At 43.5% G+C, this 71,167-nt stretch overlaps 10 non-coding genes and 3 pseudogenes across 10 annotated transcripts; 5 read left to right on the top strand and 8 right to left on the bottom strand.

Annotated features, from left to right (window-relative positions):
- Positions 1-5,072: 5,072 nt before the first annotated feature.
- LOC142707542 (U2 spliceosomal RNA) lies at positions 5,073-5,239 on the top strand (annotated as a pseudogene).
- A 1,526-nt stretch (positions 5,240-6,765) lies between these two features.
- Positions 6,766-6,960, bottom strand: LOC142707536 (U2 spliceosomal RNA). The gene has a single exon (XR_012868499.1). It is a non-coding gene; the product is annotated as a U2 spliceosomal RNA (small nuclear RNA).
- Positions 6,961-18,245: 11,285 nt separating this feature from the next.
- LOC142707523 (U2 spliceosomal RNA) lies at positions 18,246-18,443 on the top strand. Its single transcript, XR_012868491.1, has one exon. It is a non-coding gene; the product is annotated as a U2 spliceosomal RNA (small nuclear RNA).
- Positions 18,444-24,704: 6,261 nt separating this feature from the next.
- LOC142707540 (U2 spliceosomal RNA) lies at positions 24,705-24,898 on the top strand. Its single transcript, XR_012868501.1, has one exon. It is a non-coding gene; the product is annotated as a U2 spliceosomal RNA (small nuclear RNA).
- Positions 24,899-31,118: 6,220 nt separating this feature from the next.
- Positions 31,119-31,315, top strand: LOC142707533 (U2 spliceosomal RNA). Its single transcript, XR_012868496.1, has one exon. It is a non-coding gene; the product is annotated as a U2 spliceosomal RNA (small nuclear RNA).
- A 1,238-nt stretch (positions 31,316-32,553) lies between these two features.
- Positions 32,554-32,744, top strand: LOC142707543 (U2 spliceosomal RNA). The gene has a single exon (XR_012868503.1). It is a non-coding gene; the product is annotated as a U2 spliceosomal RNA (small nuclear RNA).
- A 1,524-nt stretch (positions 32,745-34,268) lies between these two features.
- On the bottom strand, positions 34,269-34,493 carry LOC142707526 (U2 spliceosomal RNA; annotated as a pseudogene).
- Positions 34,494-41,037: 6,544 nt separating this feature from the next.
- Positions 41,038-41,228, bottom strand: LOC142707541 (U2 spliceosomal RNA). The gene has a single exon (XR_012868502.1). It is a non-coding gene; the product is annotated as a U2 spliceosomal RNA (small nuclear RNA).
- A 1,234-nt stretch (positions 41,229-42,462) lies between these two features.
- Positions 42,463-42,643, bottom strand: LOC142707527 (U2 spliceosomal RNA; annotated as a pseudogene).
- Positions 42,644-49,027: 6,384 nt separating this feature from the next.
- Positions 49,028-49,214, bottom strand: LOC142707531 (U2 spliceosomal RNA). Its single transcript, XR_012868495.1, has one exon. It is a non-coding gene; the product is annotated as a U2 spliceosomal RNA (small nuclear RNA).
- A 6,537-nt stretch (positions 49,215-55,751) lies between these two features.
- On the bottom strand, positions 55,752-55,935 carry LOC142707534 (U2 spliceosomal RNA). Its single transcript, XR_012868497.1, has one exon. It is a non-coding gene; the product is annotated as a U2 spliceosomal RNA (small nuclear RNA).
- Positions 55,936-62,077: 6,142 nt separating this feature from the next.
- Positions 62,078-62,265, bottom strand: LOC142707535 (U2 spliceosomal RNA). Its single transcript, XR_012868498.1, has one exon. It is a non-coding gene; the product is annotated as a U2 spliceosomal RNA (small nuclear RNA).
- A 6,577-nt stretch (positions 62,266-68,842) lies between these two features.
- On the bottom strand, positions 68,843-69,026 carry LOC142707525 (U2 spliceosomal RNA). Its single transcript, XR_012868492.1, has one exon. It is a non-coding gene; the product is annotated as a U2 spliceosomal RNA (small nuclear RNA).
- Positions 69,027-71,167: the final 2,141 nt, after the last annotated feature.

Raw genomic sequence — 71,167 nt, 5'->3', positions numbered from 1 at the left:
CGGTGTACGCCCGGCTTAAGAATTCTGCACGATTTATCGTGGCAGAGGGTGGAGGCGGTCCCCGTGGTATTAAATTTTTAGTCCACGCCATTTTGGAAGATCTGCTGGCGGTCCACAAGAACGAGCTCTTGGCTATCCAGGACTACCCGAAGCGAGGAATCTACGATGTCACCTTCATGGGAGAAGGAATACTCCGTGATGCTATGGACCGAGCTGAGAGGAAACAAGGTGAACTCGTAGCAGCGGGAGTCAAGGTAGTAGAGCACGAATTTGAAGTAACAAAACTCGTGGTGATTAAAATGTATTCCCCATATGTGAGAGATATGGAAGTGGCAGCATTTCTAGCTGCCTACTTCAAAAATGTCAAACTCCTGGGGAAAGTGATGAACGAGTGTGGAGTGTGGACCGCCAAATGGAAGTTTTTAGTTACGCTGATTAAGGACCCCTCCACCCAAGAAACGAGATTACCACCGGCTCGTTTTAAAATTGGAAATGTGAATGGCGACCTCTACTTCTCAGGGATGCCAAACTTCTGCAGGGCTTGCGGTACCTATGGACATACCAGTTTTAACTGCGATGTCACCTGCAGAAACTGTGGAAGCAAAGAGCACAATATAAGGGAGTGCACAGAGGAAAAAAAATGCAACTTTTGTCAAAAAACTGGTCACTTGTATTTTTCTTGTCCTCATAGGTACCGAAGCGGAGAAGAAGAGCAACCCGGGGCGCCCCCACGTGCTCCACCAGTGGACCAGCCCCGCCCTCAGGGAGAGGAACAAGCCAGTGCTGCAAAGGAGCAGCGGGGTACCTGGGCTTCAAGAGTACGGTCTGTTGGAGCCAAAGCAGGTACCTCACAGCCAACAGCCTCAGAGGAGAGAAGGGAGTCCAGTGCGAAAGAAAAACGCCAAGCCAAACGTAAGGCTGAGAAGGGGCAGGCCAGTGAGATAACTGAGGCATCCCAGAGTGCTGGTTGCTCAGTGGATGCCGGGCCTGCTCCCAATCCTGGGTCTCTAGATACGGAGTCTGAAGAGGAAGGTTGGCTGAAAGTGGGTCCCCGTAAAAAGGGTAAACAGGAGCGTGCCGGTAGGGGGGTGACAGGGGAGGAGCAAATGGATACGTCCGTAAAGCAAAGTGAGGCTCCTCCTAGGACCACCCCCTCGTCGTTACTGGTGAGGAGGGTGGGCGCTGTTCCCCCCGAGCCAACCGACACCCCGCCATGTGCGCAACCTCCCCCTCTAGAACGGCCTGCACGGCCTCAGGGGGGAGCGGCGGGGCCCTTGGGGGACCCACCCGATACAGACCTATATGGTCAGCCGTTAGAGACCCAGGTAAGGCTGTGTGAATCTGGGCTCCCTGTATACGAGATGAGGGCTGTTGGCTCGACGCTCACTGAAGGTAGTTCCTCTCCTGAATCATCCCCTTTCTCGCTAGAGTCAGACGAGGGCGGGGAGATGAGTTCAAGCGAGATTTCTGGTATTGCTGGTGGAGGCCAAGTCTGATTTTAAGTAACACGATTATTTATTTTTTAAAATCAAGACTAACACAATTAAAACTCCACGATGTCTGAAATAAAGGGGATCTCCCTCAACGTGAGGGGCGCCAAGTCCAAAGTCAGAAGGGTTGCTCTCTTCAGTTTTTTATCTGGCCTGGCAGCCTCTGTTTTTTTCCTGCAGGAGTGCGGCATTCCCCATGCAATGAAGTACCATAAATATAAAGAGGATTGGAAGTATGGTCCATCAGTCTGGTCTGGATCTAATGAGTCCAGATCAGCAGGGGTCGCCATTCTTTTTAAGGGAAACGTTTTTATTGATTTTATTCAAGAGATTCTTCCAGGACGTATTTTATTGGTTAAAGCTTTTATTGACGGCGTAAAATGGCAGTTTTTAAATTTTTACGGCTCACCTGACAAAAATGAGAGAACAGAGATGTTAGAAATGTTACCTCTTTTTATTAATACAACTGAGCCTTTTATCCTCGCAGGTGATTTTAACTGTATCCTGAGGGGGGAACGCCGGCTTACCAGTGCTACAAGTAGGAATTACGATAAGACCTCTGGACTGCTCAAAGATATTGTAAATGATTTTAAATTAACTGATGTGTACAAAGAATGTAATAGGAGCAGCCCAGAGGAAGCCGGCGTTACCTGGAGCAACGCCACCTGTAGCTCCAGGATAGATTTTATTTTTTGTAATGAGAATGTACTGCCTTTTAATTGTGAAGTTTTAACTAATGTTTTTTCAGATCACAAGCTTTTATCATTTTATGTAAAGCGTGATTTTAATAAACCGGTGTGTAAGAAGTCCTGGAAGTTAAATGTTTCCCTTTTAGATGATCCACAGGTTTTTACTGATTTTATTGAATTTTACCAAAAATGCAGGCGGGGGAGAGACATGCGTACTCCCATCAGTGCATGGTGGGAGAAAATGAAAAAAAGAATAAAGGAATTTTTTATTAAAAAGAGCGTGGCGAAAGCCAGGGAAAAACATGCTTTTTTTAAAATTCTCAGCACCCGTCTGCAGACCCTGTACAAGATGAGAGATAATGAAATTGACGTTAAAACTGACATCACTAACTTAAAAAAAGAAATAGCCCAGTGCCTGGAGCAGAAGGGCAAAGAAATCATTTTCCGTTCCAAAATTCAGCATGTGGAGGAGAATGAGACCTGCTCCAGGTACTTTTTAAAAAAAATTAACAATAAAAAGGCTATTATTAAAAATATTGAAGGTGTGTCAGATGTACAGGGTATTTTAAGTAAAGTTCATGAGTTTTATGCTGACCTTTTTAGTGTTAAAACTGTGGATCATAATTTTATGCGTGACTCACTGAAGGAGATTACTACTGTTTTAGACCCTGTCTCCCAGAATTTTTTATTACAGGAGCTGACGGAGCAGGAGGTTTTAGAAACGGTAAAGAGTTTTAAAGCCGGAAAAGTTCCCGGACCGGACGGTATACCCAGTGAGTTTTATGTCAAATTTTATGACATTTTAAAAGAGGATCTTTTTAGCCTTTTTTATGAAGTTTTTAATTCCAAGATGCTGCCTAAGTCCTGGCGGAAGGGTGAGGTCTCCCTGCTACATAAGAAAGGTGACATCGCAGTTTTGAAGAACTGGAGACCAATAACCCTTCTGAATAGCGACTATAAAATAATGGCAAAAGTGTGCGCAAATAGATTAAAAGCCATAATACCCCACATTGTACACTCTAACCAGGTGTGTGGGGTGCCAGGCCGCAGCATCTGGGATAATCTTAACCTGATAAAAGATGTGATTGAGGACACGAGGTCTAGAAAAAGTAAATTAGCCATTTTATCTATAGACTTCGAGAAGGCGTTCGACCGTGTCTCTCATTTTTATCTTTTTAAGGTTTTAGAGCGTATGGGTATACCTGAAGGATTTTTATTATCACTTAAAGCCTTTTATAAAGATTGCACAAGCAAAATTTTAGTGAATGGTTTTAAGACACAGGACGTGATTTTAAACTCAGGGGTGAAGCAGGGGTGTCCCTTGTCTCCACTGCTTTTTATTTGCGCATTAGAGCCTCTACTGTGTACAATTCGCCGCGATAAGTTAATACGTGGAGTCCCCCTGCCCGGGGGTGGCGGCGTAGAGGCTAAAGCAGTGGGGTACATGGATGATGTAGCGGTTTTTTGCAGGGACACCCTGTCGCTTCAGAGAACCCTCAGACAAATTGAGTTTTATTGCTGTGCTTCCGGTTTTAAGGTGAACTTCGACAAAAGTAATATTTTAAATATAGGAAGCATGGCTTTTAGAGACATACCCGTCCCTGTGTCAGATAATATTACAATTTTAGGTGTCTCCTTCAGTGAGTGCGACAATGGTTTTATCAGTTGGGACATGGTGGCGCAGAAGGTAAATCAAAAAATATGTATGTGGAACATGAGAAAACTTACCATGGAGGGAAAAGTTTTAATTATTAAAATGGTCATTTTACCCCTGCTTTTATATCTGAGTATGGTTTTCCCTCCCCCCACGGTTTTATTGCAAAAAATTACTAAAGCATGTTTTACCTTCTTTTGGAGTTCCAGAATGGAGAAACTAAAAAGAGAGATTGTGATGAAATCCAAACCGAAGGGTGGCAAAGATTTTCCGAATTTTAACAGGTTTCTTTTAATCAAGTTCTTCAGTTTCTGTTTTAATTCCCTTTTTAAAGAACATTATTGGTCCTATTTTTTACGTTTTAATACAGGGTTTTTAATGCAAAGGTTTGGGTGGTTCAACATTGTTTTATCCTCACCTTACGCTTTTAAACTCTCAATAAACTATGTGATTTTAGAAAAGATAGTGACCTTATTCAACCTGAAGGGAAAAAATGTAAATGAGCTGAAAAACAGTAAAAAATTAATTAAAGACCTAAGAGAAAGTGAGACGGTCAGCAGGATTGAGAATTTTAATGAGGAACGAAGTGCTTTTATCTTCAAAATTATTAATGTGTTTTATCTTTTTAATACACAGATGGACCTGGCCTGGAGCTGCATTCATCAATGTCTTCCATGCCGGGCATTCCAATACAGAAGGAGGTTCGCGAGGTCTGCCGTCTGCCGTCTGCCCGAGGGAAGGCTGCCAGGCCGAGGAAACAGTTCGACACATTTTTTGGACGTGTGATTTTGCGAAGGAATTTTGGAAAAAAATATTCCCTCTTTTGGAAAAGATGGCAGACCTGAAAGACTTGAATTATGAAGAGATTTTATATGGACTATTTGGATGCCCAACCGCGAGCCAAAAGATAATAGCGTGGAAGACGATGAATTGCGCCAAAGAAGCTCTATGGAAGGCCAGGAACATCCTGATTTTTAAGCACGATGTTTTATCTACTGATGATGTTTTAGGTCTTTGTTTTAGCGAAATGTACATTTATTATTTATTAGACAAAAAAAGAAATGCCACCCTTCTTAATAAATGGTTTGTGGAAGAATGGAACTCCAATATATAAAGATTTGCCACCATGTCCCTTTTATGTAATGTAATGCAATGAAATATTGATTTTATTGTTATTCATTTGTACAAAAGTTGGTTTTATTGTAAACTGTATTTTTTATCATGAAATAAATTATTGACACCCCTGAAAAGGGGTAGCCAACTTAAAAAAAAAATCTGTTCTTATCAGTTTAATATCTGATACGTCCCCTATCTGGGGACCATATATTAAATGGATTTTTAGAACAGGGAGATGGAAATAGAGCGGTGCACCCTTTCCTTATGTGTTGACTAAAATCAGATTCCAAAAGTGTTTTTTGTGTTTGCCATTGTTTCTGTCTTTCTGAAGGGATCTCCCCTTTTAATCCCATTATTTCAACACCTGTTGGACAATGCATGAGTGATAATGAGCTAATTGATTAAATGCAATTAATGAATACATTGCCACCTCTTGTTTTGTGTCGTCTGTGTGTCTGTGTTTCCGGCATTTCACATTGGATCAGCTCATTCACCTTCCTTGTCTTCTCTCCGCCCTCCCTTTTAGGTAAGTTAAAGAGCTGCACCTGAGCCAGCCACTGATTGATGCAGCACCACAGTCAAATAGTGGAGTGGAGTAGGGGAACAGCAAACAGCCATTAAAGCCGCCCGCCCGCCCGCCCGCCCGCCACAATGGACCTACCTGTGTACACTAGATGGATGTGATGGAATGTACTGTCGTCCCTACATTTCAAGAAGGAGTAAGAATTGCAGTTGCAACAAAGCCTTGCTTGCCTACAAAGAGAGCAGCAATTTGGATTTGTTACTATGTTACCTAGAAGAATAACAAACTGTGCAAGGATGGAGGTTGTAGGAGCAAGGAGAAGTTGTCTGTAAAGTTGGTGGATGCTTATTTTCCATTTTGCAGTCCCTTGTCTCCCTCTTGTGGCCTCCTGGAGGCAACTAGCTGTGCAAAAAAAGACAGCCTGGCGGCCGGCTGTTGCAGTGTTGCCCTCTCAGGCAACACTGAGTGACTGACTGAGCCGCACCGTCTTATATAAAGTTCAGACGGAACTTTGCACGTGTCATAGTGGAGCCCTGAGGAGCCAGAGCCAGCTTTCTGACATCATAATGGGGCCTCAGAGATAAAAGCCTGGGCCCAGGCAGTGTTGGTCAGTGCTGCTCAGCAGGCAGCACTGGACTGGACTGGATTACAGCTGATACAAGGTGTGAAGGAACAAGGGGTGGCTGTGGGCATGCACTTGCTGCCGCTGCCAGTGTTTATCTGCATGGCAGCAGGGCATTTGGGCGTTGCCAGGAAGGCGTTTTTCTTCTAGGTAACATAGTAACAAATCCAAATTGCTGCTCTCTTTGTAGGCAAGCAAGGCTTTGTTGCAACTGCAATTCTTACTCCTTCTTGAAATGTAGTGACGACAGTACATTCCATCACATCCATCTAGTGTACACAGGTAGGTCCATTGTGGCGGGCGGGCGGCTTTAATGGCTGTTTGCTGTTCCCCTACTCCACTCCACTATTTGACTGTGGTGCTGCATCAATCAGTGGCTGGCTCAGGTGCAGCTCTTTAACTTACCTAAAAGGGAGGGCGGAGAGAAGACAAGGAAGGTGAATGAGCTGTTCCAATGTGAAATGCCGGAAACACAGACACACAGACGACACAAAACAAGAGGTGGCAATGTATTCATTAATTGCATTTAATCAATTAGCTCATTATCACTCATGCATTGTCCAACAGGTGTTGAAATAATGGGATTAAAAGGGGAGATCCCTTCAGAAAGACAGAAACAATGGCAAACACAAAAAACACTTTTGGAATCTGATTTTAGTCAACACATAAGGAAAGGGTGCACCGGTCCTGGAAATACTGCAATACCAGGTCAATGCGTGGAGTGGACAGAGCAAGCTCTATTTCCATCTCCCTGTTCTAAAAATCCATTTAATATATGGTCCCCAGATAGGGGACGTATCAGATATTAAACTGATAAGAACAGATTTTTTTTCAGTTGGCTACCCCCTCGCGGGGGTGTCAATGATTTATTACTTAAAATTCAAAAACATTTACAATAAATTACAGCTTTTTACAATGAATTACAGTAATAAAATCAATTTACATAAAAACACATAAAAGGGGACATGGTGGTAAATTCTTATATATTGGAGTTCCATTCTTTTACAAACCATTTATTTGAAAGGGTGGCATTTCTTTTTTTATCTAATAAATAATAAATGTACATCTCGCTAAAACAAAGACCTAAAACATCGTCAACAGATAAAACATCGTGCTTAAAAATCAGGATGTTCCTGGCCTTCCACAGAGCTTCTTTTACGCAGTTCATCGTCTTCCATGCAATAGTCTTTTGGTTCGCGGTTGGGCATCCAAAGAGTCCATATAAAATCATTTCGTAACTCAAGTCCTTTAGGTCTGCCATCTTCTTCATTAGAGGGAATATCTTTATCCAAATATGTTTTGTAAAATCACAAGTCCAAAAAATATGACGCACTGTCTCCTCAGCCTGGCAGCCTTCCCTCGGACAGACAGCAGACCTCGTGAATCCTTTCCTGAATTGGAATGCCCGGCATGGAAGACATTGATGAACGCAGCTCCAGGCCAGGTCCATCTGTGTATTAAAAAGATAAAACACATTAACCATTTTGAAGATAAAAGCACAGCGTTCATTATTAAAATTTTCAATATTAGTGACGACTTCATTTCCTCTTATGTCTTTTATAAGTTTCTTACTGTTTATCATGTCATTAAAATTTTTCCCTTTAAAATTAAACAAGGCCACTATTTTCTCTAAAATCACGTAATTTGCTGGTAGATTAAAAGCATAAGGTGAGGTTAAAACAATTTCAAACCACCCCATCCTTCGCATAAAAAACCCAGTATTAAAACGTAGAAAATAAGACCAATGATGTTGTTTAAAAAGAGAATTAAGACAGAAACAAAAGTACTTGATTAAAAGAAACCTATTAAAATCTGGAAAGTCTTTGCCACCCTTTGGTTTGATTTTCATTACCGTCTCACGTTTAAGTTTCTCCATTCTGGAACTCCAAAAGAAGGTAAAACAAGCTTTAGTAATTTTTCTTAATAAAACCGTGGGAGGAGGGAAAACCATGCTTAAGTATAAAAGCAAAGGTAAAATTATCATTTTAATTATTAAAATTTTTCCCTCCATGGTAAGCTTCCTCATGTTCCACATGCATATTTTTTGATTTACCTTCTGCGCCACCATGTCCCAACTGATAAAACCATTGTCGTACCCACTGAAGGAGACACCTAAAATTTTAATATTATCAGACACAGGAACCGGTATATCTCTAAGAGCCATGCTTCCTATGTTTAAAATATGACTCTTGCTGAAGTTTACTTTAAAACCGGAAGCACAGCAATAAAACTCGATTTGCCTAAGGGTTCTCTGAAGCGACAGGGCGTCCCTACATAAAACCGCCACATCATCCATGTACCCCACTGCTTTGGCCTCTACGCCGCCTCCCCCGGGCAGGGGGACTCCACGGATACACTTATCGCGGCGAATTGCGCATAACAGAGGCTCCAATGCACATATAAAAAGCAGTGGGGACAAGGGACACCCCTGCTTCACCCCAGAGTTTAAAAATACGTCCTGTGTCTTAAAACCATTCACTAAAATTTTGCTGGTGCATTCTCTGTAAAAGGCTTTAATAGATAATAAAAATCCTTCAGGTATACCCATACGTTCTAAAACCTTAAAAAGATAAAAATGAGAGACACGGTCGAACGCCTTCTCAAAGTCTATAGATAAAATGGCTAATTTACCTTTTCTAGACCTCGTGTCCTCAATCACGTCTTTTATTAGGTTTAAATTATCCCAGATGCTGCGGCCTGGCACCCCACACACCTGGTCAGAGTGTATAATGTGGGGTATTATGGCTTTTAATCTATTTGCACATATTTTAGCCATAATTTTATAGTCGCTATTTAGAAGGGTTATTGGTCTCCAATTCTTTAAAACTGCGATGTCACCCGTCTTATACAGCAGGGAGACCTCACCCTTCCGCCAGGACTTAGGCAGCATCTTGGAATTAAAAACATCAGAAAAAAGGTTAAAAAGATCCTCTTTTAAAATGTCACAAAATTTTACATAAAACTCACTGGGTATACCGTCCGGTCCGGGAACTTTCCCTGTTTTAAAACTCTTAACAGTTTCTAAAACCTCCTGCTCCGTCAGCTCCTGTAATAAAAAATTCTGGGAGACAGGGTCTAAAACAGTTGTAATCTCCTTCAGTGAGTCACGCATAAAATTATGATCCACAGTCTTAACATTAAAAAGGTCAGTGTAAAACTCATGAACTTTACTTAAAAGACCCTGTACATCTGACACCCCTTCTATATTTTTGATAATTGCCTTTTTGTTATTTATTTTCTTAAAAAAGTACCTGGAGCAGGTCTCGTTCTCCTCCACATGTTGTATTTTTGAACGGAATATAATCTCTTTACCTTTCTGCTCCAGGCACTGGGCTATCTCCTTTTTCAAATTGGTGATGTCATCTTTAACGTCTATGTCATGATCTTGCATTTTGTACAGGGTCTGCAGACGGGTATTGAGAATTTTAAAAAAAGCGTATTTCTCTTTGGCTTTCGCCACGCTTTTCTTAATAAAAAAATCTTTTATTTTCTTTTTCATTTTCTCCCACCATGCACTGATGGGAGTACGTGTGTCTCTTACCCGCCTGCTTTCTTGGTAAAATTCAATAAAATCTGCTAAAACCTGTGGATCGTCTAAAAGGGAAACATTCATCTTCCAGGACTTTTTACATACAATATTATTAAGATCATGCTTTACTTTAAAAGATAAAAGCCTGTGATCTGAAAACACATTGGTTAAAACTTCACAATTAAAAGGCAGTAAATTTTCAGAACAAAAGATAAAATCAATCCTGGAGCTACAGGTGGCGTTGCTCCAGGTAACGCCGGCTTCCTCTGGACTGCTCCTGTTACATTCTTTGTATATGTCTTTTAATTTAAAATCAGTCACGATATCCTTGAGCAGTCCAGAGGTCTTGTCATAGTTCCTACTCGTACTGTTGGTAAGCCGGCGTTCTCCTCTCAGGATACAATTAAAATCACCTGCGAGGATAAAAGGCTCAGATGTGTTGATAAAAAGCGGTAAAATCTCCAGCATCCTCGCTCTTTCGTTCTTTTCTGGTGATCCGTAAAAATTTAAAAACTGCCACTTTACACCATCAATAAAAGCTTTAACCATTAAAATACGTCCTGGTAAGATTTCTTGAATAAAATCAATTAAAACGTTTCCCTTAAAAAGAATGGCGACCCCTGCTGATCTGGACTCGTTGGATCCAGACCAGACGGATGGACCATACTTCCAATCCTTTTTGTAATTTTCATATCTCATTGTATGGGGAATGCCGCACTCCTGCAGGAAAAATACAGAGGCTGCCAGGCAAGATAAAAAATTGAAGAGAGCAACCCTTCTCACTTTTGACTTGGCGCCCCTCACGTTGAGGGAGATTCCCATGAGCTCAGACATCGTGGAGAGTTAAAGCAAAATTCTGATTTTAAAATAATAAATAATAGGCGTACTTAAAATCAGATTGCTCCTCCACCAGCAATACCCGAAACCTCACTTGAACTCATGGCCCCGCCCTCATCCGACTCAACTGAAAAGAGGGACGAGGCAGGAGAAGAACTACTGTCGCTGAGAGCTGAGCCAGCAACACTCACCTCGTACACGGGGAGCCCAGACTCGCACAGCCTCACCTGGGTCTCTCTCGGTTGACCGACTGGGTCCATGTCTGGTGGGTCCCCCAAGGGCCCCGCCTCTCCCCCCTGGGCCCGTGAAGGCCGGTCTAGAGGGGGAGGTTGTGCGCATGGCGGGGTGTCCGATAATACGGAGGGAGCAGTGCCCGTCCTCCTCACCAGTGCAGGCGAGGAGGGGGTCCCAGGAGGAGCCACATCTTTCCGCACGGACGTATCCATCTGCTCCTCCCCTGTCTCCCTCCTACTGGCACGTTCTTGCTTCCCCTTTTTACGGGGACCCACCTGTACCCAGTTTTCTCCTTCCGAGTCGGTCTCTAGAGACCCAGGATTAGGAGCAGGCCCGGCACCGCCTGAGCAACCAGCCGTCTGGGATGCCACAGGTTCATCGATGGCCTGCTCCTTTTCTGCCTTCCTCTTGGCCTGCCGTTTTTCCTTGGCGCTGGGCTCATTTTTATCCCCTGAGGTCGCTGGCTGAGAGGCACCTGTTTTGGCTTCGGCTAGCCGTACTCTTGAAGCCCAGGTACCTCTCTGCTCTTTCGCCGCAACAGCTTGTTCTCCTCCTTGAGGACGGGACTGCTCTGCTGGTGGAGCACGTGGGGGCACCTCGGGTTGCTCATCTTCTTCGCCTCGGTACCTATGTGGACAAGCATAATAAAGATGACCAGTTTTTTGACAAAAATTGCATTTTTTCTCTTCTGTACATTCTCTCATTGTGTGTTGTTTACTTCCACAGTTCCTGCAGGTGACATCGCAGTTAAAACTGGTATGTCCATAGGTACCGCAGGCCCTGCAGAAGTTTGGCATTCCTGAGAAATAGAGGTCGCCATTCACATTCCCAAGTTTAAAACGAGCAGGTGGTAGCTTCGTTTCTTGGGTGGAGGGGTCCTTTATTAGCGTAACAATAAATTTCCATTTGACGGTCCACACACCGCACTCGTTCATAACTCTCCCCAGCAGCTTAACGTTCTTAAAGTATGCAGCAAGAAATGCCGCCACTTCCTGATCTTTCACGTATGGGGAATACATTTTAATCACTACGAGTTTGGTTACTTCAAAAGCGTGTTCAATTACCTGGACTCCCAAGGCCATGAGTTCACCTTGTTGCCTCTCAGCTTTTCCCATGGCATCACGGAGGATTCCTTCTCCCATAAAAGTCACATCGTACACTCCACGCCTTGGGTAGTCCTGGATCGCCAAAATCTCGTTCTTGTGGACCGCCAACCGCTTTTCCAAAATATCGTGGACAAGGAACTTGAGACCACGAGGACCGCCTCCACCCTCTGCCAAGATAAATCTTGCAGTATTCCTCAACCGGGCGTATACCGGCACCGCATCAGGTCCGCCTGCCATTTGCGTGGCCAGGTCGGTACCGCACAGCTTGCGCTGCGCCCTTTGGCTTTAAGGAGACACACCAAAGGGCTGGGGGGGGGATCGCAACTCGTTGCTCAGGACTAAGCCTCTCTCCCAAATAGCAGCACGGGGGTGAAGTCCAGGCGAACCTGGACGATCCCCCGAGGCCGAGAGAGAGGGTACCTGAGCACCTTCTGACTAAAAACCTCCTGTATAAATACACTTGGTCTTAGCCAAAAGGCCGAGAAGCGATAACCCGAACGGGCCGCGCGTTGCCCGAGCCTGCCCGATACTGCTGTTCAGCCCTTGCAGCGATTCAGCCTACTTCTAGGCAATTCCATGGGGCCCTGCAGGCTCACACACTCACAGCTACACGGGAGGTGAATAAAGGCCGGAGAGGAAGCCAGACAGGATTTGCTTCTTTTGCTTGCACCACAATGCAGTGCTGAAAGAGGAGGAATCTACATAAAAACGCCTTCCTGGCAACGCCCAAATGCCCTGCTGCCATGCAGATAAACACTGGCAGCGGCAGCAAGTGCATGCCCACAGCCACCCCTTGTTCCTTCACACCTTGTATCAGCTGTAATCCAGTCCAGTCCAGTGCTGCCTGCTGAGCAGCACTTACCAACACTGCCTCTCAGGCAACACTGAGTGACTGACTGAGCCGCACCGTCTTATATAAAGTTCAGACGGAACTTTGCACGTGTCATAGTGGAGCCCTGAGGAGCCAGAGCCAGCTTTCTGACATCATAATGGGGCCTCAGAGATAAAAGCCTGGGCCCAGGCAGTGTTGGTCAGTGCTGCTCAGCAGGCAGCACTGGACTGGACTGGATTACAGCTGATACAAGGTGTGAAGGAACAAGGGGTGGCTGTGGGCATGCACTTGCTGCCGCTGCCAGTGTTTATCTGCATGGCAGCAGGGCATTTGGGCGTTGCCAGGAAGGCGTTTTTATGTAGATTCCTCCTCTTTCAGCACTGCATTGTGGTGCAAGCAAAAGAAGCAAATCCTGTCTGGCTTCCTCTCCGGCCTTTATTCACCTCCCGTGTAGCTGTGAGTGTGTGAGCCTGCAGGGCCCCATGGAATTGCCTAGAAGTAGGCTGAATCGCTGCAAGGGCTGAACAGCCGTATCGGGCAGGCTCGGGCAACGCGCGGCCCGTTCGGGTTATCGATTCTCGGCCTTTTGGCACGATCTCGTGTCATTAGGTGATCAGCATGTCATGCCCTTGGCCTTTTGGCATCGCCACCTCGGTGGCTTAAGCCATCTGCTGCTATTAGGGGGTAGGCTGGGTGATCATTAGTAGAGCGATCATGGGAGCTAGGCTCCGCTACGCTGGGATCGGGGAAACCCGGATCAAGAATGCTTTTGGTATCGATGTTCCCTTGGACAAAAGAGACCTGTTTTCGTTGAAACATTTGGTGCAAGACATCCTCTTCAAGACCCTCAATGTCAGCAGGAGCGACATCCTATGCCTTCAGGACCCTAGAGGTAATCGTTTTACTTTAGTTCTTAACAGTCTCAATGCTTGCTATAATCTGTATGCGACAATCAAGGCAAACCTGCAAAATCCTGATCTGGATGGACTTGTCTTCACTGTGCTGTATAACAATGATGTGCCATTGGTTGTGCTTATGTACAATCCTCATGTGTTGGTGGAGGACATTCTTTCTTTTCTAAGGAAGTACTGCTCCTATGCAAGTTATTCCCACCAGGTTTTAAACACTGAGTCTATATGGACTGGAAAACATAAGTTTTTTGTGCGCTTTGAAGAGGACCCTGCAGGACCATTGGGGGTTAAATACCCTCCCAGAAATTTTGCAATTGGCCGTGATAAAGGTTATTTATTTTTTCCCCAGCCTCCTGTGTTTTGCAGGAAGTGTAAAACGTATGGGCATACTTATGAAGACTGCACACAGGAAGGGGTTACATGCAACAAATGCAACCAGGATGGTCATCTGGCTAAGGACTGTAAGAATCCTATTGTGTGCAATATGTGTAGTACAGTGGGACATGCTTTTAAAAACTGCCCAATGCGTGCAAAAAATAAGAGGGTGAGGACTATGGCGGAGGTAGTAGCAGGTGAAGCCAGTGGCAGTACATCTAATGTGGTTCTAAGCTCTGTTGTCCAGGGAATTCAGGAGCCGACGCCTAAGGAGCCTGCTGAGCTGACGCCTCCCAGAGGGCCTGCTGGGCCATCACCTCCTCGGGAGCCTGCTGAATCTCTCACTGAGCTAACTCATGCTAGCAAAACGGTGGCTGAAGAAATGGAAGTGGCTTTGTTGGAAGGAGACCTGCCTCACCCCTCTGATGACTTGACTGGTTTGAGGGGGGATGGTGAGATAGATGCTTCTCTCTCCAGGACTCCGGTCTTGTCCTGGGAAGGAATTTACATAGAACAAGATGGCGGAGGTGGCCAAGGAGACTTTCCATCTTCTCTTGTGAGATCTGCTGAGGAGGAGGGAGAAGGGTCGTCTTCTAAAAGACTACGTACTATGCTGTCACCCTTGAGTGAGGATGGAGCCAGCCCAGACAGGGGAATTTACCCTATCTCTCATTTCTCTGAGGATTTTCCTTTTTTAGGGGAGGACGCAGAAAAAACTGTCTTTGTGTCCGGTTGCCAGCCTCCAGGAGGCGTAGGCTGATCAGACAGTGGGGTATCGGTGGTTATGTTCGTAAAAAGATCAAGATATGGGCTCCAAAACTACATTTAATGTCATATCCATAAATGTCAGACAAATAGCATCTAAGTCTAGACGTGCTTTAGTTTTGGATCATGTCAGGAATCTTGGAGCAGAAATTTCTTGCTTGCAGGAATGTGGCATATCTGAACCACCGGGGGAGGGGGATTGGCCCTATGGGCAATGTGTTTGGTCAGGGTCTTCGTTTAATAAAAATGATGGTGTAGGGATACTACTGGGGAATAAGGGTATAAACTTGGAGAGTTACACAGTGGTTGAAATAGGTCGATGTTTGATTGCAGTAGTGTGTTGTAGGGGATTTAGGGTCAGGGTGATAAATATGTATTGCCCTACAGACAGGGCGAGTAGGCTGGCTTTGTTAGAAAAGCTGAGCCTTTTCCTACCTGGGAGGATACCTACAATTTTTGTAGGAGATTTCAATTGCTCCTTTGATGGAGAGGGCCTGGATGTGACCGGGAAAAAGTTAAATCAATTAATGTCTGACTTTTCTTTTCTAGATACGGCAGAAATGCATTTGGGTAAGCCACCACCACCAACGTATAAATCAGACAGAGGAGGGGTTGAGTCTAGGATTGACCGTATATGTGTATCCAAGAATCTAGTTTGTAAGACTTTTGTTCAAAGTGAGGTACCATTTTCGGATCATGTATGTTTGCAAGTATGGATGGAAGGTAATTGTAAATTTAGTTTTGGGAGGGGTGTATGGAAGTTGAATAGTAGATTATTAGAGGATGTGGAAGTGATGGATGAGTTTAAGGGTAAGTATGCTGTGTGGAAAAGGGAGAAAAATAGTTTTAAAGATGTGCTTAAGTGGTGGGATTGGGTGAAAGTGCAGATTAAAATCTTTTTTGTAAGATGGGGACATAAACAAGCTACTAGACTACGTAATCAGTATAAAGATCTGAATGTTAGGATAGAATGGTTACGTAAGATGGGTGAAAATGGGATTGATATGAGTGATTTGTTGGAAGAAGCCAGAAAGGAGTTAAAGCAGGTTCTGGAAAGAAAAGGTAAAGAAATCATTTTTAGATCAAAAGTGGAATATCTAGATAAAAATGAAAAATGTACAAGATTTTTTTTCAAAAAAATGTGTGGTAAGAAAGAAGATATGAATGAAGTTGTTAATGAGAAAGGTGAGTGTATGGAGGGTGTAGATGTGGTAAAAGTGGTGGAATCATACTATTCAGAGTTGTATGGGAAAAAATGGATTGATAATGGTTTGATGAATGAGGTTTTGGGTGGTTTGGAAAGTGTCCTTGGTGAGGATGACTGCGTGGGGTTGAATGAAGAGATAACTCTTGAAGAAGTGAAGAATGTGATAATGAGTGCGGGGAAAAATAAAACTCCTGGTAAAGATGGAATTCCGGTGGAATTCTACGTAAAGATGTGGGAGGTAATTGGGGTAGACTTGCTAGAAGTGTGTAAGAATATATGGGATAAGGGGGTTTTGTGTGAGTCTATGAAAGAAGGTGTGATTGTTTTGATTTACAAGAAAGGAGACAAGAAGTGTCTGGGTAATTGGAGGCCAATCTCATTATTGAATGCAGATTATAAATGTTTTAGTAAAATCTTGGCTAATCGTATGCGGGAGGTGGTAGGTAAAATTGTAGGGGAGGAGCAAGTGTGTGCTGTGCCAGGTAGAAGTATGACTGATAATTTGGTTTTGTTGAGAGATTTGATTGGTGACTGTATGAGTAGGAAACAGAAGTGTATGATGCTTGCATTGGATTTTGAAAAGGCTTTCGATAGGGTGTCGCACGGGTTTATGTTTGCTGTACTTGCTAGGATGGGTTTCTCCACGAGGTTTTTACAAGGTGTGAAGTGTTTGTATAGGGATGTGTCAAGTGAAGTTTTGGTGAATGGTAATTTAAGTTCAAAAGTATGTGTGGAATCCGGGGTTAGACAGGGGTGCCCTATGTCCCCTGTTTTGTTTATTTGTGTAATTGAAGTTTTGATGTGTTTAGTAAGAAGAGATAAGGTAATGAGAGGTTTTCTGATTCCAGGGAGTGGGGGTAAATGTGTTAAAATTTTGGGTTATATGGATGATGTGGTGGTTGTGAGTGATTGTATGGCTGGGCTGAATAGAGTTAAATTATGGTTGGATTTCTTCTGTGGTGCATCTGCTTTTAAAGTGAATTGGGGTAAGTGTGTATTCAAGTGTTTTGGGGACAGGGGTGTAAGAATGGGAGGGGTGAGAAATGAAGTGGGTGCAGTGAAAGTGTTAGGGATTCAGTTTAATGATGATTTAAGAGGGAATGAGAGTTGGGATGAATGTGGCATGAGAATTGAGAGGAAGTTAAATTTTTGGAGGCTTAGGGACCTGACCCTATCGGGGAAGGTTTTAATAATAAAATCGGTGATTCTGCCAATTCTGGTCTTTGTGGCTTGTGTTTTTCCAACCGCCAGTAGGAAGATTAAGAAGTTAGAGAAAATGGTTTTTACTTTTTTTTGGGGAAGCCGAATAGAGAAACTGAAGCGTGAATTTGTGTATAAGTCTTGTGAGAATGGGGGTTTGGGTTTTCCACATGTTGAGGTTTTTCTTGGGCTTAATTATATCAAAATGGTGGTGGTTCTTTTGGGGAAAGGAAGTAAGAGCGCGTATATGGTTAGGTATATGGCTGGTTGGATGCTTTATGGGTTAGATTGGGTTAAGAGAGATGCCACTGTGCCTGTTGCTTATGTATGTCCTGTATGGTATATTCTGATTGAAAAATTTATTAGGAAGCATGATTTGATTGCAGTTCCAATGGGTGAGTTTAAGAATAAGAAGGCTGTGTTAAAAAGGTTGTGTGTGAATGAGGTTGTGTGTAATATTGTGGGTTTGAGAGGACAGGATGTTGTGAATGTTTGGAAGAAGTTAAGTGTGACAGGTATGTCAAATAGGCAAAAAGACATAGTGTGGATGGCGATGCATGATATTTTGCCTGTTAGAGATGTGCAGAGGAGGAGGATGTTAGTTAGATTTGAGGTTTGTCCGAGAGTTGGGTGTGGTTCGTGTGAGACTGTAAGACATCTCTTTTGGGACTGTGATTATGCTTATGAGGTTTGGAGAAGAATGGGTGGTTTGTGTAAGGAATTGGCTGGGGTAAGTTTTATGGATTGGAAGGTCGCAATGTTCGCTATAGGTGCATGTAATAGGGCAAGTGATAGGGTATTATGGTTGATTATGGTGTGTATAATGGAGAGCTTGTGGGATGTGCGCAATTTAGGTATTTTCAAGCATAAGTGGGTACCAATTAATGATTGTGTGAGGATGATATTGTCGAGATTATATGTGGTTTATCGCTGGGATAGTCACTGTGGTGGTGGCATAGACGCAGAGGGAGTTTGGAAATTTAAGAAATGGAGAAGGTTAGTGAAATACAGTTAACTGTTGTTTTTTATCTCTGTTTCAAATGTTGTCCCTTGTATTATTATGTTCCTTTTTGATCGGAATAAAGTATTACCATGATGATGTATGACTAAGGCAACTTATGCCTTAAAGATGCAAAATGGTTCTTGCGTTGTACTGTTGCTTTAAGTTGAACTGAATGGTATAAAAAAAAAAATAAAAAATCTGTTCTTATCAGTTTAATATCTGATACGTCCCCTATCTGGGGACCATATATTAAATGGATTTTTAGAACAGGGAGATGGAAATAGAGCTTGCTCTGTCCACTCCACGCATTGACCTGGTATTGCAGTATTTCCAGGACCGGTGCACCCTTTCCTTATGTGTTGACTAAAATCAGATTCCAAAAGTGTTTTTTGTGTTTGCCATTGTTTCTGTCTTTCTGAAGGGATCTCCCCTTTTAATCCCATTATTTCAACACCTGTTGGACAATGCATGAGTGATAATGAGCTAATTGATTAAATGCAATTAATGAATACATTGCCACCTCTTGTTTTGTGTCGTCTGTGTGTCTGTGTTTCCGGCATTTCACATTGGAACAGCTCATTCACCTTCCTTGTCTTCTCTCCGCCCTCCCTTTTAGGTAAGTTAAAGAGCTGCACCTGAGCCAGCCACTGATTGATGCAGCACCACAGTCAAATAGTGGAGTGGAGTAGGGGAACAGCAAACAGCCATTAAAGCCGCCCGCCCGCCCGCCACAATGGACCTACCTGTGTACACTAGATGGATGTGATGGAATGTACTGTCGTCCCTACATTTCAAGAAGGAGTAAGAATTGCAGTTGCAACAAAGCCTTGCTTGCCTACAAAGAGAGCAGCAATTTGGATTTGTTACTATGTTACCTAGAAGAATAACAAACTGTGCAAGGATGGAGGTTGTAGGAGCAAGGAGAAGTTGTCTGTAAAGTTGGTGGATGCTTATTTTCCATTTTGCAGTCCCTTGTCTCCCTCTTGTGGCCTCCTGGAGGCAACTAGCTGTGCAAAAAAAGACAGCCTGGCGGCCGGCTGTTGCAGTGTTGCCCTCTCAGGCAACACTGAGTGACTGACTGAGCCGCACCGTCTTATATAAAGTTCAGACGGAACTTTGCACGTGTCATAGTGGAGCCCTGAGGAGCCAGAGCCAGCTTTCTGACATCATAATGGGGCCTCAGAGATAAAAGCCTGGGCCCAGGCAGTGTTGGTCAGTGCTGCTCAGCAGGCAGCACTGGACTGGACTGGATTACAGCTGATACAAGGTGTGAAGGAACAAGGGGTGGCTGTGGGCATGCACTTGCTGCCGCTGCCAGTGTTTATCTGCATGGCAGCAGGGCATTTGGGCGTTGCCAGGAAGGCGTTTTTATGTAGATTCCTCCTCTTTCAGCACTGCATTGTGGTGCAAGCAAAAGAAGCAAATCCTGTCTGGCTTCCTCTCCGGCCTTTATTCACCTCCCGTGTAGCTGTAAGTGTGTGAGCCTGCAGGGCCCCATGGAATTGCCTAGAAGTAGGCTGAATCGCTGCAAGGGCTGAACAGCAGTATCGGGCAGGCTCGGGCAACGCGCGGCCCGTTCGGGTTATCGCTTCTCGGCCTTTTGGCTCAGATCAGGTTTATTGCCTGGTCTGGGCCGGGGGTTCGGTCTTTCGTGGAGTCCTCTCCGACGTTTTTGGGAGCGATCATCGTGCCGTTGGGCATTCCTCATCAAGATGGCAGCTGTGCGGAATACAATTCGTTTTGTGGTGAATGAGCAGAGGAGAGAAGAAGTGGATACTGGGCACATCATTGAGAATATCCTTCTGGACCTGGCTGGAGTCACATTGGTAGAGGTATTCTGTATCCAAGCTTTCAGCAATATTGCTACGTATGACGTATCCTTTTTTGAGGCCGCCTACTGTCTAAATGTTTTTCAGTTGCTCAAGGAGAAACATATGCATGAGGCTTTAAAATCTATTGAAGTGCTACCTCTTTTCTCAGCAGTGGAGAAATGTATTACCATCCACATGTATAACCCATTTCTGGATAGAAGGCTGGTCAGGGCCTTTTTAGCACACTACTGTACCCATGTTAGAGGAGGTGTGGAGCAGAAGAACCTATGGGGAGTTTTCAATGGTGATATCAAGTACTGGGTCAGGCTGAAACCTGACTCCAGCTGTATTGGAGGAGTGATGAATCCTCCCGCTAATTTTTCCATTGGTGGGAACAAGGGATATCTTTACTACCAAGATATGCCATCATTTTGCAGATCATGTTTTTCCTACGGGCATACTAAAGATGCATGTAAAGGCAAGGTTTGCAGAAATTGCAAGGAAACAGGACATGAGGTTAGTGCATGCATTTCCCCATCCAGGTGTGATATTTGTGGTTTGCCTGGTCATACCTGTAGAAAATGCCCAAAGGTGTTTCCCTTCTTAGGGCAAGAGAGAAGGACATGGGGCAGACAGGTGAGAACAACAAGTTCCCTTGCTGCCTCTTCTGATGTAATTTCAGAGCCTGCTGGCAGTGTTTCTGTGGCTGCTTCTCAGGACCCTGGGAAAGCTGGATTAGGAGAGGTTCTAACCTCACATACTGACAGCATGGAGTTGGGTGTGGTCCCTCCTGCAGAGCCAACTGTTGATGAGACACCTGTGGTTATACCTATGGAAGGTGAAGACACAGCGCCACCTAGTGGGTGTGCATACCCTGATAATGGTGCAAGTATGCAAATTTTGTCTTTCTCTAGCCCAGAGTCAAAAACGGAAGACTCAGCTAAAGTGGAGTGGTCAATATCGGAGGAGGACGAGAAGGAGGCCAGGATGCCTAGTGCCACTAGTGCGGAAATTTTCCACAAAGTTGTCTCAAAAAGGGGGAAATCTGGAAAGGCGGTGAAGAGACTGAAGATAGGTTTGTTGGAAGATTCTGCTCATGCAAATCCTTTCTCATTGCTGGACAGTGACTCTAGTTGTAGCCCTAAGTCATCTGAGGTGGCCTCAGAAGTACCCAGCTCTCCTGGGGAAGGTTTCCTCAGTGAAGTCAATGTGGCAAATCTGGAAAGAGCGATGTATTTCCCTGGGACGTGATATGTTCTGGTTATTTCATGGCTTTCCTTTGCACTAACCATACTATGCCCGCATGTCTTTGAGATTAAAGATTGTCTCACAAAATGTACGGGTGTTCTCCTCTGCTCACAAGCGTGCTGCAGTCCTGGACTTTTTGGCCTCTAAGGGCAGTGACATTGTTTGCGTACAAGAATGTGGTTTATCAAAAATGCCTAGGAAAGAAGAATGGAAGTTTGGGGAAGCAATTTGGTCCTTTTCTTCCACAAATAGGAATGATGGAATTGGTATTCTCTTCAAAAATAATGAGTTTGTCATCAAACAGACTCAAATCATTCAGGAAGGAAGATGTGTCTGTGTGTTACTATCCTATAAGGGATGGCAGTTTAGGCTTATCAATATCTATGGCCATGCTGTGAAATCTGATAGGTTGGCACTTTTTGATACTTTAAAATTTTTTCTACATGGTAAAGTTCCTGTTATTATTGTCGGTGATATTAACTGTATCCTGGAGAAGCAGGCCCGAGCCGGATCCACAGAGTCTAATGTGGACGCTACTGGAAGTGTGTGGAACAAAATTTTGCAGGACTTTGCTTTGCAGGACGCTGTCACCAGGAAACCAGGTCCATTTACCTATCATGCCGATGACGGAAGAACAGATTCTCGTCTGGACTTTTTCTTTTTTTCTACCTCGGCAATGAAATGTGTAGATTATGCGCAGGAGAGAGTGTGGTTTTCAGATCACGAGTGTTTGTTGGGGGTTTTTGTTATAAATAATTTCTTTTATGGTAGAGGGGTATGGAAGATGAATGTTAGTTTTCTGAGTGATGAAAGGGTAAAAACTAGGTTTGGGAAAAAATATGGGTTAGGAAGAAAAATTATTTCTCTAATGTGTGTGAATGGTGGGTATGGGTGAAAAAAAAGATTGGTGGGTTTTTTAGACAGATAGGGTATAGAAGAGCGAGAAGGAAAAGATTAGAATATTCACGCTTTAATATGCGGATGACGTTCCTTCAACAATGTAAATATTTGGGTATGGATGTAAGACACGATTTGGAAAAAACAAAAAAAGATATTAAGGAGTGGTTCCGAGAAAAAGGGAAAGAAATAATATTTAGGTCTAAGGTGGAGGTTAGAGATAATCACGAGAAATGCACTAGATTTTTCTTTAAAAAAATGTGTGGTGGAAAAAGTGGAATGAATGTGTTATTGGATAAGGATGATAAAGAGGTGTTTGGTAAGGATGTGATTGATGTGGTGTCTGATTTTTATAAACAACTGTATGATGTGAAGAAGTGTGATCTGGGTGATGATGATGAGTTTTTGGATATTTTGTGTAATTTTGTTCCTGAAAGTGAATGTTCCTTTTTGCTTGGTGAGATTATGGATGGTGAAGTAAAGGATGTGGTGGGAAGTATGGCTAAAAATAAGTCTCCAGGGATCGATGGGATACCAGCTGATTTCTATGGGAAATATTGGGATATAATTGGGAAGGATGTTATAGATGTTATGAGAGTGTTGTTTTCTGGGACGAATATGTGTGATGTGACGAAGAAGGGTATGGTAGTTCTGTTGCATAAAAAAGGAGATAAGAGGCGGTTAGAAAACTGGCGACCGATTACTTTGCTGAATACGGATTATAAAATTTTTGCCAAGCTGATTGCGAATCGTATGAGAGATGTGATTGGGTGTGTGATTGATGAGGATCAGGTATGTGCGGTACCAAAAAGGAAATTGCATGAGAATGTGGCGTTGGTGCGGGACATGCTTGAGGATTGTAAGGGTCGGAATAAGAAGGTGATTGTGTGTGCGTTAGATTTTGAGAAAGCATTTGATCGTGTGGCGCATGTGTTTTTGTTTAAAGTGTTAGAGAGAATGGGTTTTCCGGTTCAGTTTGTGAGTTTGTTGAAGAATTTATATGCGAATGCAAAGAGTTGTGTGCAGGTGAATGGGTTTTTTTCAGAATCATTTAATATTATGTCTGGTGTGCGACAGGGTTGTCCGTTGTCTCCCATCCTATTTATTTGTGCGATTGAACCATTGTTGCAAATGATTAGAAATGATAAGGTTGTGAAAGGTTTGGTGGTGCCCGGGTGTGATGGAAAGCGTGTGAAAGCTTTGGGATATATGGATGATATTTGTGTATTGTGTGATTCAGTGTATGATATGTCCAGAGTGAAGTTGATTGTAAATATGTTTTGTATTGCGTCTGCTTTTAAAATAAATTGGGGTAAGAGCAAATTTAAATTTTTTTTCAGTAATGAGCGAGTGAGTGATTCTGATATGGAACAGGTGAATGGTGTGAAAATTTTGGGTATTGTGTTTGATGATGAGTTGAAAGGGAAAGAAAGTTGGGATGAGTTAGGTGGTAGGATTGTGAGAAAGTTGGAAATGTGGAGAATGAGGGATCTTTCTTTTTCAGGGAAGGTTTTAATTGTCAAAAGTATTATTTTACCTATGATTTTATATGTTGCTCTGGTTTTTCCTCCTGCCGTTGCTATGTTAAAAAAAGTGAATAGAGTTTTGTTCCTTTTTTTATGGGGGAGCGGGATTGAGAAGGCAAAGAGAGAAACTCTAATGAAGAGCAGACGTAATGGAGGCCTTGATTTTCCAAATTTGGAGATTTTCATTGGAATTAATTGTGTACGTTTTTTTGTACAGCTTTTATTTAAGGAATCCAAGGCTTCCAGAATGTCTAAGTATCTAGCTGGAACGGTGATTCAGCGTCTAAGGTGGGAAAAACTAAATTTATGTAAACCAATTGCTTTTCAGTGCACGGGGTGGTATTTGTATGTAGAAAAATTTATCAAAAAGTTCCAGCTAGAGGATGTAAGAATGGAGAGATTTTTGAGTGAAAAGAATGTTGTGAGAAGTATGTGTATGAATAATGTGATGTGTTCTGTAAATGGTTTGAATTCGGTGGAGTCTAAGTCTGTGTGGAAGAAGATTGTTACGTATGATGTGTCAAATAAGCAGAAAGATTTGTTATGGATGTCGGTACATGGAGTGTTGCCTGTAAGGAGTGTTCAGAAAAGAAGAGGTTTGGTTGCATCTGAAAGGTGTCCGAGAGAAGGTTGTGGGGATGATGAGGATGTGAGTCATGTGTTCTGGTCGTGTAAGCATGCAAAGGATGTTTGGAAAAAGTTGAGTGGGTTGTGCGAAGAATTGACTGGGTTGAAGAGTTTGACGTATGAAATTGTCTTGTTTGGTTTGTGTAGTTTGGGTAGTGAAAAGGATAGAGTGTTGTGGATTTTTTTGACTTGTGTGAAAGAGGTATTGTGGAATACGAGGAATTTGAATGTGTATAAAAGAGAAGTATTTGAGATGGAGGATGTGGTTAGTATGGTATTGGCTAAATTGTATTTTTATTATAAATGGGATCTAGAAAAAGGTATGGATGCGGAAGGGATATGGCGAATGTTAAAATGGCGGTATTTAGTTTGAGGAGTTTTGTTTGACTTATCTTGTATTTGATGGAAAAATAAAATAATGAACCAGAGTGATGAGATTTTTTGAAAAATAGAGAGGTGGTTTGAACAACTACAGTTCTCGGTTTTATTCAAAAAAACCTGAATGGTTTAATAAAAAAAAAAAAAAAAAAAAAAAAAAAAAAATCTGTTCTTATCAGTTTAATATCTGATACGTCCCCTGTCTGGGGACCATATATTAAATGGATTTTTAGAACAGGGAGATGGAAATAGAGCTTGCTCTGTCCACTCCACACATTGACCTGGTATTGCAGTATTTCCTTATGTGTTGACTAAAATCAGATTCCAAAAGTGTTTTTTGTGTTTGCCATTGTTTCTGTCTTTCTGAAGGGATCTCCCCTTTTAATCCCATTATTTCAACACCTGTTGGACAATGCATGAGTGATAATGAGCTAATTGATTAAATGCAATTAATGAATACATTGCCACCTCTTGTTTTGTGTCGTCTGTGTGTCTGTGTTTCTGGCATTTCACATTGGAACAGCTCATTCACCTTCCTTGTCTTCTCTCCGCCCTCCCTTTTAGGTAAGTTAAAGAGCTGCACCTGAGCCAGCCACTGATTGATGCAGCACCACAGTCAAATAGTGGAGTGGAGTAGGGGAACAGCAAACAGCCATTAAAGCCGCCCGCCCGCCACAATGTACCTACCTGTGTACACTAGATGGATGTGATGGAATGTACTGTCGTCACTACATTTCAAGAAGGAGTAAGAATTGCAGTTGCAACAAAGCCTTGCTTGCCTACAAAGAGAGCAGCAATTTGGATTTGTTACTATGTTACCTAGAAGAATAACAAACTGTGCAAGGATGGAGGTTGTAGGAGCAAGGAGAAGTTGTCTGTAAAGTTGGTGGATGCTTATTTTCCATTTTGCAGTCCCTTGTCTCCCTCTTGTGGCCTCCTGGAGGCAACTAGCTGTGCAAAAAAAGACAGCCTGGCGGCCGGCTGTTGCAGTGTTGCCCTCTCAGGCAACACTGAGTGACTGACTGAGCCGCACCGTCTTATATAAAGTTCAGACGGAACTTTGCACGTGTCATAGTGGAGCCCTGAGGAGCCAGAGCCAGCTTTCTGACATCATAATGGGGCCTCAGAGATAAAAGCCTGGGCCCAGGCAGTGTTGGTCAGTGCTGCTCAGCAGGCAGCACTGGACTGGACTGGATTACAGCTGATACAAGGTGTGAAGGAACAAGGGGTGGCTGTGGGCATGCACTTGCTGCCGCTGCCAGTGTTTATCTGCATGGCAGCAGGGCATTTGGGCGTTGCCAGGAAGGCGTTTTTATGTAGATTCCTCCTCTTTCAGCACTGCATTGTGGTGCAAGCAAAAGAAGCAAATCCTGTCTGGCTTCCTCTCCGGCCTTTATTCACCTCCCGTGTAGCTGTGAGTGTGTGAGCCTGCAGGGCCCCATGGAATTGCCTAGAAGTAGGCTGAATCGCTGCAAGGGCTGAACAGCCGTATCGGGCAGGCTCGGGCAACGCGCGGCCCGTTCGGGTTATCGCTTCTCGGCCTTTTGGCTACGACCAAGTGTAGTAGTCAGGGTGCGAGTCCTGGAGTGATCCAGCAGTTTCCTTTGCAGGAGCTGCTGTCTAATTTTCTGTGGTTTTTACCGACAGTGTCTTATTGAAGAATGGCTGGGCTGAAGAATACCATCCGGATGGAAGTGGATCCCAAGGACCATCAGAAGAACAACCTCCGTTTTATGATTGAAAAGATCATTGAAGGTAAAGCTGGTGTGCAGAGAAATCTGATTTTTGCTGTTCAGGACTTCTGGAAAACAGGTGTGTACGACGTTACCTTCATAAATGAAGAAATTTGCATAAACGTCTATGAATGGCTGCGCAGTAACAAGGATGACCCCATGATGCAAGGTATAAAATGTACGCCGTTGTTCGGATTGAATGAAATTGTTATCACGGTGCATGTCTACAATCCCTACACCAAGATGGAGGTTCTTGTAAATTTTCTCCTTAACTACTGCCAGTATGTTAGAGATGGAGTACCCCAGGTGAATTGCATGGGTATTTTCAACTGCAAATACAAGTTCAGAGTGAAGTTGAAGCAGGACCCTAATTACTTAGGAGGTTTTATGCACCCACCTGCGAGTTTCTCTGTGGCAGGCCAGAGGGGGTTCATAATGTACCCTGGGCAGCCAAAGTACTGCAGAAATTGTTTTCTTTTTGGTCATACACAGGATGTTTGCACTAAAGGAAGTTGCTGCAGGAACTGTAAGCAGGAGGGGCACACAGCTAATGAGTGTCCTACTCCACGTGCCTGTGATATCTGTGGTAAAACTGACCATTTATTTAGAGATTGCCCCAATGCAGCTGCACAGAAGGAGCAGAATCAGAAGAGGGCGGAGGAGGCTCAGCAAAGAGAAGTGGAGCGGCGGGAACACAGTGCAACACAAAGGAGATCATTTGCAAGTGTGGTAAGAGGCCCAGCCAGTGAAGAGGTAAGGAGGGGTGATGAGACTACTACACAAACACCTGTGGTGAGTGCCCTGCCCCCGCTTTTACCTCCTTTGAGAAGTTTGGAGGAAGTGATTGAGGAGTTCACCAGCTCTGTTCATGCATCTGACCCATGTAACATAGAGGAATATCCATCTGGGACAGAGACTATAAAGAGTCAAAGGGAGGGTGGTGGGGATAAAAGCTCTGAGGAAGACAGTCAAACCTTCTTGGTTCGCAGGGAAAAATCCTGTAAAAAAAGACGCACTGAGAAGAGTGAGAAGGAAGGTGTGGAAACAAGCAACCCTTTTCAGGTGCTGGAGATTGACCCTATGGACGCTGACACAGTTTGCCCTGCAGTTTAGGGATAAGTGATGTGTTTCACTCACCTGTGGTCTTCACATTATGCAAGGAAGAGGAAACCTCTGGGAAGAGAAATTTGTGTTATTTTTAGTACTATGTGCAAAAATGTATTTTGTTGTACTTTTATGTATTTTCTTTTTAGGTTGCTCTCCATGAGCTAGAAGTTTTAAGTTGAATATGGGCTTCAGGATAGTGTCTCAAAATGTCAGAGTCTTCAAGAGTAAAAATAGACGAGCTGCTATTCTAGAGTTCCTGGCACAGGAAAGTGCTTCTATTTTTTGTTTGCAGGAATGTGGTTTGTGTGAGTCAATTGGAAGTGATGAATGGGTGCATGGTAGTATGGTATGGTCAGGCAGTGTGTTAAATAAAAATGATGGGGTGGGAGTTTTGTTTAAAGGGAGGGAAGTATCTTTAGTTAGTTATACTGTTATAGAACAAGGTAGATGCATTTTAGTTATCTTTGAGTACAAAAATGTACAGTTATGTTTAATTAATATATATGCTCCAACAAATAAAGTAGAAAGAAATGTTTTATTTGAAAAAATTAAGTTTTTCATTCCAGGGAGAATGCCTGTAATTTTAGTTGGTGATCTAAATTGTGATCTCACTAAGAGTAATGTTGACATATCAGGGAAAACATTTTTGGATTTAGTTAGTGATTTTAATTTATCAGATATGCAAAAGTTATGTAAAATAGACCCGAATTTAAATACCTATCATGCTGATAGGGGGAGAATTCATAGTAGGTTGGATTATTGCTTTGTTTCGCAAAATGTTATTTCTTTAAGTTATAAACAGCATGGGGTTTTGTTTTCAGACCATGAGTGTGTAATATGTGAGGTGGATGTGGATGCAAAGGGTGTGTATGGGCGGGGTTTATGGAAATTAAATGTGAGTCTGTTAGAAAGTGAGGATGTGAGGCGGGAATATGCAAATCGGTATGCATGTTGGGTAAGGAAGAAAAGTGATTTTACTGATATCTGTAGGTGGTGGGATTGGGTTAAAATGAAGACAAGATCGTTTTTCAAAAATGTTGGGTATAAATGTGCTGCGATTAAGAGGGAAAAGTATGTGAGGTTGAATGCTCAGTTGAGTTTATTATATAAGTTAAGGGATGAAGGTTCTGATGTGAGTGAGGATATATTAGTTATCAAAAGAGAGATTAATGAATTTATGTTTGAGAGAGGTAAGAGTGTTATTTTTAGAGCAAAATTGGAGAGAATGGAATATGATGAGAAATGTACACGTTTTTTTTTCAAAAAAGTGTTTGGTAAAAAACAAAGTATGAATGTGTTGATTGGGGAGGATGGTAGTGAGGTGAGTGGTGATGATGTGAGTGAGGAAGTGGCAAAGTTCTATGAAGAGTTGTATGCAGAAAAATGGAGGGATGATACTTTGGAGAGTGAGGTGTTGAATGGGATGGATAAAAATTTGAGTGATGTTGAGAAAGAATGTGTTATGAAGGATGTGACTATGGATGAAGTATGGAAGGTAATAAATAGTATGGCTGTGAATAAGACACCAGGGGAAGATGGACTCCCTATAGAGTTCTATAGGTTAATGTGGGATGTGATTGGAAAAGATGTGATAGAATTGTGTAAATATATGTGGGTGAATGAAGAAATTACTGAAAGTATGCGTGCGGGTGTGATTGTGTTGATTCCGAAAAAGGGAGAGTTAAAGGAATTGAAAAATTGGCGCCCGATAACGTTACTCAATTGTGATTATAAGATTTACGCAAAAGTGATAGCCAATAGGATGCGTGATGTGATTGAGAGTGTGGTTGGGGATGAGCAATGTTGTGCGGTACCTGGGAGAAGAATACATGAGAATGTGTGTATGTTAAGAGATTGTTTGTGGGATTGTATGGAAAGGAAGAAGGATGTGCATTTGGTAAGTTTGGATTTTGAAAAAGCGTATGATAGGTTGTCTCATAAGTTTTTGTATAAGGTGTTGCTGAAAATGGGTTTTCCAGCTGAGTTTGTATGTAGAATTAGGAGTTTGTATGGTGGGATATATAGTCGTGTGTTATTGAATGGGTGTGTGGGTAGGAGAGTGATTGTGTCTTCTGGTGTGCGTCAAGGATGTCCGTTGTCACCGGTTGCTTTCATTTGTGCGATTGAGCCATTATTGTGTTTGTTAAGGAAAGATAAGGTCGTGCGTGGTGTTCAGATTCCAGGGAGTGGGGGGAGAGAGTGGAAGGTAAGTGGCTATATGGATGATGTGTGCGTTCTATGTGATTCTGAATGTGCTATAAAACGTGTGAAACTGTTAGTGTCCTTTTTTTGTGGCGCGTCTGCTTTTCGTGTTAACTGGAGTAAGAGTGAATGTAAAAGTTTTGGGAGCAGTAAGGTGAGGGGGGATATAGGGGTGAACATTGTGGATGGACCAATTAAGGTGTTGGGGGTGAAATTTACAGAAAAATTAGATGGGAAAGAATGTTGGGATGATGTGAAGAAGAAAGTGGAAAGTAAATTATGTTTTTGGAGGATGAGAAGTTTATCTTTTACTGGGAAGATTTTGATTATTAAGAGTGTTGTTTTGCCAATATACTTGTATATTGCTTTTGTGTTTCCACCTAATTATATGTGTTTGAGGAGCTTAAATAGGATTTTGTTTGTTTTCTTGTGGGGATCAAAAATGGAGCGAGCGAGGAGGGAGGTGGTAATTAAATCTGTGAGGAATGGTGGATTGGGTTTTCCTAACTTAGAAGTATTCTTTGGGGTAAATATGTGTATTTTTCTTCTAAGAGTAGTTAGGGCAGACTTAAAATATTCTGTTATGTGTAAATATTTGTTTGGGACTTACCTGATTCGGATGAAGTGGTGTGCAAGAGATTTACGTAGTCCAGTTGTGTTTGTTGTGCCTGTATGGTATGTGTGGATGTATACGTTTCTTGTGAAATATAAGTTGCATGGTGTGGATGTTAGGATGTTGCGCAATAAGAGTTTGGTGTACAGGATGATTGAGTGTGCGGAGACTGAGTGTGGTATAAATATGGTGAGAGGAAGAGAGGTGGGGAAAGTATGGAAGAAAGTAAGAATGGATGGTTTGACAAATAAGCAGAGTGAATTGGTGTGGCAAAGTTTGCATGGAGTGTTACCAGTAAGAGAATTCCAGAGGAATCGTGGGCTAATCAGGAGTGATATGTGTCCAAGGTCTGATTGTAATGGAAGGGAGAGTGTTATTCATTTGTTCTGGAATTGTAAGTATGCAAGAAAAGTGATAAAGAGAATGGGACCGTTATGTAAGGAGTTGACTGGGGTGAGTTTGTTGTCTTTTGAAATGTTTATGTTTGGGTTGTGTGCGTGTAATGGAGAAAAAGAGAGAGTGTTGTGGTTGTTGCTTGCATGTATAAAAGAAGTATTATGGGATGTAAGGAATGTATATGTGTTTAAAAGGAAAGAACTGGCTGTTAGAGATAGTGTGAGAATGGCATTGGGAAAGCTATATGTTTGTTTTTTGTGGGATAAAAAGAGAAAAGGGGAAATGGATGCAGAGGGGGTGTGGAAAGTTAAAAAATGGATTGATATTGTTGATTGTTGATCATGATTTCTTTTTTCTGTAATGTTTTATGCAATGATGTTGCTGTTTTTGTTGTTGACCTTTGGAAAAATATATTTAGAATGTTTTCTGGATGATGATGGGACAGTTTTTTCGTGAAATTGTCATAGAACGGATATGGTTGTGGTTGATCGTATTCATTCCCATCTGAGGGAAAAAAAAAAAAAAAAAAAATCTGTTCTTATCAGTTTAATATCTGATACGTCCCCTATCTGGGGACCATATATTAAATGGATTTTTAGAACAGGGAGATGGAAATAGAGCTTGCTCTGTCCACTCCACGCATTGACCTGGTATTGCAGTATTTCCAGGACCGGTGCACCCTTCCCTTATGTGTTGACTAAAATCAGATTCCAAAAGTGTTTTTTGTGTTTGCCATTGTTTCTGTCTTTCTGAAGGGATCTCCCCTTTTAATCCCATTATTTCAACACCTGTTGGACAATGCATGAGTGATAATGAGCTAATTGATTAAATGCAATTAATGAATACATTGCCACCTCTTGTTTTGTGTCGTCTGTGTGTCTGTGTTTCCGGCATTTCACATTGGAACAGCTCATTCACCTTCCTTGTCTTCTCTCCGCCCTCCCTTTTAGGTAAGTTAAAGAGCTGCACCTGAGCCAGCCACTGATTGATGCAGCACCACAGTCAAATAGTGGAGTGGAGTAGGGGAACAGCAAACAGCCATTAAAGCCGCCCGCCCGCCCGCCCGCCACAATGGACCTACCTGTGTACACTAGATGGATGTGATGGAATGTACTGTCGTCCCTACATTTCAAGAAGGAGTAAGAATTGCAGTTGCAACAAAGCCTTGCTTGCCTACAAAGAGAGCAGCAATTTGGATTTGTTACTATGTTACCTAGAAGAATAACAAACTGTGCAAGGATGGAGGTTGTAGGAGCAAGGAGAAGTTGTCTGTAAAGTTGGTGGATGCTTATTTTCCATTTTTCAGTCCCTTGTCTCCCTCTTGTGGCCTCCTGGAGGCAACTAGCTGTGCAAAAAAAGACAGCCTGGCGGCCGGCTGTTGCAGTGTTGCCCTCTCAGGCAACACTGAGTGACTGACTGAGCCGCACCGTCTTATATAAAGTTCAGACGGAACTTTGCACGTGTCATAGTGGAGCCCTGAGGAGCCAGAGCCAGCTTTCTGACATCATAATGGGGCCTCAGAGATAAAAGCCTGGGCCCAGGCAGTGTTGGTCAGTGCTGCTCAGCAGGCAGCACTGGACTGGACTGGATTACAGCTGATACAAGGTGTGAAGGAACAAGGGGTGGCTGTGGGCATGCACTTGCTGCCGCTGCCAGTGTTTATCTGCATGGCAGCAGGGCATTTGGGCGTTGCCAGGAAGGCGTTTTTATGTAGATTCCTCCTCTTTCAGCACTGCATTGTGGTGCAAGCAAAAGAAGCAAATCCTGTCTGGCTTCCTCTCCGGCCTTTATTCACCTCCCGTGTAGCTGTGAGTGTGTGAGCCTGCAGGGCCCCATGGAATTGCCTAGAAGTAGGCTGAATCGCTGCAAGGGCTGAACAGCAGTATCGGGCAGGCTCGGGCAACGCGCGGCCCGTTCGGGTTATCGCTTCTCGGCCTTTTGGCTAAGATCAAGTGTAGTATCTGTTCTTATCAGTTTAATATCTGATACGTCCCCTATCTGGGGACCATATATTAAATGGATTTTTAGAACAGGGAGATGGAAATAGAGCTTGCTCTGTCCACTCCACGCATTGACCTGGTATTGCAGTATTTCCTTATGTGTTGACTAAAATCAGATTCCAAAAGTGTTTTTTGTGTTTGCCATTGTTTCTGTCTTTCTGAAGGGATCTCCCCTTTTAATCCCATTATTTCAACACCTGTTGGACAATGCATGAGTGATAATGAGCTAATTGATTAAATGCAATTAATGAATACATTGCCACCTCTTGTTTTGTGTCGTCTGTGTGTCTGTGTTTCTGGCATTTCACATTGGAACAGCTCATTCACCTTCCTTGTCTTCTCTCCGCCCTCCCTTTTAGGTAAGTTAAAGAGCTGCACCTGAGCCAGCCACTGATTGATGCAGCACCACAGTCAAATAGTGGAGTGGAGTAGGGGAACAGCAAACAGCCATTAAAGCCGCCCGCCCGCCACAATGTACCTACCTGTGTACACTAGATGGATGTGATGGAATGTACTGTCGTCACTACATTTCAAGAAGGAGTAAGAATTGCAGTTGCAACAAAGCCTTGCTTGCCTACAAAGAGAGCAGCAATTTGGATTTGTTACTATGTTACCTAGAAGAATAACAAACTGTGCAAGGATGGAGGTTGTAGGAGCAAGGAGAAGTTGTCTGTAAAGTTGGTGGATGCTTATTTTCCATTTTGCAGTCCCTTGTCTCCCTCTTGTGGCCTCCTGGAGGCAACTAGCTGTGCAAAAAAAGACAGCCTGGCGGCCGGCTGTTGCAGTGTTGCCCTCTCAGGCAACACTGAGTGACTGACTGAGCCGCACCGTCTTATATAAAGTTCAGACGGAACTTTGCACGTGTCATAGTGGAGCCCTGAGGAGCCAGAGACAGCTTTCTGACATCATAATGGGGCCTCAGAGATAAAAGCCTGGGCCCAGGCAGTGTTGGTCAGTGCTGCTCAGCAGGCAGCACTGGACTGGACTGGATTACAGCTGATACAAGGTGTGAAGGAACAAGGGGTGGCTGTGGGCATGCACTTGCTGCCGCTGCCAGTGTTTATCTGCATGGCAGCAGGGCATTTGGGCGTTGCCAGGAAGGCGTTATTCTTCTAGGTAACATAGTAACAAATCCAAATTGCTGCTCTCTTTGTAGGCAAGCAAGGCTTTGTTGCAACTGCAATTCTTACTCCTTCTTGAAATGTAGTGACGACAGTACATTCCATCACATCCATCTAGTGTACACAGGTAGGTCCATTGTGGCGGGCGGGCGGCTTTAATGGCTGTTTGCTGTTCCCCTACTCCACTCCACTATTTGACTGTGGTGCTGCATCAATCAGTGGCTGGCTCAGGTGCAGCTCTTTAACTTACCTAAAAGGGAGGGCGGAGAGAAGACAAGGAAGGTGAATGAGCTGTTCCAATGTGAAATGCCGGAAACACAGACACACAGACGACACAAAACAAGAGGTGGCAATGTATTCATTAATTGCATTTAATCAATTAGCTCATTATCACTCATGCATTGTCCAACAGGTGTTGAAATAATGGGATTAAAAGGGGAGATCTCTTCAGAAAGACAGAAACAATGGCAAACACAAAAAACACTTTTGGAATCTGATTTTAGTCAACACATAAGGAAAGGTTGCACCGGTCCTGGAAATACTGCAATACCAGGTCAATGCGTGGAGTGGACAGAGCAAGCTCTATTTCCATCTCCCTGTTCTAAAAATCCATTTAATATATGGTCCCCAGATAGGGGACGTATCAGATATTAAACTGATAAGAACAGATTTTTTTTTTTTTAAGTTGGCTACCCCCTCGCGGGGGTGTCAATGATTTATTACTTAAAATTCAAAAAATATTTACAATGAATTACAGCTTTTTACAATGAATTACAGTAATAAAATCAATTTACATAAAAACACATAAAAGGGGACATGGTGGCAAATTCTTATATATTGGAGTTCCATTCTTTTACAAACCATTTATTTGAAAGGGTGGCATTTCTTTTTTTATCTAATAAATAATAAATGTACATCTCGCTAAAACAAAGACCTAAAACATCGTCAACAGATAAAACATCGTGCTTAAAAATCAGGATGTTCCTGGCCTTCCACAGAGCTTCTTTTACGCAGTTCATCGTCTTCCATGCAATAGTCTTTTGGTTCGCGGTTGGGCATCCAAAGAGTCCATATAAAATCATTTCGTAAGTCAAGTCCTTTAGGTCTGCCATCTTCTTCATTAGAGGGAATATCTTTATCCAAATATGTTTAGTAAAATCGCAAGTCCAAAAAATATGACGCACGGTCTCCTCAGCCTGGCAGCCTTCCCTCGGACAGATGGCAGACCTCGCGAATCCTCTCCTGAATTGGAATGCCCGGCATGGAAGACATTGATGAACGCAGCTCCAGGCCAGGTCCATCTGTGTATTAAAAAGATAAAACACATTAACCATTTTGAAGATAAAAGCACAGCGTTCATTATTAAAATTTTCAATATTAGTGACGACTTCATTTCCTCTTATGTCTTTTATAAGTTTCTTACTGTTTATCATGTCATTAAAATTTTTCCCTTTAAAATTAAACAAGGCCACTATTTTCTCTAAAATCACGTAATTTGCTGGTAGATTAAAAGCATAAGGTGAGGTTAAAACAATTTCAAACCACCCCATCCTTCGCATAAAAAACCCAGTATTAAAACGTAGAAAATAAGACCAATGATGTTGTTTAAAAAGAGAATTAAGACAGAAACAAAAGTACTTGATTAAAAGAAACCTATTAAAATCTGGAAAGTCTTTGCCACCCTTTGGTTTGATTTTCATTACCGTCTCACGTTTAAGTTTCTCCATTCTGGAACTCCAAAAGAAGGTAAAACAAGCTTTAGTAATTTTTCTTAATAAAACCGTGGGAGGAGGGAAAACCATGCTTAAGTATAAAAGCAAAGGTAAAATTATCATTTTAATTATTAAAATTTTTCCCTCCATGGTAAGCTTCCTCATGTTCCACATGCATATTTTTTGATTTACCTTCTGCGCCACCATGTCCCAACTGATAAAACCATTGTCGTACTCACTGAAGGAGACACCTAAAATTTTAATATTATCAGACACAGGAACCGGTATATCTCTAAGAGCCATGCTTCCTATGTTTAAAATATGACTCTTGCTGAAGTTTACTTTAAAACCGGAAGCACAGCAATAAAACTCGATTTGCCTAAGGGTTCTCTGAAGCGACAGGGCGTCCCTACATAAAACCGCCACATCATCCATGTACCCCACTGCTTTGGCCTCTACGCCGCCTCCCCCGGGCAGGGGGACTCCACGGATACACTTATCGCGGCGAATTGCGCATAACAGAGGCTCCAATGCACATATAAAAAGCAGTGGGGACAAGGGACACCCCTGCTTCACCCCAGAGTTTAAAAATACGTCCTGTGTCTTAAAACCATTCACTAAAATTTTGCTGGTGCATTCTCTGTAAAAGGCTTTAATAGATAATAAAAATCCTTCAGGTATACCCATACGTTCTAAAACCTTAAAAAGATAAAAATGAGAGACACGGTCGAACGCCTTCTCAAAGTCTATAGATAAAATGGCTAATTTAACTTTTCTAGACCTCGTGTCCTCAATCACGTCTTTTATTAGGTTTAAATTATCCCAGATGCTGCGGCCTGGCACCCCACACACCTGGTCAGAGTGTATAATGTGGGGTATTATGGCTTTTAATCTATTTGCACATATTTTAGCCATAATTTTATAGTCGCTATTTAGAAGGGTTATTGGTCTCCAATTCTTTAAAACTGCGATGTCACCCGTCTTATACAGCAGGGAGACCTCACCCTTCCGCCAGGACTTAGGCAGCATCTTGGAATTAAAATCATCAGAAAAAAGGTTAAAAAGATCCTCTTTTAAAATGTCATAAAATTTTACATAAAACTCACTGGGTATACCGTCCGGTCCGGGAACTTTCCCTGTTTTAAAACTCTTAACAGTTTCTAAAACCTCCTGCTCCGTCAGCTCCTGTAATAAAAAATTCTGGGAGACAGGGTCTAAAACAGTAGTAATCTCCTTCAGTGAGTCACGCATAAAATTATGATCCACAGTCTTAACATTAAAAAGGTCAGTGTAAAACTCATGAACTTTACTTAAAAGACCCTGTACATCTGACACCCCTTCTATATTTTTGATAATTGCCTTTTTGTTATTTATTTTCTTAAAAAAGTACCTGGAGCAGGTCTCGTTCTCCTCCACATGTTGTATTTTTGAACGGAATATAATCTCTTTACCTTTCTGCTCCAGGCACTGGGCTATCTCCTTTTTCAAATTGGTGATGTCATCTTTAACGTCTATGTCATGATCTTGCATTTTGTACAGGGTCTGCAGACGGGTATTGAGAATTTTAAAAAAAGCGTATTTCTCTTTGGCTTTCGCCACGCTTTTCTTAATAAAAAAATCTTTTATTTTCTTTTTCATTTTCTCCCACCATGCACTGATGGGAGTACGTGTGTCTCTTACCCGCCTGCTTTCTTGGTAAAATTCAATAAAATCTGCTAAAACCTGTGGATCGTCTAAAAGGGAAACATTCATCTTCCAGGACTTTTTACATACAATATTATTAAGATCATGCTTTACTTTAAAAGATAAAAGCCTGTGATCTGAAAACACATTGGTTAAAACTTCACAATTAAAAGGCAGTAAATTTTCAGAACAAAAGATAAAATCAATCCTGGAGCTACAGGTGGCGTTGCTCCAGGTAACGCCGGCTTCCTCTGGACTGCTCCTGTTACATTCTTTGTATATGTCTTTTAATTTAAAATCAGTCACGATATCCTTGAGCAGTCCAGAGGTCTTGTCATAGTTCCTACTCGTACTGTTGGTAAGCCGGCGTTCTCCTCTCAGGATACAATTAAAATCACCTGCGAGGATAAAAGGCTCAGATGTGTTGATAAAAAGCGGTAAAATCTCCAGCATCCTCGCTCTTTCGTTCTTTTCTGGTGATCCGTAAAAATTTAAAAACTGCCACTTTACACCATCAATAAAAGCTTTAACCATTAAAATACGTCCTGGTAAGATTTCTTGAATAAAATCAATTAAAACGTTTCCCTTAAAAAGAATGGCGACCCCTGCTGATCTGGACTCGTTGGATCCAGACCAGACGGATGGACCATACTTCCAATCCTTTTTGTAATTTTCATATCTCATTGTATGGGGAATGCCGCACTCCTGCAGGAAAAATACAGAGGCTGCCAGGCAAGATAAAAAATTGAAGAGAGCAACCCTTCTCACTTTTGACTTGGCGCCCCTCACGTTGAGGGAGATTCCCATGAGCTCAGACATCGTGGAGAGTTAAAGCAAAATTCTGATTTTAAAATAATAAATAATAGGCGTACTTAAAATCAGATTGCTCCTCCACCAGCAATACCCGAAACCTCACTTGAACTCATGGCCCCGCCCTCATCCGACTCAACTGAAAAGAGGGACGAGGCAGGAGAAGAACTACTGTCGCTGAGAGCTGAGCCAGCAACACTCACCTCGTACACGGGGAGCCCAGACTCGCACAGCCTCACCTGGGTCTCTCTCGGTTGACCGACTGGGTCCATGTCTGGTGGGTCCCCCAAGGGCCCCGCCTCTCCCCCCTGGGCCCGTGAAGGCCGGTCTAGAGGGGGAGGTTGTGCGCATGGCGGGGTGTCCGATAATACGGAGGGAGCAGTGCCCGTCCTCCTCACCAGTGCAGGCGAGGAGGGGGTCCCAGGAGGAGCCACATCTTTCCGCACGGACGTATCCATCTGCTCCTCCCCTGTCTCCCTCCTACTGGCACGTTCTTGCTTCCCCTTTTTACGGGGACCCACCTGTACCCAGTCTTCTCCTTCCGAGTCGGTCTCTAGAGACCCAGGATTAGGAGCAGGCCCGGCACCGCCTGAGCAACCAGCCGTCTGGGATGCCACAGGTTCATCGATGGCCTGCTCCTTTTCTGCCTTCCTCTTGGCCTGCCGTTTTTCCTTGGCGCTGGGCTCATTTTTATCCCCTGAGGTCGCTGGCTGAGAGGCACCTGTTTTGGCTTCGGCTAGCCGTACTCTTGAAGCCCAGGTACCTCTCTGCTCTTTCGCCGCAACAGCTTGTTCTCCTCCTTGAGGACGGGACTGCTCTGCTGGTGGAGCACGTGGGGGCACCTCGGGTTGCTCATCTTCTTCGCCTCGGTACCTATGTGGACAAGCATAATAAAGATGACCAGTTTTTTGACAAAAATTGCATTTTTTCTCTTCTGTACATTCTCTCATTGTGTGTTGTTTACTTCCACAGTTCCTGCAGGTGACATCGCAGTTAAAACTGGTATGTCCATAGGTACCGCAGGCCCTGCAGAAGTTTGGCATTCCTGAGAAATAGAGGTCGCCATTCACATTCCCAAGTTTAAAACGAGCAGGTGGTAGCTTCGTTTCTTGGGTGGAGGGGTCCTTTATTAGCGTAACAATAAATTTCCATTTGACGGTCCACACACCGCACTCGTTCATAACTCTCCCCAGCAGCTTAACGTTCTTAAAGTATGCAGCAAGAAACGCCGCCACTTCCTGATCTTTCACGTATGGGGAATACATTTTAATCACTACGAGTTTGGTTACTTCAAAAGCGTGTTCAATTACCTGGACTCCCAAGGCCATGAGTTCACCTTGTTGCCTCTCAGCTTTTCCCATGGCATCACGGAGGATTCCTTCTCCCATAAAAGTCACGTCGTACACTCCACGCCTTGGGTAGTCCTGGATCGCCAAAATCTCGTTCTTGTGGACCGCCAACCGCTTTTCCAAAATATCGTGGACAAGGAACTTGAGACCACGAGGACCGCCTCCACCCTCTGCCAAGATAAATCTTGCAGTATTCCGCAACCGGGCGTATACCGGCACCGCATCAGGTCCGCCTGCCATTTGCGTGGCCAGGTCGGTACCGCACAGCTTGCGCTGCGCCCTTTGGGTTCAAGGAGACACACCAAAGGGCTGGGGGGGGGATCGCAACTCGTTGCTCAGGACTAAGCCTCTCTCCCAAATAGCAGCACGGGGGTGAAGTCCAGGCGAACCTGGACGATCCCCCGAGGCCGAGAGAGAGGGTACCTGAGCACCTTCTGACTAAAAACCTCCTGTATAAATACACTTGGTCTTAGCCAAAAGGCCGAGAAGCGATAACCCGAACGGGCCGCGCGTTGCCCGAGCCTGCCCGATACTGCTGTTCAGCCCTTGCAGCGATTCAGCCTACTTCTAGGCAATTCCATGGGGCCCTGCAGGCTCACACACTCACAGCTACACGGGAGGTGAATAAAGGCCGGAGAGGAAGCCAGACAGGATTTGCTTCTTTTGCTTGCACCACAATGCAGTGCTGAAAGAGGAGGAATCTACATAAAAACGCCTTCCTGGCAACGCCCAAATGCCCTGCTGCCATGCAGATAAACACTGGCAGCGGCAGCAAGTGCATGCCCACAGCCACCCCTTGTTCCTTCACACCTTGTATCAGCTGTAATCCAGTCCAGTCCAGTGCTGCCTGCTGAGCAGCACTGACCAACACTGCCTGGGCCCAGGCTTTTATCTCTGAGGCCCCATTATGATGTCAGAAAGCTGGCTCTGGCTCCTCAGGGCTCCACTATGACACGTGCAAAGTTCCGTCTGAACTTTATATAAGACGGTGCGGCTCAGTCAGTCACTCAGTGTTGCCTGAGAGGGCAACACTGCAACAGCCGGCCGCCAGGCTGTCTTTTTTTGCACAGCTAGTTGCCTCCAGGAGGCCACAAGAGGGAGACAAGGGACTGCAAAATGGAAAATAAGCATCCACCAACTTTACAGACAACTTCTCCTTGCTCCTACAACCTCCATCCTTGCACAGTTTGTTATTCTTCTAGGTAACATAGTAACAAATCCAAATTGCTGCTCTCTTTGTAGGCAAGCAAGGCTTTGTTGCAACTGCAATTCTTACTCCTTCTTGAAATGTAGGGACGACAGTACATTCCATCACATCCATCTAGTGTACACAGGTAGGTCCATTGTGGCGGGCGGGCGGGCGGGCGGCTTTAATGGCTGTTTGCTGTTCCCCTACTCCACTCCACTATTTGACTGTGGTGCTGCATCAATCAGTGGCTGGCTCAGGTGCAGCTCTTTAACTTACCTAAAAGGGAGGGCGGAGAGAAGACAAGGAAGGTGAATGAGCTGTTCCAATGTGAAATGCCGGAAACACAGACACACAGACGACACAAAACAAGAGGTGGCAATGTATTCATTAATTGCATTTAATCAATTAGCTCATTATCACTCATGCATTGTCCAACAGGTGTTGAAATAATGGGATTAAAAGGGGAGATCCCTTCAGAAAGACAGAAACAATGGCAAACACAAAAAACACTTTTGGAATCTGATTTTAGTCAACACATAAGGGAAGGGTGCACCGGTCCTGGAAATACTGCAATACCAGGTCAATGCGTGGAGTGGACAGAGCAAGCTCTATTTCCATCTCCCTGTTCTAAAAATCCATTTAATATATGGTCCCCAGATAGGGGACGTATCAGATATTAAACTGATAAGAACAGATACTACACTTGATCTTAGCCAAAAGGCCGAGAAGCGATAACCCGAACGGGCCGCGCGTTGCCCGAGCCTGCCCGATACTGCTGTTCAGCCCTTGCAGCGATTCAGCCTACTTCTAGGCAATTCCATGGGGCCCTGCAGGCTCACACACTCACAGCTACACGGGAGGTGAATAAAGGCCGGAGAGGAAGCCAGACAAGATTTGCTTCTTTTGCTTGCACCACAATGCAGTGCTGAAAGAGGAGGAATCTACATAAAAACGCCTTCCTGGCAACGCCCAAATGCCCTGCTGCCATGCAGATAAACACTGGCAGCGGCAGCAAGTGCATGCCCACAGCCACCCCTTGTTCCTTCACACCTTGTATCAGCTGTAATCCAGTCCAGTCCAGTGCTGCCTGCTGAGCAGCACTGACCAACACTGCCTGGGCCCAGGCTTTTATCTCTGAGGCCCCATTATGATGTCAGAAAGCTGGCTCTGGCTCCTCAGGGCTCCACTATGACACGTGCAAAGTTCCGTCTGAACTTTATATAAGACGGTGCGGCTCAGTCAGTCACTCAGTGTTGCCTGAGAGGGCAACACTGCAACAGCCGGCCGCCAGGCTGTCTTTTTTTGCACAGCTAGTTGCCTCCAGGAGGCCACAAGAGGGAGACAAGGGACTGCAAAATGGAAAATAAGCATCCACCAACTTTACAGACAACTTCTCCTTGCTCCTACAACCTCCATCCTTGCACAGTTTGTTATTCTTCTAGGTAACATAGTAACAAATCCAAATTGCTGCTCTCTTTGTAGGCAAGCAAGGCTTTGTTGCAACTGCAATTCTTACTCCTTCTTGAAATGTAGGGACGACAGTACATTCCATCACATCCATCTAGTGTACACAGGTAGGTCCATTGTGGCGGGCGGGCGGGCGGCTTTAATGGCTGTTTGCTGTTCCCCTACTCCACTCCACTATTTGACTGTGGTGCTGCATCAATCAGTGGCTGGCTCAGGTGCAGCTCTTTAACTTACCTAAAAGGGAGGGCGGAGAGAAGACAAGGAAGGTGAATGAGCTGTTCCAATGTGAAATGCCGGAAACACAGACACACAGACGACACAGAACAAGAGGTGGCAATGTATTCATTAATTGCATTTAATCAATTAGCTCATTATCACTCATGCATTGTCCAACAGGTGTTGAAATAATGGGATTAAAAGGGGAGATCCCTTCAGAAAGACAGAAACAATGGCAAACACAAAAAACACTTTTGGAATCTGATTTTAGTCAACACATAAGGAAAGGGTGCACCGGTCCTGGAAATACTGCAATACCAGGTCAATGCGTGGAGTGGACAGAGCAAGCTCTATTTCCATCTCCCTGTTCTAAAAATCCATTTAATATATGGTCCCCAGATAGGGGACGTATCAGATATTAAACTGATAAGAACAGATTTTTTTTTTTTTTTTTTTTAAAACCATCAGGTCTGGTGGTAAAGGCCTAAATAACTTGACAAAAAGCAAACTCATCAAGATTTCAAGCCATAACCAGGTCATCATGTGGTTCTTATTCATTTATTTTTTATTTGACAAAAGGTGTGCAGGTAAAATTTAACAGGATAAATACAATTTTAAGTGTATGTTTTTATTTTAAACTAGGTGTTTCCATTTTTTGAACTTCCAAACACCTTCAGCGTCAAACTTGTCTCCTTTCCGTTTATCCCAAAGGTAACATAAGTACAGTCGGCTTAAAATCAATTTGACACAATCAGAGTCCTCCCACACTTCCCGTTTATATACATAAATGTTTCTGGCGTCCCATGAGACTTCTTTGACACATAACATGAGCAACCATAACACTCGGCTCTTGTGTTTGTCTGTCAACCCTATTCCAAAAAGAACATAGGCAAATGTGAGGTATTGAATCCCTGTCAGTTCTTTGACTACGTTTTTTAATTGGTCTAAAACCCGTTGCGCAAAATCACAATTCCAGAAGAGGTGCAGAATGCTTTCCCTGCCCCCGCATCCCTGTCTTGGGCACATATCCGTTCTTACTAAATCCCTCTTTTTCTGTACTTCCCTGACTGGTAAGGCCCCTTGCATACTGAGCCACATTACCTGTGTTTGTTTGTTAGTCATACCATCCATAGACAGATTTTTCCATACCTGTTGGGTTTCTACAGATGTCAGGAGATCTATGTTGGTCGTCGTCTCATCCTTTGTACAGGCTGCCAGGACTTTATTTTTATTGCATAGGTCCGTTGTACTTAAGTCACACAGTTCATGTTTAATAACAAAAATTTCTATACATTTATACCAGGATGGACAAAGAAAGGCCACGGGTTGTCGCAGGTTACGGCTACACCATCCCATTCTACACCATATCCATCCTCCCGAGTATCGAATCATGTGGGCTACTTTTGTGTTACCTTTAAACAGTCTCAATACAGTAACTATAAGGTTAATGGCTAGAAAAAGGTGAACATCAGGGAAACCCAATCCTCCGTTTTTCCTAGATTTCACTACTGTACTCCGTTTAACTCTTTCCATTTTACAACCCCATAGGAAGAGGAAGATAACCCTATTAATTTTTCTGAGTTCCATGTAACTGGGTGGGAAAATGTTCGCCACATGGGCAAAATTACACATTTGACCATCAACACCTTTCCAGTGTAAGTTAAATCCCTCAATTCCCAGAAATCCAGTTTTCTCGCTATTTTCTCCCTCACCGTTCCCCAGCTCTGCTGACCATTTAATCTTTCATCAAACTGAAGACCCAGAACTTTTATACTGTCAACAATTTTAACCCCCACATCAGACATGTCACATGCACCTCCAAAACATTTGACTTCACATTTGTCCCAATTTATTCTGAAAGCCGATGCTCCACAATATATGTTGGCTAATAGTTTAGCTCTTAACAATTCAGCTTTATTTTCACTCACCACACACACATCATCCATATAACCTAAGACTTTCACACACTGGCCCCCACTCCCAGGTATTTTTACCCCTCCCATAAACTTGTCACTCCGTATCATGCAGAATAAAGGTTCCATAGCACAAATAAAAACTAGCGGTGATAGCGGGCAGCCTTGTCTGACTCCCGAGGAAACACTAACTCTATTGCTTAGAAAGCCATTAACTAGAATCCAACTCCCTATTTCTTCATACAGGCTCCTAATGGCCTTAACGAAAATTGGCGGAAAGCCCATCCTCTCTATAACCTGAAACAAAAAGGAGTGAGAGAGCCTATCAAAGGCTTTCTCGAAATCCAGTGAAAGCACGTTTACACTCCTATTTCTCTGAGTGCAATCCCATATCACATCCCTCAGGAGACTAAGGTTCCCTGCAATATACCTCTCAGGCACCCCACATACCTGGTCATCTTGTACCACTTGACCTACCACCCTGCTCATTCGGTTTGCAATGAGTTTTGCATAACCTTTGTAGTCAACGTTCAGTAAGGTAATTGGCCTCCAGTTCCGGAGGTCGGTTTTATCTCCTTTTTTATAGATAAGAACAACAACCCCCTCCTTCATGCTTAAGCTAATTTTACCCTCTTTCCACATATAAGTATAAATCTCTAGGACCTCTGGACCCACTATGTCCCAGTAATCAGTATAAAATTCTACAGGCAGTCCATCCTTCCCTGGTGTTTTATTTCTAGCCATGTTAGAGAAAGCCTGTCTTACCTCATCCTCCAGGATTTCCTTTTCTAGAGCTGGCAGATCATCTTGTCCAACCCTGTCATGCAGCGCTCCTATCACGTCTTCCTCTAGCCCCACATCTCTCACCTTCTCACTGTACAGCTCCGTATAAAAGGATTCAATCACCTCTTTCATAGCAGCACCACTCACATTATTCCCATTTGTATCTGCCATATTGGGCAAATACCTGTTTGTTCTCGCGACCATTTTGAAGAAAAAACGTGAGCAAGACTCGTCTTTTTCCATGCAGTCTATCTTAGCCTGGTATATGATCTGTTTCCCCCTTACCCTTAACAAATCGCTCACCTCCTTTCTGGCCCCACACAATTGTTCATCCACATCCAAACCTTCCTTTCTAAGCCTATGTAAGGTATTCATTCTCGCTTGCGCTCTGGCATACATACCCCTTTTCCTAGCAGCTAATCTATACCCATTTTGTTTAAAGAAAAAACCTATTCTACCTTTCACCCAATCCCACCAATCCAAAATGCATTCAAAGTCAGCTTTCTGTTGTCGCCATCTGTCGTACATTTTTTTAAAGTTACCTTTCACAGTTTCATCCTCCAAAATGCTTACATTCAATTTCCACACTCCTTTCCCATACTTCCTATCATCATCCAAATTCAAAGCACACATCAAACATTCATGATCAGAGAACAGCACCCTCTCCTGGTGATAAGATTTCACAGTAAAGTCCCGTGAGACAAAGAGATAATCCAACCTGGAGTGAATCCCACCCCTGTCAGCATGGTATGTGTCAGGTGCAGGCTTGATTTTACTTAATACCACAACATCCTGTAAATGAAAATCAGACGTTAACTGGACAAACTGCTTTCCCGTTACATCAATTTTGTCCCCCTGCAGGTGGCAGTTGACATCCCCCACTAATATGCATGGCAAACGCCCAGGAAGGAACAGTTTTAGTTTGTCAAAAAGCTCCTTCCTCTCATTTTTGTCTGCAGGAGCATAAATGTTAATAACCCTAAAGGTGACATTTCTATACTTAACATAAGCAATTAAACATCTGCCTTCTTCTACAATCACATAACTGTCAATCACAAAATTATTATTTCTAAATAGAATGCCCACTCCGTCATTCTTGTTGTTGGTGGAAGCGGACCAGAGGGATGGGCCGTGTGCCCATTCCGAGCTTTTGGGGGTGGTGGCAAGGCCACATTCCTGTAAACAAAAAATATCGCCTGGTTTGGTGGCAAGGTGTTCTAAGATAGCTGTCCGCCTTGCTTTGTCCTGGAAAACCCTTACATTAAGGGAAAAAATAGAGAGTGTGAATGTTATTAATGAAAAAAGAAGAAATCAGAAACAAAATCCTGCAGATCAAATCATGTTTGTGGCATGTGTAAGGTATCAGCAAAAAGGTTGACCACGTCGCCATCGAGGAAGGGGGAGGACGCCCCACTATCCTGGCTGAGTAACTCCTCCGTCAAATCGGCCAGCACTTCGAAAGAGTTGGTATCTCTTTTATCTGGAGGGCTAAGCAGTCTCTGGGCACAAGGCAGGGAGCTAAGACTAGCACCGCTAAGGGTAGGGAGGTCAGGCTCCGTTTTCATCCTCTTGGGTCGACTGCGGACAGTCTCCCAAAGGTCCTCCTCTCCTTCGGTATTTGGGGCCAAGAGTGAGGGTAAAGCTTCAAATGCGGCAGAAAAAGAAGGGTTCATACTCACATTGTCCATAGTGTCCGGGATGACAGTGCCACTGCCCTCTTGGTCATCAGACTGCATTGGGGAAAGGCAGTCCTCTAAGCCCTCCGTAGCTGCGACAATCTTCTGTGCCGTGCGAGCCTCGACCCCCTGGGGGGAGGCATCAGCGGGCACTTCCAGCTCAGGGATATGTCCTGGAGAAGCCAGAACTTGTGCAGCAGCGCCCTCTAGTGGGTGAACAGCAGCCGGTGTTAGCTGGAGTTCAGCAGCAGGTGTTGATGTAGCAGAGTTGAAACTGCGTAATATAAGTTTCTGTAGGTTAGGTGCCTGTGCTGGCTTCTGAGGTGGATTTGAAAACAGCGAGGGCAATTCGGACAGTGCCTGGGCCATTGGTAGCTCTTTTGCGGCCGGCTCCGAATCCTCCACAGCACGGGAAGTCTCCAGGAAGATGGGTCCGCGGCCTGTACGAGCCGCATCCGCATAACTTCGGCTTGTCATTAAGCCTTTCGGACAATTTCTTACCAGGTGTTCTCTGGAGCCGCACAGGTCACAGGAGCGAGGCTGAGAGCAACGTCCAGCGTCGTGGCCCATAGTGCCGCAGTTGCGGCAGCATCGTCCGGTCGGGCAGGCGTCTTGGGTGTGGCCGAACTTGAAGCACTGTCGGCAATATCTTGGCTGTCCTGGGTATACTAGGTATCCTCGGTTACCACCCAGAGAGAAGGAAGAAGGCGGGTGGCTCACTCCTCCGATGCCATCCGAGTCTGGACGGAAACGCACCCAGAAGCGTAGTTTTCCGTTTGGGATCCCAAAGCAGTTCTTCAGCTTGATTCCTCCTCTTACGCTGGTGCAGTATCTCTGGAGGAAAGCCACCACATGAGACAGCTCCGTGAACGGGTTGAAGAGGTGCAGGGTCACCGGCTTTTCATCCATCAGGAACAGCGGCAGAAGGGTGAAGTCTCTCATCTCTGGCTGCGTGTTCAGCTCTTTGCAGCGTTCAAAAACGCTGAGGCATTCATTTTGTGTCTCAAAAGAGACATCAAAAAGCCCTTGAGAAGTGTTATCCTGCAAGCAGTAGATCTCCTGTGCTCTCAAGTTCAGCATCCTGAAAAGGACGTTCTGAACAAATGTGCCAAGCTCATATCTTCTATTGCTCTCTGGCTTCACCAGGAAACGAATGGTGTTCCTCACTCCTTGAGGCTCCATCCCTTCAGCAAGTTGATCCACTTCTGATCTTAGCCAAAAGGCCGAGAAGCGATAACCCGAACGGGCCGCGCGTTGCCCGAGCCTGCCCGATACTGCTGTTCAGCCCTTGCAGCGATTCAGCCTACTTCTAGGCAATTCCATGGGGCCCTGCAGGCTCACACACTCACAGCTACACGGGAGGTGAATAAAGGCCGGAGAGGAAGCCAGACAGGATTTGCTTCTTTTGCTTGCACCACAATGCAGTGCTGAAAGAGGAGGAATCTACATAAAAACGCCTTCCTGGCAACGCCCAAATGCCCTGCTGCCATGCAGATAAACACTGGCAGCGGCAGCAAGTGCATGCCCACAGCCACCCCTTGTTCCTTCACACCTTGTATCAGCTGTAATCCAGTCCAGTCCAGTGCTGCCTGCTGAGCAGCACTGACCAACACTGCCTGGGCCCAGGCTTTTATCTCTGAGGCCCCATTATGATGTCAGAAAGCTGGCTCTGGCTCCTCAGGGCTCCACTATGACACGTGCAAAGTTCCGTCTGAACTTTATATAAGACGGTGCGGCTCAGTCAGTCACTCAGTGTTGCCTGAGAGGGCAACACTGCAACAGCCGGCCGCCAGGCTGTCTTTTTTTGCACAGCTAGTTGCCTCCAGGAGGCCACAAGAGGGAGACAAGGGACTGCAAAATGGAAAATAAGCATCCACCAACTTTACAGACAACTTCTCCTTGCTCCTACAACCTCCATCCTTGCACAGTTTGTTATTCTTCTAGGTAACATAGTAACAAATCCAAATTGCTGCTCTCTTTGTAGGCAAGCAAGGCTTTGTTGCAACTGCAATTCTTACTCCTTCTTGAAATGTAGGGATGACAGTACATTCCATCACATCCATCTAGTGTACACAGGTAGGTCCATTGTGGCGGGCGGGCGGGCGGGCGGGCGGCTTTAATGGCTGTTTGCTGTTCCCCTACTCCACTCCACTATTTGACTGTGGTGCTGCATCAATCAGTGGCTGGCTCAGGTGCAGCTCTTTAACTTACCTAAAAGGGAGGGCGGAGAGAAGACAAGGAAGGTGAATGAGCTGATCCAATGTGAAATGCCGGAAACACAGACACACAGACGACACAAAACAAGAGGTGGCAATGTATTCATTAATTGCATTTAATCAATTAGCTCATTATCACTCATGCATTGTCCAACAGGTGTTGAAATAATGGGATTAAAAGGGGAGATCCCTTCAGAAAGACAGAAACAATGGCAAACACAAAAAACACTTTTGGAATCTGATTTTAGTCAACACATAAGGAAAGGGTGCACCGGTACTGGAAATACTGCAATACCAGGTCAATGCGTGGAGTGGACAGAGCAAGCTCTATTTCCATCTCCCTGTTCTAAAAATCCATTTAATATATGGTCCCCAGATAGGGGACGTATCAGATATTAAACTGATAAGAACAGATTTTTTAAGTTGACTACCCCAACTTTGGGGGTAACCGTTTATTTAAAATTTTTCAGGTTTTACAATAAATTAACATTTTTCAACATTTTTACAGGGATTCAAATTTTACAACAATGGTTAAAAAATAAATACAAATTGTCAGATTAAAATCATACAATTTATAAAAGGGCACTTGGTGGCATCATATTATAGAATTCCATTCGCTAAAAAACCATTTTCTACTTAAAACAGGAGAGAATTTTTTGTCTAAAAGATAATACTTGTGCATTTCATAAAAACAAATTCCTAAAATATCATTCACAGATAAAATTTCATGTTTGAATAAAAGAATATTCCTGGCCGCCCACAGAGCTGCTTTAACGCAGTTAGTAATCTTCCATGCCATAATTTTCTGAGTCCTTGTTGGGCACTCCAGACATCCGTAAAAAACGCCTTCACTTGTAATTCTCTTTATTCCGGTTATCTTCTTCATCAAGGGGAGGATTTTTGTCCATATAAGTTGTGAAAAATAACATTGCCAAAAGAGATGTAAGACTGTCTCGTCATCGCGGCATCCTCCCCTTGGACACGCAGCCGAGTTGGTCAGTCCCCTTCGATGCTGTAATGCCCGGCATGGAAGACACTCGTGGGCGCAGCTCCAGGCCAGATCCTTCTGTGAATTAAAAATGAATTTAGCATTAACCATGCTCCAGATAATTTTGCATTTGTTTTCATTAAAATTGCTAATGGGGGCTATTAAAACATTTTCTTTTATTTCCTTTAAAACATATTTACTATTTTTTACATCTTCTATTCTTTTGTCTTTTAGGTTAAAAAGGTTCACTATTTTTTCTAAAATCTTATACTGGTCTGGCAGGTTAAAAGCATATGGCGAGCTTAAAACCGTAGAGAACCATCCGTACCTCCTCATAAAATAGCCAGTGTTAAAACGGATAAAATAAGACCAGTAGTGTTCCTTAAAAACAGTATTAAGACACAGTGTAAAAAAATGGATTAAAAGAAATGCTTTTATATTTGGAAAATCTTTACCACCCATTAGCTTTGGCAACATCACTTTTTCTCTCCTGAGCTTCTCCATCCTAGAATTCCATAAAAATGTAAAACATGCCTTGGTAATCTTTTTTAATAAAATATCAGGGGGAGGGAAAACCATACTTAGATATAATAAAATTGGTAAAATCACCATTTTTGTGATTAAAATTTTTCCCTCCATTGTCAGTTTTCTAAGATTCCATAAACAAATTTTCTTATTAACTTTTTGTGCCACCAAGTCCCAACTGATAAAACCATTGTTTGACTCATTGAAGGAGACCCCTAAAATCTGTACAGACTCCGACACAGGGACTGGAATGTCCTGTAAAATCATGTTGCCAATATTTAAAATATTACTTTTATTAAAATTGACTTTAAAACCGGAGGAGCAGCAAAATTGGTATATCTGTTGTAATGCTTTTTGCAGTGACGGGGCGTCCCTGCACAGGACCCCGACATCATCCATGTACCCCACTACTTTTGCCTCTAGTCCCCCCCCGCCCGGCAGGGGGACTCCACATATCTGCCTGTCATTCCTCAATCTGCAGAGTAGAGGCTCGATCGCACATATAAAAAGTAGTGGGGACAAGGGACACCCCTGCTTCACTCCGGAGTTTAAAAGGACATCCTGTGTCTTAAAACCCTTTACTAAAATCTTGCTCGTACAATTTTCATAAAAGGCCTTCAGAGACTGTAAAAAACCTTCTGGTATACCCATCTTTTCTAAAACCTTAAAAAGATAAAAATGTGATACTCTATCAAAGGCTTTCTCGAAATCTATGGATAAAACCGCCAATCTGCCTTTTCTCTCCTTCGTATCACCAATAGCATCTTTTAAAAGGTTTAAATTGTCCCATATGCTCCTCCCAGGTATCCCACAGACTTGGTTGGAGTGGACGATTTTCTCTATAACAGCCTTTAGTCTATTCGCGCAAATCTTGGCCATTATTTTGTAGTCTGCGTTTAGTAAGGTGATAGGCCTCCAGTTTTTAATATCTGTTTTGTCCCCCTTTTTATAAATCAGGGACACCTCGCCTTTCTTCCAGGACCCCGGGAGGGCTTTTGTTCTAAAAACTTGAGTAAAAAGGGAATAGAGATCCTCTTTTAAAACTCCATAAAATGTGACATAAAACTCTATGGGTATACCATCAGGGCCAGGGACTTTACCTGTTTTAAAACTCTTGATGGTATCTAAAATCTCCTGTTCCGTAATATCCTGTAATAAAAAATCTTTGGAGACAGGATTTAAAACAGCGTCAACCTCCTTCAATGAGTCGTTCATCAAATCAACATTAACAAGCTTTATATTAAAAAGATCCGCATAAAATCTGTGTACCTTTTTTAAAATATTGGCAGTGTTTGTATCTCCATCAACATTGTCTAACAGGGTATGCTTATCGTTAATTTTCTTAAAAAAGTACCTGGAGCAGGTCTCATTTTCCTCGAGGTGTTTCATTTTTGAACGAAAGACAATTTCCTTACCTCTCTGCTCCAGGCACTGGGAGATCTCCTTCCTAATCTCCATAATCTCCTCCTCCACCTGCATACCCTGTTCTCTGAACTTGTATTGGGTCTGCAGACGGGTATTCAAATTAGCAAAAAAATCCTGTTTTTCTTTTGCTTTTCTCCTTCCGATTTTTATGAAAAAGTCTCTTATTTTTATTTTTATTTTCTCCCACCATGAGACTATGGACATATTTGGATGTCTTACCCGTCTGCAGCCCTTATAAAAGGTAATAAAATCAGATAAAATTTGCGGATCATCTAAAAGGGAAACGTTCATTTTCCAGGCTTTTTTGACAGTATTTTTCCCAATATCATTTTTAACTTTAAAATACAATAATTTATGATCAGATAAAACATTGGGATTAAGATCACATTTAAAAGGCAGTACTTGATAAGAGCAGAATATAAAATCGATCCTGGAGCTACAGTTCACATTGCTCCAGGTGACGCCGGCCTCTGCAGATAAATTGCTGTTACATTTCTTAAAAACATCAGTAAGTTTAAAATCAGTAACTATATCTTTTAATAATGAGGAGGTTTTGTCATAATTCCTGCTTACTGAGTTAGAGAACCGGCGTTCCCCCTTTAAAATACAATTAAAATCACCCGCTAAAACAAGTGGCTCTGAATCGTTTAAAAAAAGGGGTAAAATCTCTAGCATTCTAGCTCTTTCATTCTTGTCCGAGGACCCATAAAAATTTAAAAACTGCCATCTAATACCGTCTATAAAAGCTTTGACCAATAAAATTCTACCTTGTAAAATTTAATTAAAACTGTCAATTAAAACGTTCCCTTTAAATAAAATGGCGACACCTGCGGCTCTGGAATCGTTAGACCCGGACCACACTGAAGGTCCGAGTCTCCAGTCTTCCTTATATTTGTTGTAGTTCGTGCGATGTGGGATACAGCATTCCTGTAGGAAAAAAACGGTGGCGGAAAAAATAGAAAGATAATCAAACAGGGCAGCTCTTCTCGTCTTGGAATGCACGCTCCTAACATTTAAGGAAATGCCACCTAACTCTGCCATGAGGAAAAGGGAAAAGAGACAGTCTTATGTAATCTTACCCGAGGAGGCCTCAGCAGTCCTCGGCGTTACCAGAGACCTCACTCGAACTCTCATCGCCCTCCGACTTCAAACCAACTGTATAAGTTGAGGAGATTGGAGAGGAACTCATGTCAGACAGCTGACCCCCCGCCATACCTGAGGCACTGATCGAAAATGGGTCCCATATGGACTCCACGGGCAAGGTTTCTGGAGCATCTCGTATGGCAGCCTTCTCCCCTACGATAGGGGCAGGAAACGCACTCGCGGCCGTTTCCGGGACTTCTGTCACCTCAGAGGTAGCTATGCTTGTCTCCCCCAACTGGCGAGAAGGGGGGAGACCTTCAGCTGGTGCTTCCGGGGGCGCGTCAACTGGTTTCCCTGCTTTCGCTCTAGCAGGTACTCCCATCGGCACCCCCGCTGCCACCTCTGAGTACGCCCTACGCCTCTTAGACCTAGCTGCCGCTCCACCCGGGTCCTCTGCCTCAGGTACGGGCTGACCCAGCACCTCCTGCGGCCCAGGCGGATCAGCTTCATCCGAACTACCCATCTCCTCCGTTTCCTGAGGGGGCTTTTTCGTCCGCTGATCACTGGCTCTTCTCTTAAACCGCCTTTGCTCTTTTGGGTCACCTGTTTGGGGGGGTCTGCTGGAGGTGTCCATGTCATTTGCCTCTTCACCTCCTGGTTCCTCTCCTTGTGCGGGGGCGATCTGGCCTGCTGGCTGCTCTGGACGCCTCGGCCGGACCTCGGGTTGTTCCGATCTGTGGGGACAAGTAGCATATAGATGACTAACTCGGCTGCAAAAACGACACCTTTTCCCCAGAGGGCAAGTTTTGGCCTCGTGCTCAGAGCTGCCACAATTCCTACAGGTGCTTTCGCAGAACTCTTTGGTGTGACCGTACTTTTGACATTTTCTACAGAATGGAGGCATTCCTGTATAAAAAAGATCTCCTGCCATATCACCTAATTTAAAGCGTGCTGGCGGCAACATTATCCCCCCTGCTGTATTGGCATCTCTATAACAAGTTACTAAAAATCTCCACTTTGACGTCCAAACTCCAACTCCGTTCATTATTTTGCCAATACATTTTACACTTTTGAAATAGGGGGATAAAAAGGACATCACATCTTTTAAATCAGCAAACGGGCAGTACATTTTTATCACAATCATCTTAGTGATGTCCAACACATGTTCGTAAAATTCAATACCGTCCAGTCTCGGATCGTTTTTTACCATGTATGCCGCCAGCAGATCTTGGAACACTCCATTCTGTACAAAAGTTATGTCATATGTTCTTCTCCTTGGATAGTCTTGTACCGCCAATATCTCCCGCTTCTGAATGTTGAAAATGCCAACAAGCACGGTCTCCACCAAGAACTTCAGGCCGCAGGTTGTCGCCTTCTCTTCTGATACAATGACACGGATTGTATTCTTTATCCGGGCATACGCCGGTATCTCACCAGGACTTTCGTCCATGGTGAGGGGTTTTCACGGAAAGTTACGCCACCCGTTGGTGACGCAACGTCTACGCAGCTTTCCCCTTTTCGGCCGAAGCCTACACGGGGGATATGTGGATCACAACTCGTTGCTCAGGACTAAGCCTCTCTCCCAAATAGCAGCACGGGGGTGAAGTCCAGGCGAACCTGGACGATCCCCCGAGGCCGAGAGAGAGGGTACCTGAGCACCTCCCAACTAAGACCAGGCAGCACTGACTACAAGTAACCAGCACTACACTTGATCTCAGCCAGAAGGCCGAGAAGCGATAACCCGAACGGGCCGCGCGTTGCCCGAGCCTGCCCGATACTGCTGTTCAGCCCTTGCAGCGATTCAGCCTACTTCTAGGCAATTCCATGGGGCCCTGCAGGCTCACACACTCACAGCTACACGGGAGGTGAATAAAGGCCGGAGAGGAAGCCAGACAGGATTTGCTTCTTTTGCTTGCACCACAATGCAGTGCTGAAAGAGGAGGAATCTACATAAAAACGCCTTCCTGGCAACGCCCAAATGCCCTGCTGCCATGCAGATAAACACTGGCAGCGGCAGCAAGTGCATGCCCACAGCCACCCCTTGTTCCTTCACACCTTGTATCAGCTGTAATCCAGTCCAGTCCAGTGCTGCCTGCTGAGCAGCACTGACCAACACTGCCTGGGCCCAGGCTTTTATCTCTGAGGCCCCATTATGATGTCAGAAAGCTGGCTCTGGCTCCTCAGGGCTCCACTATGACACGTGCAAAGTTCCGTCTGAACTTTATATAAGACGGTGCGGCTCAGTCAGTCACTCAGTGTTGCCTGAGAGGGCAACACTGCAACAGCCGGCCGCCAGGCTGTCTTTTTTTGCACAGCTAGTTGCCTCCAGGAGGCCACAAGAGGGAGACAAGGGACTGCAAAATGGAAAATAAGCATCCACCAACTTTACAGACAACTTCTCCTTGCTCCTACAACCTCCATCCTTGCACAGTTTGTTATTCTTCTAGGTAAAATAGTAACAAATCCAAATTGCTGCTCTCTTTGTAGGCAAGCAAGGCTTTGTTGCAACTGCAATTCTTACTCCTTCTTGAAATGTAGGGATGACAGTACATTCCATCACATCCATCTAGTGTACACAGGTAGGTCCATTGTGGCGGGCGGCTTTAATGGCTGTTTGCTGTTCCCCTACTCCACTCCACTATTTGACTGTGGTGCTGCATCAATCAGTGGCTGGCTCAGGTGCAGCTCTTTAACTTACCTAAAAGGGAGGGCGGAGAGAAGACAAGGAAGGTGAATGAGCTGATCCAATGTGAAATGCCGGAAACACAGACACACAGACGACACAAAACAAGAGGTGGCAATGTATTCATTAATTGCATTTAATCAATTAGCTCATTATCACTCATGCATTGTCCAACAGGTGTTGAAATAATGGGATTAAAAGGGGAGATCCCTTCAGAAAGACAGAAACAATGGCAAACACAAAAAACACTTTTGGAATCTGATTTTAGTCAACACATAAGGAAAGGGTGCACCGGTCCTGGAAATACTGCAATACCAGGTCAATGCGTGGAGTGGACAGAGCAAGCTCTATTTCCATCTCCCTGTTCTAAAAATCCATTTAATATATGGTCCCCAGATAGGGGACGTATCAGATATTAAACTGATAAGAACAGATTTTTTTTTTTTTTTTTTTTTTAAAACCTTCAGGTTTGGATTAATTTTGTTTAAAAGCACTCGTTCATATCCTGTCGATACTTACTATCAGTATCCTAGACATTCTGAACGGTTCTATCCAATCATCATCAGGCTTTTTCATTTAGATTTTTTTAAATTTTCATATAACAAAAAGCAAATACAGAAATCATATCAAAAAAATTCCACCCCTCCACTACACTCTCACCATATACCTCCACTTCAAAACCTTCCAAATCCCTTCTGCATCCACCTCCCCCAACCTTTCCTTATCTACCAAATACACTGTATACATCCTATCCAATACCATTCTCAAACATCCTTCCACCGTTACATCTTTCTTTCTAAACACATACAGGTTCCTAACATCCCACAAAACCTCTTTTATAATTGCTAACATGACAAATAATACCCTTTGATTTTTCTGACTTACACTCGCAAGCCCAAACAAAACTATTTCCATACATAACCTATTAATCCCAACCAACTCCTTAAGTAACGGACCCATACCCCTCCAAACTCCCTGTGCCACCCCACAATTCCAAAACAGATGCACTATACTTTCACTCCCACCACAATTCTCTCTTGGACACAAATCACTCCTCACAACTCCACGATTTTTCTGAAACTCTCTAACTGACAACCCACCATGCAAACTCTGCCATACAATCTCTCTCTGTCTATTTGTAATACCATCTGTCCTCAACCCCTTCCACACCTTACCAACACACTGACCTCTCACCATATTTATATTACATTGGACTTCCATATCTTTTATACACTTAAACACACTCTTCTTATCTTTCAAACATTCTTTCTTCACCGCTGTCAATCCAAATTTCCTCATAAAATTCTCAATAAACTCATACCATTTAGGACTCACAAACGCATACGGCTTCCTTAAATCTCTTTTTATCCATCCTATTTTCCCTAACACCTTCCCACCCAGAAATCTCACCATGCATGCAAATTTCCAATCACCTCCCAGCATCCTCTTCACTGCAAACATCACATTCACCCCTAAATACACTTCAATATTAGGAAAATTCATACCCCCATTCACCCAGTCCTTCAGCACAGTCTCTCTTTTCACTCTCTCCATTGTCGTTCCCCAAAAAAACACAAACACAATTCTATTCAATTTCCTTACAACCATATACCCTGGAGGAAACACCACAGCAAGATACAGAAAAATGGGCAAAATCACACTTTTTATCACCATTATCTTTCCTTCAAACGTCAACTCTCTCAAACTCCAAAATCTCAACTTCCTACTCACTCTTTTCTCCACATCTACCCAACTCTCACTTCCATCCAATTTTTCATCCATTTTAACCCCCAAAATTTGAATCGCTCCGTCCACTCTTTTCACACCCAAGTCCTCATTCATACCTGAACTTCCAAACCTCTTATACTCACTTTTCTTCCAATTTACCCTAAAAGCTGACGCACCACAAAACAAAGACACCAATAATTTTGCCCTCCTCAAAACTGCAAAAGAATCACACAGCACACACACATCGTCCATATACGCCAACACTTTCAGCTCTTTCCCACCACTCCCTGGAATCTGCACTCCTCTCATACACTTATCCTTCCTAATCATCTCTAATAATGGTTCTAAAGCACACACAAAGACTATAGGGGACAAAGGGCATCCCTGTCTTACACCCGAACACACCTTCACTTCTTCACTCACCCATCCGTTTATCAAAACCTTACTGCCCACACCCTTATACAACATCCTCACCATATTCACAAACTCTCCAGGAAACCCCATCCTCACCAACACTTTAAACAGAAAATCATGCGACAACCTATCAAATGCTTTTTCAAAATCAATAGACAACACACTAACCTCTTGCTTTCTCTCCCTTGCATCCCACAACACATCTCTCAACAAACAAAGATTCTCCCCAATCCTTCTCCCAGGAATTCCACACACTTGATCCTCCCCAATCACCTGATCGATCACATCTCTCATTCTATTGGCAATCATTTTAGCAAAAATCTTATAATCCACATTCAACAAAGTTATAGGTCTCCAATTCCTTACATCCTTCTCATCCCCTTTCTTATAAATCAGCACAACCACTCCACTCTTCATACTCTCCGCCAATCTACACTTTTCCCGCATAAAAACATATATCTCAATCATATCTAGCTTAATCACATCCCACATTCTCTTATAAAACTCCACTGGCAACCCATCCTCTCCCGGTGTTCTATTCACTGACATGCTTTCAATAACTGATTTAACCTCTTCCTCCCCAACTCCTCTCATCAGCCTATCATACTCCATTCTCTCCACCTGCTTCTCAATCACAGCCACCACCTCAGACTCCAAATCTCTATCACACTCCTTTACTGCATACAATTCTCTGTAAAACTCTTCAACCACTCCTAACACCACTTTCCCTTTTACCACATTCCCATCCTTATCATACACACATACCAAATCCTCTTTCTTCCCAATCACTTTTTTAAAAAAATATCTCGAACATTTCTCATTCTTTTCTAACTTATCCAATCTTGCTTGATACATAATTTCCTTACCCTTCTTCACCATCCATTCTTTCATATTCTTCTTAACTTCCTCAATCTTCTCATCCACCGCCCAACCATTCTTCTTCAAACTTCTCAAAAACCCCAATCTTTTATACAAGCACTCATACTTTCTCCTTCTACCAGCCGCTCTTCTATAACCAGCTTTCTTAAAATATACTTTTGTTTTTTCCTTCACCCAATCCCACCACTCCAACACATCTACAAACTCTTTCTTCCTTCTACACCAACTCCCATACAAATTAACATATTTCCCATACACCTCCTCATCTTCTAACAAATTAACATTTAATTTCCATAAACCCCTCCCACTTATACATTCCACATCCAAAACCAGTTCACACATCACACACTCATGATCTGAATATATTACCCTCATTTGCATATAATTTTTACCCATCACACCTTTCGACACAAAACACATATCTAGTCTCGAACTATAAATACCCCTGTCTGAAAAATATGTATCTTGGGGGTCTACCCCACATAATTTTATCACATCCTTCAACTGGAAATCAAACAAAATATTTTTAACCACATTACCAGACACATCCACATTTTTTCCATCAATCTCACAATTAAAGTCCCCTATCCACACAACCGGATCCTTCCCAGGCAAAAACATTTTCACTTTTTCAAACAATTCCACTCTTTCATTCTTATTAACTGGAGCATATATATTAATTATACGAACATTCACTCTATTAAATCTCACCACCACCATCACACACCTTCCCTCCTCAATAACAGTATGACTGCAAATTTCTATTTTTTTGTTTTTGAATAAAATCCCCACACCATCATTTCTATTTTTGTTTGACACTGACCATATTGCAGGCCCGTGCACCCACTCCTCCTGCCCCACCACAAAATCCAATCCACACTCTTGAACACAAATGACATCAACATTTTGATTTGCTAATATATCTAGTATAAGAGCTCTTCTGGCTCTACTCCTAAACACACGCACATTGGATGACAAAAACTTCAAAGACATAATCTAAAACAACCCAAAGGAAGAAAATTTAGCAACGCCATTATTTTAAGATTTTCCTCTGGAGTACTTTGGAAGAACCTTCTCCGCCAGAGCCTGTATCCATATGGGCCTCAAATAAAGATTCGAATGGGTTCTCCAACGAAATCGCCTCTTCTTCCACCTTCTCAAAACGTGGCTTTTTTGCCGTTTTCCTGGGGGGACGAAAACATTCTGCACCTGCGACAGTCACTTCCCCCCCAGGAGGTTCATCTTCCTCAGAGAGAGACCAGTCTATTCTTGCTGACTCATCCATCAGAATGCTCATGGGAGATTCCACAGCTGGGCTAATCAACCCCTCCCCCATCTCCACCTGCTGCTGGTCTTGCACAGCTTCATTTTATCTTTTTTCAGCCTCCTCAGACATCCTCAAGATTCTTGCTCCTTCCTCCCTCTTCCTATCAAGATCCATTTGGTTCCTTTGCTTTCTAGCTTCCTCCTGCTTCTTTCTTTCTTCCCTCCTCTTGACAACCTCAGGACAGTCTCTGTACATATGCCCAGTCAATCCACATAAATCACAGGCTCTAGGCTGTGGACACGCCCCAGCCTCATGTCCAGGATTTTTACAGTTCCTGCACAGTTTAACCCCTGGGCAATCCTCCTTTAAATGGCCAAATTTAAAGCAGTTCCTGCAAAAGGATGGCTGTCCTTGATAATACAGGTAGCCTCTGTTTCCAGCCACAGAAAAATTGGCAGGTGGGTGTCTCACTCCCCCAATACAGCTTTCATCAGGTCTTAATTTCACCCAGAATTTATATGTTCCATTAAAGATGTTAAGGATACTTTTCTGCCTTACCCCTCCTTTCACACTTAAACAGTACTGTCCAAGGAAGTTCTTTAGGATATTAACATCCGTGAAAGGGTTAAATACATGGATAAAGACAGTTTTTTCCTCTAGTTCAAACAGTGGAACAAATGTGACATTCCTCAGTACCAGGTTAGATGCATTGGTCTTCAGACATTCATAGAAGAGCAGGCAGGTCCCATCCACATAAAAGGAAATGTCATAGATACCTTGTTTCTTTGATTCCTGAATACAAAACACATCATCTTCAAGGGAAATACCCGCCATCTTTTCCACAATTTCGTGTCCAACATATGAGATGCTGTTCTTCATGCTGTCTGAGATCTCCACCTTCAGCCGGACTGTCTTCTGGATACCTGAGGAAAATTCCATACCTGCCATCTTTCAGCCTATCGGTCCAGGACCATAGGAGGATCGCCACTCAAAAGGTCTCCTGCTACCACAGGAACACTCGCACCCCCGACCCAGACCAGAGCAATAAACCCTGATCTGAGCCAAAAGGCCGAGAAGCGATAACCCGAACGGGCCGCGCGTTGCCCGGGCCTGCCCGATACTGCTGTTCAGCCCTTGCAGTGATTCAGCCTACTTCTAGGCAATTCCATGGGGCCCTGCAGGCTCACACACTCACAGCTACACGGGAGGTGAATAAAGGCCGGAGAGGAAGCCAGACAGGATTTGCTTCTTTTGCTTGCACCACAATGCAGTGCTGAAAGAGGAGGAATCTACATAAAAACGCCTTCCTGGCAACGCCCAAATGCCCTGCTGCCATGCAGATAAACACTGGCAGCGGCAGCAAGTGCATGCCCACAGCCACCCCTTGTTCCTTCACACCTTGTATCAGCTGTAATCCAGTCCAGTCCAGTGCTGCCTGCTGAGCAGCACTGACCAACACTGCCTGGGCCCAGGCTTTTATCTCTGAGGCCCCATTATGATGTCAGAAAGCTGGCTCTGGCTCCTCAGGGCTCCACTATGACACGTGCAAAGTTCCGTCTGAACTTTATATAAGACGGTGCGGCTCAGTCAGTCACTCAGTGTTGCCTGAGAGGGCAACACTGCAACAGCCGGCCGCCAGGCTGTCTTTTTTTGCACAGCTAGTTGCCTCCAGGAGGCCACAAGAGGGAGACAAGGGACTGCAAAATGGAAAATAAGCATCCACCAACTTTACAGACAACTTCTCCTTGCTCCTACAACCTCCATCCTTGCACAGTTTGTTATTCTTCTAGGTAACATAGTAACAAATCCAAATTGCTGCTCTCTTTGTAGGCAAGCAAGGCTTTGTTGCAACTGCAATTCTTACTCCTTCTTGAAATGTAGGGATGACAGTACATTCCATCACATCCATCTAGTGTACACAGGTAGGTCCATTGTGGCGGGCGGGCGGGCGGGCGGCTTTAATGGCTGTTTGCTGTTCCCCTACTCCACTCCACTATTTGACTGTGGTGCTGCATCAATCAGTGGCTGGCTCAGGTGCAGCTCTTTAACTTACCTAAAAGGGAGGGCGGAGAGAAGACAAGGAAGGTGAATGAGCTGTTCCAATGTGAAATGCCGGAAACACAGACACACAGACGACACAAAACAAGAGGTGGCAATGTATTCATTAATTGCATTTAATCAATTAGCTCATTATCACTCATGCATTGTCCAACAGGTGTTGAAATAATGGGATTAAAAGGGCAGATCCCTTCAGAAAGACAGAAACAATGGCAAACACAAAAAACACTTTTGGAATCTGATTTTAGTCAACACATAAGGAAAGGGTGCACAGGTCCTGGAAATACTGCAATACCAGGTCAATGCGTGGAGTGGACAGAGCAAGCTCTATTTCCATCTCCCTGTTCTAAAAATCCATTTAATATATGGTCCCCAGATAGGGGACGTATCAGATATTAAACTGATAAGAACAGATTTTTTTTTTAAGTTGGCTACCCCTTTTCAGGGGTGTCAATGATTTATTTCATGATAAAAAATACAGTTTACAATAAAACCAACTTTTGTACAAATGAATAACAATAAAATCAATATTTCATTGCATTACATTACATAAAAGGGACATGGTGGCAAATCTTTATATGTTGGAGTTCCATTCTTTCACAAACCATTTATTAAGAAGGGTGGCATTTCTTTTTTTGTCTAATAAATAATAAATGTACATTTCGCTAAAACAAAGACCTAAAACATCATCAGTAGATAAAACATCGTGCTTAAAAATCAGGATGTTCCTGGCCTTCCATAGAGCTTCTTTGGCGCAATTCATCGTCTTCCACGCTATTATCTTTTGGCTCGCGGTTGGGCATCCAAATAGTCCATATAAAATATCTTCATAATTCAAGTCTTTCAGGTCTGCCATCTTTGCCAAAAGAGGGAATATTTTTTTCCAAAATTCCTTCGCAAAATCACACGTCCAAAAAATGTGTCGAATCGTTTCCTCGGCCTGGCAGCCTTCCCTCGGGCAGACGGCAGACCTCGCGAGCCTCCTTCTGTATTGGAATGCCCGGCATGGAAGACATTGATGAATGCAGCTCCAGGCCAGGTCCATCTGTGTATTAAAAAGATAAAACACATTAATAATTTTGAAGATAAAAGCACTTCGTTCCTCATTAAAATTCTCAATCCTGCTGACCGTCTCACTTTCTCTTAGGTCTTTAATTAATTTTTTACTATTTTTCAGCTCATTTACATTTTTTCCCTTCAGGTTGAATAAGGTCACTATCTTTTCTAAAATCACATAGTTTATTGAGAGTTTAAAAGCGTAAGGTGAGGATAAAACAATGTTGAACCACCCAAACCTTCGCATTAAAAACCCTGTATTAAAACGTAAAAAATAGGACCAATAATGTTCTTTAAAAAGGGAATTAAAACAGAAACTGAAGAACTTGATTAAAAGAAACCTGTTAAAATTCGGAAAATCTTTGCCACCCTTCGGTTTGGATTTCATCACAATCTCTCTTTTAAGTTTCTCCATTCTGGAACTCCAAAAGAAGGTAAAACATGCTTTAGTAATTTTTTGCAATAAAACCGTGGGGGGAGGGAAAACCATACTGAGATATAAAAGCAGGGGTAAAATGACCATTTTAATAATTAAAACTTTTCCCTCCATGGTAAGTTTTCTCATGTTCCACATACATATTTTTTGATTTACCTTCTGCGCCACCATGTCCCAACTGATAAAACCATTATCGCACTCACTGAAGGAGACACCTAAAATCGTAATATTATCTGACACAGGGACGGGTATGTCTCTAAAAGCCATGCTTCCTATATTTAAAATATTACTTTTGTCGAAGTTCACCTTAAAACCGGAAGCACAGCAATAAAACTCAATTTGTCTGAGGGTTCTCTGAAGCGACAGGGTGTCCCTGCAAAAAACCGCTACATCGTCCATGTACCCCACTGCTTTAGCCTCTACGCCGCCACCCCCGGGCAGGGGGACTCCACGTATTAACTTATCGCGGCGAATTGTACACAGTAGAGGCTCTAATGCGCAAATAAAAAGCAGTGGGGACAAGGGACACCCCTGCTTCACCCCTGAGTTTAAAATCACGTCCTGTGTCTTAAAACCATTCACTAAAATTTTGCTTGTGCAATCTTTATAAAAGGCTTTAAGTGATAATAAAAATCCTTCAGGTATACCCATACGCTCTAAAACCTTAAAAAGATAAAAATGAGAGACACGGTCGAACGCCTTCTCGAAGTCTATAGATAAAATGGCTAATTTACCTCTTCTAGACCTCGTGTCCTCAATCACATCTTTTACCAGGTTAAGATTATCCCAGATGCTGCGGCCTGGCACCCCACACACCTGGTTAGAGTGTACAATGTGGGGTATTATGGCTTTTAATCTATTTGCGCACACTTTTGCCATTATTTTATAGTCGCTATTCAGAAGGGTTATTGGTCTCCAGTTCTTCAAAACTGCGATGTCACCTTTCTTATGTAGCAGGGAGACCTCACCCTTCCGCCAGGACTTAGGCAGCATCTTGGAATTAAAAACTTCATAAAAAAGGCTAAAAAGATCCTCTTTTAAAATGTCATAAAATTTGACATAAAACTCACTGGGTATACCGTCCGGTCCGGGAACTTTTCCGGCTTTAAAACTCTTTACCGTTTCTAAAACCTCCTGCTCCGTCAGCTCCTGTAATAAAAAATTCTGGGAGACAGGGTCTAAAACAGTAGTAATCTCCTTCAGTGAGTCACGCATAAAATTATGATCCACAGTTTTAACACTAAAAAGGTCAGCATAAAACTCATGAACTTTACTTAAAATACCCTGTACATCTGACACACCTTCAATATTTTTAATAATAGCCTTTTTATTGTTAATTTTTTTTAAAAAGTACCTGGAGCAGGTCTCATTCTCCTCCACATGCTGAATTTTGGAACGAAAAATGATTTCTTTGCCTTTCTGCTCCAGGCACTGAGCTATTTCTTTTTTTAAATTAGTGATGTCAGTTTTAACGTCAATTTCATTATCTCTCATCTTGTACAGGGTCTGCAGACGGGTGCTGAGAATTTTAAAAAAAGCATGTTTTTCTCTGGCTTTCGCCACGCTCTTTTTAATAAAAAATTCCTTTATTCTTTTTTTCATTTTCTCCCACCATGCACTGATGGGAGTACGCATGTCTCTCCCCCGCCTGCATTTTTGGTAAAATTCAATAAAATCAGTAAAAACCTGTGGATCATCTAAAAGGGAAACATTTAACTTCCAGGACTTCTTACACACCGGTTTATTAAAATCACGCTTTACATAAAATGATAAAAGCTTGTGATCTGAGAAAACATTAGTTAAAACTTCACAATTAAAAGGCAGTACATTCTCATTACAAAAAATAAAATCTATCCTGGAGCTACAGGTGGCGTTGCTCCAGGTAACGCCGGCTTCCTCTGGGCTGCTCCTATTACATTCTTTGTACAAATCTGTTAATTTAAAATCATTTACAATATCTTTGAGCAGTCCAGAGGTCTTATCGTAATTCCTACTTGTAGTACTGGTAAGCCGGCGTTCCCCCCTCAGGATACAGTTAAAATCACCTGCGAGGATAAAAGGCTCAGTTGTATTAATAAAAAGAGGTAACATTTCTAGCATCTCTGCTCTCTCCTTTTTGTCAGGTGAGCCGTAAAAATTTAAAAACTGCCATTTTACGCCGTCAATAAAAGCTTTAACCAATAAAATACGTCCTGGAAGAATCTCTTGAATAAAATCAATAAAAACGTTTCCCTTAAAAAGAATGGCGACCCCTGCTGATCTGGACTCGTTAGATCCAGACCAGACTGATGGACCATACTTCCAATCCTCTTTGTATTTATGGTACTTCATTGCATGGGGAATGCCGCACTCCTGCAGGAAAAAAACAGAGGCTGCCAGGCCAGATAAAAAACTGAAGAGAGCAACCCTTCTGACTTTGGACTTGGCGCCCCTCACGTTGAGGGAGATCCCCTTTATTTCAGACATCGTGGAGTTTTAATTGTGTTAGTCTTGATTTTAAAAAATAAATAATCGTGTTACTTAAAATCAGACTTGGCCTCCACCAGCAATACCAGAAATCTCGCTTGAACTCATCTCCCCGCCCTCGTCTGACTCTAGCGAGAAAGGGGATGATTCAGGAGAGGAACTACGTTCCGTGAGCGTCGAGCCAACAGCCCTCATCTCGTATACAGGGAGTCCAGATTCACACAGCCTTACCTGGGTCTCTAACGGCTGACCATATAGGTCTGTATCGGGTGGGTCCCCCAAGGGCCCCGCCGCTCCCCCCTGAGGCCGTGCAGGCCGTTCTAGAGGGGGAGGTTGCGCACATGGCGGGGTGTCGGTTGGCTCGGGGGGAACAGTGCCCACCCTCCTCACCAGTAACGACGAGGGGGCGGTCCTAGGAGGAGCCTCACTTTGCTTTACGGACGTATCCATTTGCTCCTCCCCTGTCACCCCCCTACCGGCACGCTCCTGTTTACCCTTTTTACGGGGACCCACTTTCAGCCAACCTTCCTCTTCAGACTCCGTATCTAGAGACCCAGGATTGGGAGCAGGCCCGGCATCCACTGAGCAACCAGCACTCTGGGATGCCTCAGTTATCTCACTGGCCTGCCCCTTCTCAGCCTTACGTTTGGCTTGGCGTTTTTCCTTCGCACTGGACTCCCTTCTCTCCTCTGAGGCTGTTGGCTGTGAGGTACCTGCTTTGGCTCCAACAGACCGTACCCTTGAAGCCCAGGTACCCCGCTGCTCCTTTGCAGCACTGGCTTGTTCCTCTCCCTGAGGGCGGGGCTGGTCCGCTGGTGGAGCACGTGGGGGCGCCCCGGGTTGCTCTTCTTCTCCGCTTCGGTACCTATGAGGACAAGAAAAATACAAGTGACCAGTTTTTTGACAAAAGTTGCATTTTTTTTCTTCTGTGCACTCCCTTATATTGTGCTCTTTGCTTCCACAGTTTCTGCAGGTGACATCGCAGTTAAAACTGGTATGTCCATAGGTACCACAAGCCCTGCAGAAGTTTGGCATCCCTGAGAAGTAGAGGTCGCCATTCACATTTCCAATTTTAAAACGAGCCGGTGGTAATCTCGTTTCTTGGGTGGAGGGGTCCTTAATCAGCGTAACTAAAAACTTCCATTTGGCGGTCCACACTCCACACTCGTTCATCACTTTCCCCAGGAGTTTGACATTTTTGAAGTAGGCAGCTAGAAATGCTGCCACTTCCATATCTCTCACATATGGGGAATACATTTTAATCACCACGAGTTTGGTTATTTCAAATTCATGCTCTACTACCTTGACTCCCGCTGCTACGAGTTCACCTTGTTTCCTCTCAGCTCGGTCCATAGCATCACGGAGTATTCCTTCTCCCATGAAGGTGACATCGTAGATTCCTCGCTTCGGGTAGTCCTGGATAGCCAAGAGCTCGTTCTTGTGGACCGCCAGCAGATCTTCCAAAATGGCGTGGACTAAAAATTTAATACCACGGGGACCGCCTCCACCCTCTGCCACGATAAATCGTGCAGAATTCTTAAGCCGGGCGTACACCGGCACCGCATCGGGTTCGCCTGCCATTAGCGTGGCCAGGTCGAACCGCACAGCTTTCGCTGCGCCCCTTGTCTTACGGAGACCAAGGGGCTGGGGGGGATCGCAACTCGTTGCTCAGGACTAAGCCTCTCTCCCAAATAGCAGCACGGGGGTGAAGTCCAGGCGAACCTGGACGATCCCCCGAGGCCGAGAGAGAGGGTACCTGAGCACCTTCTGACCAAAAACCTCCTGTATAAATACACTTGGTCTTAGCCAAAAGGCCGAGAAGCGATAACCCGAACGGGCCGCGTGTTGCCCGAGCCTGCCCGATACTGCTGTTCAGCCCTTGCAGCGATTCAGCCTACTTCTAGGCAATTCCATGGGGCCCTGCAGGCTCACACACTCACAGCTACACGGGAGGTGAATAAAGGCCGGAGAGGAAGCCAGACAGGATTTGCTTCTTTTGCTTGCACCACAATGCAGTGCTGAAAGAGGAGGAATCTACATAAAAACGCCTTCCTGGCAACGCCCAAATGCCCTGCTGCCATGCAGATAAACACTGGCAGCGGCAGCAAGTGCATGCCCACAGCCACCCCTTGTTCCTTCACACCTTGTATCAGCTGTAATCCAGTCCAGTCCAGTGCTGCCTGCTGAGCAGCACTGACCAACACTGCCTGGGCCCAGGCTTTTATCTCTGAGGCCCCATTATGATGTCAGAAAGCTGGCTCTGGCTCCTCAGGGCTCCACTATGACACGTGCAAAGTTCCGTCTGAACTTTATATAAGACGGTGCGGCTCAGTCAGTCACTCAGTGTTGCCTGAGAGGGCAACACTGCAACAGCCGGCCGCCAGGCTGTCTTTTTTTGCACAGCTAGTTGCCTCCAGGAGGCCACAAGAGGGAGACAAGGGACTGCAAAATGGAAAATAAGCATCCACCAACTTTACAGACAACTTCTCCTTGCTCCTACAACCTCCATCCTTGCACAGTTTGTTATTCTTCTAGGTAACATAGTAACAAATCCAAATTGCTGCTCTCTTTGTAGGCAAGCAAGGCTTTGTTGCAACTGCAATTCTTACTCCTTCTTGAAATGTAGGGACGACAGTACATTCCATCACATCCATCTAGTGTACACAGGTAGGTCCATTGTGGCGGGCGGGCGGGCGGGCGGGCGGCTTTAATGGCTGTTTGCTGTTCCCCTACTCCACTCCACTATTTGACTGTGGTGCTGCATCAATCAGTGGCTGGCTCAGGTGCAGCTCTTTAACTTACCTAAAAGGGAGGGCGGAGAGAAGACAAGGAAGGTGAATGAGCTGTTCCAATGTGAAATGCCGGAAACACAGACACACAGACGACACAAAACAAGAGGTGGCAATGTATTCATTAATTGCATTTAATCAATTAGCTCATTATCACTCATGCATTGTCCAACAGGTGTTGAAATAATGGGATTAAAAGGGGAGATCCCTTCAGAAAGACAGAAACAATGGCAAACACAAAAAACACTTTTGGAATCTGATTTTAGTCAACACATAAGGAAAGGGTGCACCGGTCCTGGAAATACTGCAATACCAGGTCAATGCGTGGAGTGGACAGAGCAAGCTCTATTTCCATCTCCCTGTTCTAAAAATCCATTTAATATATGGTCCCCAGGTAGGGGACGTATCAGATATTAAACTGATAAGAACAGATTTTTTTGTGTTGACTACCCCAACAAAGGAGGTAACCGTTTATTTAAAATTTTGAACAGATTTACAAAAAAATCAATACGTTTTTACAAAAGAAATTTACATAAATTTACAACCATGGTTTAATACAAATAAATACAAATTGTCATATAAAACAATTTATAAAAGGGCACTTGGTGGCATCATATTATGGAACTCCATTCACTTAAAAACCATTTTCTACATAAAACAGGAGAGAGTTTTTTATCTAAAAGAAAATATTTGTACATTTCATTAAGACAAATGGCTAAAACATCTTCCACAGCTAAAACTTCATGCTTAAATAATAAAATGTTTCTGGCCGCCCACAGAGCTGCTTTTACGCAGTTGGTGATCTTCCATGCCATCATTTTTCGAGTCTGTGTTGGGCATTCCAGGCATCCATATAAAACGCCATCACTTGTGTATCTCCGAAGTCCTGTAATCTTCTGTACCAAGGGGAGGATTCTTGTCCATATCAATTGCGCGTAAAAACATTCCCAGAATAGGTGGTAGACTGTCTCGTCATCTCTACATCCTCCCCTTGGACACGCAGCCGAGTTGGTCAGTCCCCTTCGATGCTGGAATGCCCGGCATGGAAGACAATCGTGGGCACAGCTCCAGGCCAGATCTTTCTGTGGGTTAAAAAGATATTTAGCGCTCACCATCTTCCATATTTCTTTGCATTTTTGTTCATTAAAATTACTGATGGGAGCTACTAAAACATTTTCTTTTATCTTTTTTAAAATTCCTTTACTATTTTTTACTTCGTTAATATTTTTGTCTTTTAAGTTAAAAAGGTTTACAATTTTTTCTAAAATCTTATACTGGCCAGAAAGGTTAAAAGCATACGGGGAGCTTAAAACCGTGGAGAACCAACCGTTCCTCCTCATAAAATAACCTGTGTTAAAACGTATAAAATATGACCAGTAATGTTCCTTAAAAACTGCATTAAGACATAAAGTAAAAAATTTTATTAAAAGGAATGCTTTTATATCGGGGAAATCTTTCCCCCCCATTGGTTTGGGTAATATTACCTTCTCTCTCCTGAGCTTTTCCATCCTGGAGTTCCCTAAAAATGTGAAACATGCTTTAATTATTTTTTTCAATAAAATCTCAGGGGGAGGGAAAACCATACTTATATACAATAAAATAGGTAAAATCACCATTTTTGTAATTAAAACCTTTCCCTCCATTGTTAACTGTCTCATGTTCCACATGCAAATTTTCTGATTGACTTTTTGTGCCACCAAGTCCCAACTGGTAAAACCATTATTTGACTCATTGAAGGAGACTCCTAAAATTTGTACAGACTCTGACACAGGGACTGGAATGTCCATTAAAACCATTTTGCCGATATTTAAGATGTTACTTTTATTAAAATTTACTAAAAAACCGGAGGAGCAACAGAATTGGTAAATCTGTTTAAAAGATTTCTGTAATGACAGGGTGTCCCTGCAAAGGACCGCGACATCGTCCATGTACCCCACCACTTTAGCCTCTAGTCCCCCCCCGCCCGGCAGGGGGACTCCTCTTATCTGCTTATCCTTTCTTAACCTGCAGAGTAGAGGCTCGATCGCACAAATAAAAAGTAGTGGGGACAAGGGACACCCCTGCTTCACTCCGGAATTTAAAAGGACATCCTGTGTCTTAAAACCCTTTACTAAAATTTTGCTAGTACAATTTTCATAAAAGGCCTTCAGAGACTGTAAAAAACCTTCCGGTATACCCATCTTTTCTAAAACCTTAAAAAGATAAAAATGTGACACTCTATCGAAGGCTTTCTCGAAATCTATAGATAAAATTGCCATTTTACCTCCTCTCTCTTTCGTGTCACTGATCACATCTTTTAAAAGGTTTAAATTATCCCATATACTCCTCCCGGGTATCCCACAGACCTGATTGGAGTGTATGATCTGGCCTATCACTGCTTTTAATCTGTTCGCACATATCTTTGCCATTATTTTATAGTCACAGTTTAGTAAAGTGATAGGCCTCCAATTTCTAATGTCTGTTTTGTCCCCCTTTTTGTAAAGCAGGGACACCTCGCCTTTCTTCCAGGACCCCGGGAGGGCTTTTGTTCTAAAAACTTGGGTAAAAAGAGGGTGGAGATCCTCTTTTAAAATACCATAAAATATGACATAAAATTCTATGGGT

The sequence above is a fragment of the Rhinoderma darwinii genome, unplaced genomic scaffold (genome assembly GCF_050947455.1).
Source record: "Rhinoderma darwinii isolate aRhiDar2 unplaced genomic scaffold, aRhiDar2.hap1 Scaffold_3463, whole genome shotgun sequence".
NCBI lineage: Eukaryota > Metazoa > Chordata > Amphibia > Anura > Rhinodermatidae > Rhinoderma > Rhinoderma darwinii.
Note: the sequence above shows the minus strand (reverse complement) of the source record. Positions and strands in the feature narration are given on the sequence as shown.